We start from the raw sequence: 60,948 nt of genomic DNA on the forward strand, positions 1-60,948 counted from the left end.
TTATAAAATACACTAATAATATCTTAAAATTAAAATTTATCCAAAACAATAATTAAGATAAAAACGTAACTGGAACCATCGACTTAAAGTCTCACTTCTTATACATGATGCTCATACAATTAATAATAAGAAAAAGGCATGCGGAAGATCATTTCTGCAACCATTCATTTGAAGCCTCACTTCATATACATGATACTCATGCAATTATGGATTGATCATCCTCAAAAAATCGGTTCTTAGGACTATACAAGTCTCTCTAATATGCAATATTTTCATACAAAATTTGATAGTGAGAGGATGGTTGGCTTTAGAGCCTACTAGATAATGATTTTAGGAAACATTTTCAAGTGTTAAAAACCGTTTCCTAAAAGCATTACTAAGCAAGTTCTTAGTGAAACTGTAAAACACTTCAACAATCTAAAAGTGCTTTTAGTTAATAAAAATGTTGCAACAAGTAATTATTCTAGGTATGCTAAACATGGAGAGATACTTGTATGTTCAATATTGAAAGGCAAGTGGAAGAAAATTTTCACCACAATCCTCTTGAAGCTTCACATGCTACATATGATGCACAAGAAATTGCCCAAAATCACTAGAAATTATGTAGTTATAATTAAAACATAGTATGGCACCTTAATAAACTACTCTAAATATTGAACATTATTTAATAACTTAATCTAAATCAACAAATATGTTAAACATCTTTGGGAAAATAATTAACTTAATAATACTACTTAAAATTAAAGTTAACTTAAAATGATAATTCACTTGAATCCTTCATATGTCATCGTTGATGCACACTCCATTGCTAGAAATTGTTGAAGTTTATATAGTTATTAAAATATAATAAGACTTGTTTAATAATTGGATTAAAAACTTAATATAATTTAATAACCCAATTAAAGTCAATAAAGATATTAGTTGCTTTTATAAAATAACTTAATAACTCCTTAAAGTCTACAATTAACTTAAAATTAAGAATAAATTAAAGGTAGATTTCTACAAACCATTCATTTAAAACCTCATATCTCATGGGGAGATATCATGAGTTTATAAAGTCTCTATAGTAAAATAACTTAATAATACCACTACAAGTCGAAATTAACTTCAAAACAATAAAATAACAAAATCAATTTTTCTAAGTCTACACTAATATTTTATTACCAATGTCTAAAAATCTAAACTTTTTATTAACTTTCAACCATAAATATTAACTTTTTCCACTTTAATTCTCTCTCATATATTCATTAGTGAATATTGATAAGGGTAAATGTGTCAAATTTCATAATTTTAATTTTTAAATAATAAACTTTAAATGAACAAAATTTAGCTACGTCTATGTTAGATCATTTTAAATTATTTGAGTGCTAAACTTTAACTTAATATAGGAAGCCTTCTAAGACTTGACACAAATGATACGGAGGCCATGTGAGAGGTTTCAAGTTTGAATCCTATAAAAGATATTAATGAGTAAAGTTTTAATCAAGTTACTCTTCTCGGCTACTTCTGTTCACATGTGAAATTTGCTATGTCTAAAAATTATAGAACATAAAAGGCATGGAAATAGTTATACCTTTATTGATTTTTTCAAACTCTTCTATATTTACTTTTTAATGGTTTACATCGGTATTATTTATATTCATGCCCAAAAGGAGAAGAATTATTAACACCCAACAAAAAAAATACCTCTCATGTATGCATGTACAATTTTTTATTTGGTCATACAAAAGATGATTCGGAGCACTTACAAAATTTTGCTAAGAGATCGAGGTTTGTAGTCGAATGTGTGTTGAATTAATGAAGTGAATAACCATGTTTTTCTTCTTTAAAAGAATTAAGAAAGTTGAGATAAATACTTTTTGCTAAAAGATTTTTGTTCTCCTATTTCTGGATCGATCTAAGTGCAAGGGCAGATCAATCCAACTTACATTTTTTTATGAAATTTCATTCGTTGGATCAAGGGCTTCATTTTAAAAACCCAAAATTTGCTTCCTGTGTAGTAGAAAGAGAGTGATACAACTACAACCATTCCTTTGGTTCTCTTCTCCTCTCCTATTTTGGAGTGTTTGGTTGCCAAGAAAATTCAACTTTCTTATTGTTTTCCAAACTGTTTTCCATGGATTTTCTTGAGAAAAAAATGGGTTGATTCTTCATTCATTCATCTCTCAATTTCTAATTTATTTGGATTTGAGTAAAAACTCAATTTCTTCTTGTGTGGACTCAAGAATAGGCCAAGATCGAGCTTGGTGTGGCCTCCAAGTGTGTTTCGAAAGAAGAAGGTGAGAAGCTGAAAATAGAAAGTACTAGTCAAGTGGTTTAGGAATGATAGGTAATCTTAAGTTAAATAAAACCTTGTATTCAATTTTTGTTCTTTATGGTGAATGTTTTCGATTAATTGTAAACTAGTGGTTTTTTATCTCTTTGGAGGTTTTCCACGTTAAAATTTAGTGTCATTGTCTCTTTCTCTCGTTCTCTACTCTTTAATTTATTTTCAATTGTTAATATCATTGGTTACTTGGGCATATTTGATGAATGGAAGATATATGAGCTTAAATAAGTGTGATTATCCATAGAATATCTTCAATAATTTTTTTGTTCATTTTGGTTAATGATATCTTGTAGTAAATTGAAATGAATTAAAGAGATAATTTCTTTTAAATTAACTATGAAGAGTATTAAAGTATTTACATGTGAATTACGTTTATAAATTGTTGAGAGAATATTTGTGCATACATTGCTTGTAGATTTTATGCTTTGTTGAAAAATTGTTGGAAGAGACTTTATTAACATTAAGAAATTTTAAGGTTAGGTAATCTTTATTGAGAATTTTTTTTTTATAATTCAATAACACCCATTCACCTCCTTTTGAGTGTAGTATATTATTGAGATTCACCTTTCAAATTATATGATTAATTTCTACTCAATCATTGATGTTTTTCTTCAAATAATTAAAAGGGTGAATTTCAGATCAAATTTTTTTGCTATCTAATCTAAGGATAATTAGACAATACAAAATATATAAATAAAACTAAAATAAATTAAGAGTAGGTTGGCCAACTCTTATCAAGTCCCAAACTGAATCAGAAGATTCACATTCAGACCATATGATTTTCGTTCGATGGACTCAAACCCCAAGTGTTCATATAATTTTTCTACACAATAATAAGTCCACGGCTGAAAAAAAATATATATAGAATATATAGTGGACAAGAAGATCTACAAAAATACATTTAATATAGTTTGACGTTAAAATATATTAATTGTCTGACTTTGAAGCACAGCCACCAGTGTATAACAGTCTGCTGCGTTCATCAGAATTCTTCATCGAGCTATACTCAAAAGCTGAGGAGATCACTCGATCGTCACACGTAGCCAAACCATCAAATGGGGACAAACCCAATCCCGGAAAAAAGGAGGAAAATTAATCATAGTTACAGGTGGGATTATAGACTGACTTTTGATCCTGAGTATGAATAGAACCATGAGTATGTATATATGGTAGGTCATCTACAATGGAAAATAGAAGATTGTTGAGGACTTTTCCCAAGGATCTGACAATAATTTGTGATTCTCTCTGATGAGTTCACTTTCACAGCTGAGCAATATTGCATGCGAGGTTTAATTTGCTTCCTAACCCTTCAAAACGCTTATTATTATAACAATAGTTGGAGATACGTTACTTAATTAGTTAGGTTTTTAGATTAAATTGATAGTTTTTGTTGGATTTATGATCTTCATTGTATGGCTTTGTAAATGGGATCTTTCTTTGTGAATTTATCTATTTTGAAATTTGCTTGTTAATGCTAGGCTCAATATTGCCATTAATCCTTAAGTGGTATTGTTTTTAACATTACTTATCATTTTCTACTAGGGATGGTAATTCATGTTGATAGGTCGTGTCAAAATTTAGGCATTTTACTATATAAGTCAACCTAAACCTGATACGAAAAATAATCATATTAAAATTATAAACTTAAATACTATAGCATTATTACATAGATAACACCTTGTATAACTTATTTAATAATCGATTCTTCCTATTTGATGATTATTAATCAAACCATATACACAAGTGGATAATAAAGAAAACAAGATATTTTAACATGATTCGGCGATCAATGTGATCCTTCCATGAAATGCACCAACGCTCAAAAATCCGTTAATCAAATGAAAAAGAAAGGGTATAATGGTGAAACTCTACTTTCCTCTTAATTGTGATTGCACTCTTTAAAAAACAAAACTCTTAATTAATCAACCAGAATCCTCCCCATGGAGGGTATTCATTGAACTTAGATATACATATCTCCACTCTCCAAGTTACCATGCCCAAGAGCTAATGTGATCAGCAGTGCCTAAAAGTCTTTAATTTCCAACAATTTTAATTTTGCCGAGTGACAAACCCATGGAACGTCCGTTATCAGCACAGCTGGGTGTCTCCACATTGTCAAGAATGGCCGGGAGCACACTGGACACCCGGTCTGCCCAATTCCTTGCATGCATGATTGGGACAAAGGCGTGCACTATGCCCCAAGTGATGGCCGGCAGCACAAATTAAACAAGATAAACATGCATTGGGTACTGCACCCCTCCATGCATGTTGCCACATGGCAAACCCCAGTTGACAGACAAAAATTCATACGGCACGCCAAAATTCCGTGCAACAACGTTAACCTTTGTTTTGAATATGAAAGAACCAGGGAGTGGCACTGTGTGGGTTTTTTTGCCTCTGAGTTGACTTTTATGTTGGTTGTAGTTGTAATGGTCGGTTATACTTGTACGGCTTGGGTTCAACCACCCTGCATTGTATGAAAACAAAGTTGTTTCTTGATTTGCTCCCCACGTTTATGTGCAATGGATGATGGTCAAATGGGTCATTTTCTTTGCAACAAAAAACTGAGTGAGATGAATTCTCTTATTGGGAGTAGAGGAACGTCGCTTTCAAATTCCTACATTTTGCTTCATTTCCGTCCAAGCCAATCCAAAGCGTAGTCACGTCAAGTGGTATTTATTTAGGTGAGTATGTGCCCAGTATAGAAGGACTAGAGAAGGACTTTTGACAAGACTACGGTAATTTAAAAAAATTATTCTTAAATTACTAGCAGAAAAAAATTATTTTAAATATATGATAGTTTTTACCAAATAAGAGAGAGGGGCATGGGTAAAAAAAAAAAATTAAGCAAAATCGCCTTTTGAAAAGATGATTTTAAAAAAAAAATTAAATGGAAATCGTCTCTTTCCCTTTTGATTTTTTTTTTCCAAGAGACGATTTCCCATTAAAAAAAATTACTATTACAAAAAAAAAATTTATTCCAAATAAATAAATAAATAAATAAATCCCAAAGGGAAATCGTCTCTTGAAAAGACGATTTCCCATTAAAAAAATTAATATTACAAAAAATAAATTAAAAATAATAATATTACAAAAAATTGGAAATGATTTTGCAAACTAAATTTAAAAAAAATTCAAAGACGATTTCCCATTAAAAAAATAATATTACAAAAAATTTGAAGAAAAGAAATTCAAAGGGGAATTGTGTCTTGAAGAGACGATTTCTCATTAAAAAAATTAATATTACAAAAAATAAATTAAAAATAATAATATTACAAAAAATTGGAAATGATTTTGCAAACTAAATTAAAAAAAAAAATTCAAAGACGATTTCCCATTAAAAAAATGGAAAAAAGAAATTCAAAGGGAAATCGTGTCTTGAAAAGACGATTTCCCATTAAAAAAATTAATATTACAAAAAATAGGAAATCCAAACTAAATTAAAAAATAAATAAATAAATTCAAAGGGAAATCGTCTCTTGAAGTGACGATTCCCATTTAAAAAAAAATTCAAAAGGGAAATCATCTCTTCAAGAAACGATTTCCCTTTAAAAAAATTTAAGTGAAATCATCTCTTTAAGAGACGATTTCTCTTTTAAAAAAATATTTATTTTTTATTTAATGTGAAATCGTCTCTTGAGACGATTTGGCCAAAAAAAAAAAAAACTTTCCCCAAATAGCTAGCTCGTTTGCTATCATAACTAACCTGTTTGCTATCATAGCTAGCCTGTTTGCTATTTTGAAGAAGACCGTTTGGTATCATACCGTTACACTCTACCAATTCTATTTGAAACTCAAACTTTAACCACTTATCATACCTTTTTCCAACTTCTCATACACTATAAATTACCTTCTTCATTCTCATTTTCACCTTCAAACTTCTTCTTTCTAATTTTCACCTTCAAACTTCTTCAGTTACATTTTCCCCCTCTTCCCACTTGAAACTCAAATTTTCACTTCTCAGTTTTTCACCTTCCATCTTTGGTAGACTTTGAGCATATCTCCTAAGGTAATATTTTTGCTTTATTTTATTTTATGATCTATAGTTTTTATTATTATATCAATATTTATTGGTAGGTAATATTTTTACCTTTATTTCATATTTATTGTGTAATGCATGATAGATATTTGTTGTTACATGTATTTTTTTTTTAATTTGTTTGATTTATGATAATTTTTTCAAAATATTATTTGTTGTAAATTATCATTATATAAAGATAAATGAATTAAATCATTAAAAAAAATAGAAATGATATTAGTTTATTTAATTAATATTAAATAATAGGATTATTGCTTATGTTTATCAATAAAATATTAAAATTTAAATTTAAAAATAAAATAAAATATTGATAAAATGAGAATGAAAAATAATAATAATAGAATAATTATATTTCTATATATTTTGCATAATATATGATTTTAAAAAATAAAAATACAACATTATCCAAAATTATGAATTGATCTTATATATTTTTTTAAATTAATAATAGTGTTAAATAATTGACAAAATTGTTGTAAAACAATGAGATGTAAAAATAAAAGTAAAAATAAAACTAAAATGTTATTTGATTTATTATATATAAAGTAATTTAACACAAATATAAATAGTAACTGTGACTATTAAATGTATATAATATATATTTTAATATTAAAATATTATATACATTTAAATATCCATTTTAAAAAAGAAAAGAAAAGAAATATATAATTGTAAAATGTTAGAATATATAATAAAATAAAATAAATAAATTTAGTAATGGTTATTGGTGTTAAATTATTTTTTTGTATTTAATATTATTTTAAAAATATTAAAATATAAGAAATTTAAGTAGAACATTATCCAAAATTATGAATTTATCTTCTATATTTAAAAAAATTAATATTAGTCTTAAATTATTGAAATAATTCTTGTAAGATATTGAGAGCTAAAAATTAAAAATAAATAAAAGTAGAAATAAAACTAAAATATTATTTGATTTATTTAAATGGATATTTTAATGTATAATATATATATATATATAAGTAATTTTCTATAATATAACATAGTAACCGTGAGTATTAAAGGTATATAATATATATTTAAATATAAAAATATTATATACATTTAAATATCCATTTTAACAAAGAAAAGAAATATATAATAGTAAAATGTTAGAATATATAATATTATTAGTGTGAAATTATTTTTTTGCATACATTATTATATATATATATATATATATATATATATATATATTAAAATATAAGAAATATAAGTAGAACATTATTCGAAATTTTGAATTTGTATTCTATATTTTATAAAAATTAACAATAGTCTTAAATTATTGAAAAAATTCTTGTAACGTGAGTATTAAAGGTATATTATATATATATTTAAATATTCAAATATTATATACATTTCAATATCTATTTTAAAAAAGAAAAGAAATAGATAATCGTAAAATGTCAGAATATATAATAAAAGAAAATAAATAAATTTAGTAATAGTTGTTAGTATTTGCATACAATATTAATTAAAAAAATATAAAAATATAAGAAATATAAGTAGAACATTGTCCGAGAGTTGGTCTTATCTTATATAATATGTAAATGCACATTTAAATATCCATTTTCAAAAAAGAAAAGAAATATATTGTAATGGACAATGCACCATAATATTAGTAAAATAGATTTGCAAAATATATATTGTTTATTATCATAAAGTTTATTGATAATGATACTTTTTTTTTTTATCTTTTGAATAGGTTTGATAATGGACGGTTACACCACGGCGTTGTGCTATACTAGGGGTGAAATTATTGATTGTGAATTTGGGGTAAGTTATAATCGTCCTCCTGATAAAGATGTTTTAATCAATAGTATGATAACATTTGATGAGTTAGAAACAAAATTGTGTCATGCTCTGAATATTAATCGTACTTACACCAAGTTAAATATAGTGTTTCGATATCCAGTTCTCTTTCCAAATGGAAAGGGTACTGGTAATTATGTCCCTTTGCCTATTCGAGATGATGGTGATGTAAGGATAATGTTTACCATTATCGCACAATCTCCTCCTCCAAATACTATTGAAATGTATGGTCAAACTTCTTCCATTGATTATCACCCCATGCCTAGTAGCTTTACTACCCCATTGCATATTGAAAGTCTAGGTCCAAGTCAACATATGGTAGAAAAGAACACATCTTCCCCTATGTATATGCAAAGTTATGATAATGACATGGAACCTATAGTTAAGGTAGATATGGTAGGGGTTACTGAGTCAATTGTAATGACAGTTGGAAATTATGTTGATATTTTACCTGGAAATGATGATAACAATGTGGAGTTATTTGATAAAGATGATGGTAATGAGGATATTATGGACATGGAGGATAATAAAAATACAGAAAATGATGCATCATTGCTAGGTGGTGGTGAACATGATATCCCTTCCCTAATATTTAGAGAATTGAATTGGGATGTAATTAACTTCATGGCTGACAAGGATTTAATAGCACACACTGACTTATGTAATGAATCAGATGAATTGTTTAAGGGTTTGCGGTTTGAGAGTAAGATAGACTTACAACATGCTGTTAAACGTTATTCTATATGTATGAATCAACATTTGATTGTTATTGAATCTGAGCCAGATATTTGGGCTGTAAAGTATAAAAAATGGTCTGAGGGTTGTAATTGAGGCTTCGTGCATGTCGTCGTAAATGTCATGGTTTGTTTGAGATAACAAAGTACATAGGTCCTCACACTTGTATTTACCCTAAACTATCACAAGACCACTCACAATTAGACTCAACCTTCATTGCATGAGAAGTTCAAAATGTAGTCCAAAGTGATCACACAATTTCAATTGTTGCATTACATCAAATAGTGAAAGATAAATTTGGTTATAATGTTCATTACAAAAGGATTTGGGAAGCAAAGATGAAAGCAATCATAAGGATATTTGGTGATTGGAATGAATCTTACCAAACTTTACCTAGGTGGATGAATATTGTTAAACTTACTAACCCTGGGACTAAGGTTGTTTGGAAGACATCAGTACTAGCAGATTGCAATGGAAATGTACGTTTTATGCGTGTGTTTTGGGCTTTTGGGGCATGTGTTGAAGGATTTAAGCATTGTAGACCAGTAATACAAATAAATGGTATTTTTTTTATATGGAAAATACATAGGGAAACTTTTGATTGCAACATCAATCGATGCTAATGGTCATATCTTCCCTCTAGCATTTGCAATAGTTGAAGAGGAATCATCAAATAATTGGTCTTGGTTTCTTTATACATTAAGGACTCAAGTCACACAAAGAGAAGGCATATGTCTCATTTCAGATCGTCATGCAGGAATACAAGTCACCATTAGGGATCCTAGTGTTGGTTGGAGCCCACCTTATGCACACCATCGATATTGTCTTAGGCATGTGGCAATCAATTTCAATGATAAATATAGAAATAAGATGTTAAAAGATTTAGTATATAGAGCAGGGTCTCAACATCAACCACGAAAGTATGAGGCATGTATGACTGAGTTAAAACGATTAGATGAAAAATGCTTAGAATGGTTTAACAGGTTGGACACAAAGAAATGGACTTTGGCACATGATGGAGGACATCGATATGGGTGGATGACTACAAATATTGTTGAATGCATAAATGGAGTGCCCAAAGGGGCTAGAATGTTGCCTATCACTGCTCTTGTTCGATTAACTTTTTATCGTTGTGTTTCATATTTCGAGACTCGTCAAATAGAGATACAAACTTGAATGGCAAATGGAGATTTGTATACTTCCTATACCATTAACAAAATAACAAAATATGAATCAAGGGCTAGTGGACACACTGTCAATATTTTTCACCGTTCTAATGAGATATTTGAAGTTACAACTACTTCCCATGGGTTTCATATGGATAAAGGAAACAATATACAAATTGTGAAGTTGAAAGAAAGAACTTGTACTTGTAATAAATAGCAATCATTTGGTATACCATGTTCACATGTGTTGGCTGTATGTGCACGTGCAAGGATTAATAGTTGGCAATTTGTTGACAAACATTATAGGATGGATGTATATGATTGTTGCTATACACCTCAATTCAATCCAATTCCACATCAAGCCTATTGGCCAGAGCCTAATTTTCCAATTGTTCATCATAATCCAACTCTAGTACATGATAAAGGAAGACCAAAATCTTCAAGGATTAGGAATGAAATGGATTTGAGAGAACTAAGTGTCAAAGTGCGATGTGGGCTTTGTAAATAGGAGGGTCACAATCGATGAAAATGTCTTAATAAAGGGAAGTCTTCTAACACAACCGCTCAATGATATTGTAAGTTCCAGTTGAAAATTTAACTATTTAAATGAAAGTTTTTTTTAACATTAAAGATGAACATTGAGTTATTTCCATATAATGTCACTCAAATGTCTTATAATAAACTCATGAAATTATTTAAATGAAGTAGGAAATTTCAAATTTTAATTTGAATTGGTACCATTAATTATATATATTATAAAAAGAAATAATACAATTTAATATAAAAATATATTAAAAATGCATTTTCAAATTAAAAAATTAAATATACTCATACAATTATTATAAATATATATTATAAAATTCAATCCAAAAGGAAATCGTCTCTTCATTAAAAAAAAAAAATCCCAAAAATTTGGAAATGATTTGCCAAAATAAAAAATGAATAAAAAAATCCGAAAGGGAATTCCCTTAAAAAAAATCCCAATTGGATATGATTTCCCAAAAAAAAAATTAAATACCAAAGGGAAATCGTCTCTTCAAGAGACGATTTCCCATTAAAAATAAAAATAAAAAATAAATAAATTAAAAAAAATCCGAAAGAGAATTCCCTTAAAAAAGAAAAAAAATCTCAATTGGAAATGATAAATAATATTTAATATAAGATAAATAATATTTATCTATTATTTTTTTTTTTTTTTTTGCACTTTGCAATTAAAAAAAACTATTATCAATTTATGTGAATAAATGAGTCTAAAAAACAATTTTTTTTATTAATTTATTAAATAATTAATTACAAAATAAATAATTTTGTTTTGTTTTAATTTTTAAATTAATTTTATTGTCTAAATTTTAAGATGAAAAAGATTAATCTTTAAGTTCAAATTTCACTATAAAATGAATAAAATATATAAAAAAAAAATGTACATTAAATAATGTTAATTGTTCTTAATCTTCAATTTTTCTTTAAATTATTTCAATTAATTACAACTAATAAAATTAATTTAGTTTCATATTGGTTTTTATTTATAAGATAAATAATATTTATCTATTTTTTTGTTTATGTGAAAAATGATTTTATAAAAAAAAAAATTTTGTTAATAATTTATTAAATAATTATTTATAAATAAATCATCTTATTTTGTTATAATTTTTAAATTAATTTTATTATATAAATTTTTAAATAAAAAATATTATTTCAAATTTCACTATAAAAGGAACATTTAAATGTAAAAAAAATAAATTAAAATAAAATAATATTTTATAAAAAAACCAAGAACATTATTTATGTAAATGTTAAAAAACCAACAAATAGCCCAACAAATAATATAATATCAACCATGATAGAAATGCAATTATTATCGTGAATGCAAAAAAACTAATACCCTTATTTATATGAATCATCAACAAAGAAAATATATATATATCAACTCATAACTTGTATTAATATGTTCAATCCCTAAATGATTAGTACTCAAAAACCACATATTTTAGATACTAACTTTCATGAGTTTTACACCTTTTGAGTAGTAATTATGCCTAATTTGCCCAAGTAATACATTACTACCTTTGCAAGTGATACTAATGGTTCTTTGTGAGTTTTGGAGATATTTTAAGGTGATTTTTGAAGCATGGAGTGACAAATGGAAAATGAATGGAGGAGGGTACATAATGTGGTCATGAGGAAGAGGAAATGCACTTGAACCAAGCTTTGAAGCTTAATTGAAGGTGGTGGAGATGGATTAAACATGAAGAAATGAGAGAAGTTGTAAAGAGGAGCCGGAATAGCATAACTTTCGGTTTCGCATGACCATGCGAAATTTTCGCACAGTCATGCGAAATGAGACAGAAAGGAGGTGGCTGCAGCATAAAGGGAAATTTTGAGGAAGTGATTTCGCATGACCATGCGAAATTTTCGCACAGTCATGCGAAACGCTCCAGAAGAACGAAATTAAAGCTTTTGGATTCTCCACTTCGCACCATCATGCGAGATTGCTAGGGCTCGTGCGAAAATGCATTCTCTCCAGATTCCTTGATGAAGAAGCATCTAGAAGACCTCTAAAATGTTGCCAAGTGTCCTTTTTACCTTGGCCTATAAATAGAAACGAGATGGACTCATTTAAGAATTCTAACTTTGGATACATTTTCTAATTGTAGTACTTTTCATTCTTCTTCTCTCTATATAATTCTCCATTTTCCTTCAGTTTCTCTTATTTTCTCGGTAGCCAAACATGTCTTGTGAGATCAAATCTCCAAGCATGAGTGGCTAAATCTCGTTTTTCTCGGAGGAGGGAGGATTTAGAGGCAAGATCTATGGTGAATTAGAGAATTGAGCCTGAATTGTAAAGGTAATTAGATCCAATTGATTGATTAATTGAAATTTGGGGATTTTTATCTTCAAATTGTCTTGAATGATTACTACAATGCAAGCTAGGTAGATTCATCAAATTCTTAATGCTAGATTTGATGAAATTGAATAGTTGTATTGTGTGAATCATTGGAAGATAGTTTAAGATGAATTGAATTTATGATTCAAATTGATCTCTTGGATTAGATTACCTAATTTTAAGAGAAATTAGATCTAGATCTAAAGCTAAATCAAAAATCGGTTTAGATGAGAATTTAGGTTTTCAATCTAACTTGATGAAAATTAGATCTCAACACCTATTCACCATGGAAATTGCTCTCTAGAAAATCCTAACTCCGAGAATCTCACATCTTATAAATTTTCTTCTCTTTTACACTTCATTTTCAATTCAATTTGAATACATTGCTATCATTGAGAATTTATCATGCAATTTCAAGTAAATTTCACTTGATCACCATCATTTCTTATCATCTCGTTCAAGCCTTAATTACCGAGAATAATCCATCCTTGTGGACGATACCTAAATACCACTATACTACGGTAGTTTGTACTAAAACCACTTTTTGATCGGGTACAAATTGCTATAGAATAGTGAATTAGGTTATAAATTTTGTTTTGATCCAATAAACGACAAAAATCCGAGCGATCACTAAACAATCAAACGTATTCAAATAATCAATGATAAAAAAACAACTACTATTATGAATAAAAAAAACTAATACGTAGTCCATATATATAAATTAATAAACCAACAAACATTGTAACAACTAACAAAATATCAACCATGAATACCCAACAAAACTAAAATATTAAAATTCAATATTACTAAATGGCAACTTTAATAGTAGTAGATGATAAATTAATATACGTAATTAATAAACTAACAACCAATAAAAGTTAGTATGCATCATCAATACAAATAAACGAAGAATCAACAAAAAAACAACATCTATCATCAATTTATGTTCGATAAAAGATATAAAAGTTATCAATGTGTGTCACATGAAGGAGGCTTCCTTCTTCGTTGTGGTCGTTGGTGACATCTTTCCAACTCGGATTGATCTGAGGGACCATCTAATGTTGCTCCATTTCCTCGTCTTCGTCCTCATCCTCGACCTCTTCCTCATCCACGTCCTTCATCTTGCACCTGTGCCTCTTGCTATTGTTCAACAAGTGGTGATGGAAAGTATTGCATTTGTGTCGCCACATCATTTCTAAATGGATGTCCTAATAATTATGGTGACAAAGCAATGAGTGGTGCTATAGGTGGAGTAAATGATACATCGATACTAGACGACATAGGTATATGAAAATAAGGCCCATCAATATAAGAATGCAATATCTCCTGCATGAATTATGTCCTAACATCTTCCTATATCACCCCCTCAGCAATTGATGGAACTGATGAATAAGGCAGTGACCGGTCAAGTGGTGTAGACAAATTGAAGGAAGAATGTTGTAGAGCTGATGGTGGAAAATGTATAGATGCATCATCGATATGGAAGTGTGGATCATAAAAAATATGGCTTCCACGTGTTCGTACACCTCCACTTCTAGTAATAAATAAAAAGACATTGTAATTACCACTATCTCCCATGAAGATCCATGTGGAGTCAGAAAAAAGCGAGTGATCAAACGATACCACACCATATATGGGTGGTTATACTCGTACGAAGTATATGCTACCTCAGCTCTAGTAAGATGATCGTACCTAGCCTCCCACCTTTGAATATAGTGGTGATGAATACTCATCCAATCCAAATCATGTCAACCCCTCAAATCATATCTATGTGAGCCCAATTTTGTATCGCATTGCTCGGGAATATGTTGTACTAGCCCAAATTGCCTCAAAACACGATCAGGTCTATGCCACTCCACTATATGGAAACAGATAAGGGGTGAAATAGTCAACCACAAGTCAGAAGCAATAGTACAGTAATCTGGGAGTGCAGAGATGACATCATCAGTATATGGCTCCCATATAATCTGCAATTAAATTTGAAATATAACTCACATTATTTAATAATAATTTCATTATAAATCATTTAAAAAAATTATTCAAAATAATGAATTTATCACTTGCTCTGGCATAAGTCGATCAAGTAGATATCTATACTGGGATAGCACATGCATAGGCGTCGAAGTAGTACAAAATTCATCTCTCCAACTACAAAAAGAATATATATTAAAGTTCTACTAATTGTTTATTTATGCATATATGTGTTTACATATGATATAACTATGGTTGAAGACATACCGCATGCCTAAAGGTGGTTGTGGCAGTACTCCATCATGTGGGGTCGGATGTAAGCACATAGGTGTTATAAAGGGAAATCTATCCCATATCCATAACTGTAACAAAATGAGAGGACCTGATACATCATGTGCATAAATACGAGATACTCGACACATCTCTTGATATAGCCAAGCTAGGCAAGCACTACCCCAACTGTAAGTACCAGTAACTCCAAGATCCTCAAGTAGTGGTAAAAACATTAAGTGTACCCTATTGTTTGATTTATCCGCAAAAAGAAAACCTCCAATCAACTGTAAGATGAATGCCCTAGCATAGCATCTCACGGACTCCACATCAGCATCAGGTGGCAATGAAGGAAAATGTTCTATCAACCACGTCAAACGAAATCTTTGTCCAGATATATCTCTATCTCCAGGCACCACTCCTAACAGTGTAGCACACACCTCTCTCCAATCCAAGCACGTGGTACCGATAACTGCAAGACCATCAATCGGTAAGCCTAAAATAATGCTAACATCTTGAAGTGTGATGGTACACTCTCCCTAAGATACATGGAAAGTGTGGGTCTTAGGGCGCCATCTCTCTATGAATGTTGTAATAAGGTGTCAATCCAATGAAATGAAACCTAATCGAGCAACACTGTAGAATCCAGATTGTTGCAAATATGGAATAATACGTGCATCCAAAACACTGTTACGATAAAAACTGGCTTCACGACGTCGACAATGGAGCTCTCCGGGATCATTTCCTTCCCATATAAGTGAAGATCGGTGTATTTCTTGGTTATATAGAACAGAACGATCTACAGGTCCAGGATCCATGAGAATGTATTTCCTGCATCATTCAAATATTTTTTAATATTTTAATATTCTAACATTTTACAATTATATATTTCTTTTCTCTTTTAAAATGGATATTTAAATGTATATAATATTTTAATATTTAAATATATATAATATACCTTTAATACTCACTATTATTATTTTATATTATAGAAAATTACTTTTATATATATATATATATATATATATATATATATTATATACATTAAAATATCTATTTAAATAAATCAAATAAATTTTAGTTTTATTTATTTTTTATATTTAGGTCTCAATATCTTACAAGAATTATTTCAATAATTTAATACTAATATTATTTTTTATAAAATATAGAAGATAAATTCATAATTTCGGATAATGTTCTACTTAAATTTCTTTTAATTTAATATTTTTTAAATAATATTATATGGAAAAAAATAATTTAACACTAACAACCATTGCTAAATTTATTTATTTCATTTTATTATATATTCTAACATTTTACGATTATATATTTCTTTTCTTTTCTTTTTTAAAATGGATATTTAAATGTATATAATATTTTAATATTAAAATATATATTATATACATTTAATAGTCACGTTACTATTTTATATTAGTGTTAAATTACTTTATATATAATAAATCAAATAAAATTTTAGTTTTATTTCTACTTTTATTCATATTTTTATTTTTACATCTTATTGTTTTACAACAATTTTTTCAATCATTTAACACTATTATTAATTTTAAAAAACATATAAGATCAATTAATAATTTTGGATAATGTTGTATTTCTATATTTAACATTTTAATATTTTTTTAATCATATATTATGCAAAATATTTAGAAATATAATTATTCTATTATTATTATTTTTCATTCTCATTTTATTAATATTTTATTTTATTTTATTTTTAAATTTAAATTTTAATATTTTATAAAACGTGTTATTTGATTGATAAACATAAGCAATAATCCTATTATTTAATATTAATTAAATAAACTAATATTATTTTTATTTTATTTTTTATTTAATTCATTTATCTTTATATAATGATAATTTACAACAAATAATATTCTAACAAAATTACCATAAATCAAATAAATTAAAAAAATACATGTAACAACAAATATCTAATATCTATCATGCATTACACAATAAATATGAAATAAAGGAAAAAATATTAACTATGAATAAAATAATATATCTTTTATTATTTTTTTAATGATTTAATCTATTTAAAATAACAATTTTAATTTTGCAAGTTGCATAACAATAATGATCAATGTTTACACAAAACAATAATTGAAATAAGGGAAATCACTAAAGCTCCCACTAAACCAAAGAATCAAAAGACTTAATGACACCCATATTCACAACATGTTCCTTGAATGTTATGGGCTTTAAACCTTTCGTTAGAGGATTAGCTAGCATGGACTCAGTTCTTATGTGCTCAATCACAATATCTCCTTTCTTCACTTAGTCCTTGATTGTAAGGTACTTGATTTCCATATGCTTAGAACCCGTACTGATCTTATTGTTCTTGGAGTATAACACAGCTACATTATTGTCACAATAAATCACAATGGGTTGAAAGATGGAATCAACAACTTGCAACTCTGAAATCAGATTTCTTAGCCAAACAGCTTGAGATGATGCACCATAACAAGCTACAAACTCAACATACATGGTCAAGGATGCAATTAGGCTCTGTTTGACACTTTTCCATGAAATGGTTCCACCAGTTAACATAAAAATGTATTCTGAAGTAGATTTGCGATCGTCAGAACAACCGCCAAAATCAAAATTTGAGTATCCAACTACCTCGAGATTATCCACCATCCTATACACAAGCATAAAATCCTTCGTTCTTTGTACATATCTCATGACTTTCTTTGCAGCAACCCAATGATCATGTCCAGGGTTCGATAAATATCTACCAAGAACATTAACAATGAAGGCGATATTAGGTCTCGTACATACTTGTGCATACATCAGGTTACCAACGACACTAGCATAAGGAATAGTCTTCATGACATCATTTTCCAAATCATTCTTTGGACACTGTTTATTACTGAGTTTATCTCCCTTCACAATGTACATCACCAGCTTTGCACGTCTGCATATTGAATCTTTTAAGCACACGATTGATATAGGCTTTCTAAGACAACCCAAGGAGGTTTCAAGATCTATCACGATAAATCTCAATACCCAGCACAAAAGATGCTTCTCTGAGATCCTTCATGTTAAAATTAGCAGACAAAATACGCTTGGTATCATTCAAGAGATTCACATCGCTATTGGCAAGTATAATGTCATCAATATAAAGAACCATGAAAATGTACTTGCTCCCATTGACTTTCATGTAAACGCACTGATCAAACTTGTTCTCTATAAAACCAAAAGACATCACAATTTTGTCAAATTCCAAGTACCATTAACAAGAAGCTTGCTTGAGACAATAAATTGACTTTTTCAATCTGCATACCATGTTTTCTTTCCCATTTGCCTCAAATCCTTGAGGTTGTGACATGTAAACCTCCTCACTCAAATCACCATTGAGAAAAGTTGTCTTGACATCCATCTGATGAAGCTCTAAGTCAAAATGAGCTACCAACGCCATAATTAGCCTAAAGGAATCTTTGGTAGAGATTAGTGAGAAAGTCTGTGAAATCAATGCCCTCTCGTTGTGTATACCATTTAGCAACCAAACGAGCCTTATAAAGCAACATTTCCTTTGTTGTCTCTTTTAGTCTTGAATACACATTTGCATCCAATGGGTTTATATCCTTTGGGAAGATCAACACGTTCCCAAACATCATTGTCTGACATAGACTGCATCTCATCTCTCATGACAATTAGCCATTCATTTGTTTTATCACTACTAAGAGTTTCACAATAAGTAGTAGGGTCCACTTCTTCTCCAATGTCATACTTTTCCTCTCCGAGGTAAACATAATAATTGTTAGAAAAGGCAGACTTTCTGGTTCGTTGTGATCTCTTCATTTCCATAGGAGGAATCTCATCTACAATAGGCGTTATTTCGACAGTGGGGAAATTGACAGTAGCAACTCTCTGCTGAATCCCAGAATCAAAAGCTTCAACATCAAGGTTGACGTCTGAGACTGGCAAAGATAAAGAAATAGCATCCATGGGTTCCACTCTTTCATTGGATTGAGAGGGTATACTATGAGCAACATCCAACTCTAAAAACTTTGCCACTTGAGACTCAACAACTCTAGTGCCACAAGTCGAATAATAAAACTTGTATCCTTTTGAGTGATTAGGATACCTAATAAAGTATAACCTAGTAGTTCTCGAATCTATCTTCCTTAAAAAAGGATCATAGATTTTCACCTCAGCTGAACATCCCCATACTTTAAAATGATTCAAACTAGGTTTTCTGTCTGTCCATAGTTCAAACGCTGTTTTAGGCACAAACTTACTAGGAACACGGTTCAGAATGTAGGTTGTTGTTTTAATGGCTTCACCCCATAAGTATTCTGGCAAATTTGATCTACTCATCATGCTCCTCTTCATTTCCATAAGAGTGCGGTTGCGCCTTTCTGCCACCCCTTTCTGTTTAGGACTATCAGGCATAATATATTGAGCAACAATACCATTATCTTGTAAGTACCTTGCAAAAAGTCCTTTTTGATGTCCAGCATCACCATGTTTCCCATAATACTCACCATCTCAATCAGATCTTACAATCTTGATGACTTTCCCCAATTGTTTCTCAACTTCAGTTCATAAGACTTTGAACATTTCAAGAGCATCTGCCTTTTATTTGATCAAATATACATAGCCATATCGGGAGAAATCATCAATGAATGTAATGAAGTACTTGTTGTCACACAAGGTAGTGGAGTAAGGCCCACTAATGTCTGTATGAACAATCTCCAACAAATTTTGACTACGAGTTGCACCATTTTTCTTAGTCTTTGTAAATTTTCCTTTCACACAATCAACAAATTTCTAAGTCATCAGAATCAAGGCGAGAAAGAATCCCATAACTAATTAAGCGTTCTACTCGTTCTTTAGAAATGTGCCCCAAACGCTTATGCCATAACAATGAAGATCTTTCTTTAGTCAAAGGTCTTTTAGCAACACTGTTTTCAATATTATAAGAACAAGCAGATAACAACGACAATCTATAAAGCGCGTCAGACAAAACACAATTGTCAATAACTTTAGAGTCATAAATCACTTCAACTCTTTTATTTGCAAAAGTGAAACTATATCCAGCTTTGTCAAGTACTTAAAGGGAAATTAAATTCCTTCTAAACGAATGTACACAAAAAAACATTGTCTAAAACAAGCTGAAAACCAGAATCTAATTCTAAAACAGTAATCCCAATATGTTCAACATCAATCCCGATGTCACTGCCAACTTTAAGCTTTGACTCTTTTTCACTTGGCTTCCTCAGATTTCTTATCCCCTGTAAAAAAATTGCAACATGAACAGTAGCACCACTGTCAAGCCACCATAAATCTAAAGGAACATTAACTAAATTAGATTCAAAATAGACATAGGCAGATAACATACTATGTTCCTTCTTTTTCTTCTCTAGACAATTCTTAAACTTAAAGCAATCAACCCTCTTGTGACTCTTTTTGTTGCAGTGATAGCACTTAAGGTTTGTGTTCTTGGCATTTTCATTTCCATTCTTCTACTTCTCACTCTCACTCTTCTTTGAATTCTTGCTTTTCTTATGACTGTGGAAGTTGGGCTTTCTAGCCTTTTCAACTCTCTTCTGATTATTCGGTTTTCCAAGAGCAACGAGATGAGCAGATTCATTCTTTTCTCTTTCCAGCTTTTCTTCCTCAGTCACACACTTAGCGATCAGGTCATTCACACCCCAAGACCGATTCAAGGTGGTGTATGCAATCTTGATTTGGCTGAAAGAAGATGGTAGAGTATTGAGGGTTTGATGAACAATAAACTTATCGGGAATGGGAATGTCTAGTGCTTTCAATTTAGTCTAAAGATGCACTATTTTTAGGATATACTCATGAACCCCTTTCATATCATTATACCTCATATTCATCAATTCATCCATAAAATACCCAGCTTCAGCATTGTCAGATGTTTGGTATCTATTTCCCACAACAACGAGAAATTCCTTAGCATTGTTGCTCTCAAGTATTCCTCCAAGGAGATGCTCAGCAATAGACCTCTTGATTGAAATGAGACTCAAACGGTTCGATCTTTCCCATTTCACAGAATGAGCTCTCATAGCTTTAGTGCTTTCATTAGTAGGCTTAGGAGGTTCATCTTCACGTAGAGCCATGTCCAAGTCCATCATTCCTAAAACAAACTCTATGTTTGATCTCCATCTCTTATAGTTCGATCCACTTAGAATTTCAATTGTAGCATTATTATTGTTCACAGCAAAAGAAACTGATTGACAAAAATTTGCAACTAAATCAATTATGAGTAATAGGTAAAATGTTTAAATAAGCATAAGCAATACAATACAATAATCAATTGTATTATCATACACTCCCCTTTGGGCAGAGTCCACAATAAACAACTATTCTCTAAGCATGAAGATCAACAAATAATTCATTAAATTTATTTCCTTTGGGCAAACAAATTTATCAAATTATTTATCTCATTCAATATCCTCATGTTGTTAAATTAATTTGCACAATAACCCCCTTTGGGCAGACGATTATACAAATTAATCTAAAATTTTCCTCTTCAACAAAATAAGAACTCATAAACTTGCAAATTTTGATGGTTAAATCACTTTGGTGAAATAACCTCAACAATTCACATGCAACGTTCCAAAATTTGGTAAATTAAAAAACAATATTGTCCAACAACAATAGTGCATATTATGCATATAATCAAACAAGATGAAGTACATCACAAACTATACTTTCAATGATCAATGACCAATTATAATTGCAAGAATTTGAACAACAACAATTATTATTATTATTATTATTATTATTATTATTATTATTCAATAGTGCATATTATGCATATAATCAAACAAGATGAAGTACATCACAAACTATACTTTCAATGATCAATGATCAATTATAATTGCAAGAATTTGAACAACAACAATTATTATTATTATTACACTTTAAACTAATTATTTAACTAGTTTATGTGATTTAGACCAAGTAGGAGAGTATGCTTGAAAAAGTTTCAATCTAAAGAGAGTGTGCTTGAAAAAGTTTCAATCTAAAGAGAGTGAGTACTACACTCCTATTCCATATATATTAGCATAATTTCTGGTAAATTCTCAATAGAAAATTATACCAAATAATAATTTTAAGCTAATTAAATCACATAAATAGGTAATAATTATTTAATAATATTTTTTACCCCCACAAAATAAAATAATATATCCAGAAAAATAGATGACAAAAAAAACGAGCGCACAAGAAAAAACGGGGCTCAAAGCGGACACCGGATGAGGTTACACGCGTCTCACACACTTGACCCGCAAGTGGGGAATGTGCAACACATGTGGCACATGTGGCATGTGCTGGAGGTTATCTTCAACCTCCAGCAACAGGTCAAAAAACTTGCAATTCGGGTTAAATGACCCAGTTGCTACCCGGCTTACAAACAATTGAAAAAAGAATGTTTTTTGATGAGGATCTTGAGAGGTTTTAAACTTTAGGTTGTTTCTAACAATTCTAAGTCATTTAATCATCAAAAAACAACTTAAAGATCCCCATAATTGATTAACAAAAATTGGTTTTTATACCTCCATAGCCAAGATCGAAAAATTCTATTTTAACACCTATTTTGACCTCATTTTACATGTATTTTTACCTTAACAATATAAGAAATCTCTCTACAACAATTAATTAAACAAAAAACTTCTCAATCTTACTCAATTTTTTAAAAAAAATATATAAAACGAATTTTCTAGGGTTCATACCCATATTTTTCAATTTTCACCAAATTAAGCCAAAAAAACGAAATTGATGCTACATATTACCTATAATATATGTAAACAACAAAATCCAAGAGTTTAATTTGAGTAAAATACAATAATTTGAACAAATAAAATTTTTCTTGAATCTTTAAACAAGAAAATTCGAAAAATTTAAAAACTTAATTACTCCCAATTTAAACAAAGAAATTGCAAGGCCCTTTTATCTTAAAAGGGTGGCAGTTAGGCTGAGAGGAGAAGCCCTTTTATATCAAGGGCTCGTTAGTGGGCTGGGAAGGAATGGCCAAGATGGGCTGCAGTCTCGTGACAGAGGGAATAAAAGGAGTTAGGGCTCTCTCTCTCACTGATGAAATGGAAATGGAAGCTAGGACTACAGAAGAGGCTTCGCAGGCTAGTGTTAGAGATGACGAGGGGGTCGCCTACTGTCACGGAGGGAATCGGAGGGTTTCAGAGGCTTTTCCATCGGAGTCTAGGGCGCCGTTAACCGACAAAGCGCTAACAACCGAGGCATCCAAGTATGAGCCATATCTTGTTGAGGATGGGAGGGTTCAGGATTTCTTCTCTTCTACTCCTTCCTCTGGGTGTGATCGGGCTTTGGTGGTGAGGGGCACTTCGGGATTGGATGAGACTGTTGATGGTGTTGGGTATCAAACCCCGTTGTGTGCAGTGTTGAAGGATGGCAGCCCGTGGGTGATGGACTCGGTGAAGGAAAAGTCTAAGGGTAATATTATGTCAGATGTTGTTGAGGTGATGCAAGAAAGGGCGAATCTTGGGAATAAGTGGGATGAAAGTAGTTTGGTGAAATTGAATAAGTCGTTGGGGTTCTCGACTGAAGGCGTTGAGAGGGAAATCCTAAAATTGCTGCTAAGATTGAAAACCAGAAGAGATCAAGGCAAGAAAAAGGGAACTCTAGGATTGACTAGGTTTGATCGGGAAGTAAAAAAGCTAGAATGTTCGATCAATTATGATGGTGAGAGCAGAAAGAAAGGGTTGGTCATAAGAGGAGGGGACAGAGTTTTGTGTATTAAATGAAGATAAAAAATCTATCATGGAATGTTCAAGGGGTGAATGATAGAAATAAAAAGAAACTAATTAAAGCCTTAATTAGAACCCAAAATGTGGATTTAGTATGCCTTCAAGAGACTAAAATGACCGAGATGTCTTTAAGGATGGTGCGGAGCCTAAGGGTAGGGAGATTTTTGGAGTGAGAAGCTTTGGATGCTAGGGATACAGCTGGAAGGGTGGTAGTATTCTAGGATAATAGGGTGTTAGAGCTAACGGGAATGGAAATGGGTCTCTTTTCCATTTCTTGTCGTTTTAAGAATGTTGAAGATGGATTCAGATGGACTTTCTCAGGAGTGTATGGTCCTACGCTGAGAAGACACAGAGAAGTATTTTACAAAGAATTAGGGGCCATCCGCGGGCTATGGAATGATCCATGGTGTATTGGAGGAGATTTTAATATGATCAGGTTTCCAAATGAGCGCAGAAGATAAGGCAGAGTGTCTTCTTCAATGAGAAGATTCTCGGAGGTGATTGATGAGCTGGAGTTGAGGAACCTCCCTCTTTAGGGGGGCCTATTTACCTGGAGTGAAGGGTTGAACAGTCAAACCATGTCAAGAATTGATCGTTTTTTTGTGACGGAGGACTGGGAGGGCTACTTTAATGGGGTGGTACAGAGTACACTGCCTAGGCCAATGTCGGATCATTTTCCCATCCTATTGGATGGGGGAGGGGTGAGGAGGGGGCCTGTCCCCTTTCGGTTTGAAAATATGTGGCTTAAGGAGGAGGGTTTTAAGGATTTGTTGATCGGGTGGTGGCAAGGTTTAAGATTCAGTGGTTCATTCAGTTTCATCCTTGCAGAGAAATTGAAGGCACTGAAAATCATCTTAAAATCTTGGAACAATGATGTTTTTGGGAAGGTGGGAGTGAATAAGAAGCTGGCCTTGGACAAAGTGGAATTCTGGGATAATCAGGAGAAGGGGCGTATATTATATATGGAGGAGTTGGAAGCTAGAAAGGAAGCAAAAGGGAATTTTGAAAAATGGGTTCTCATGGAAGAAATTTCTTGGAGGCAAAAATCAAGAAAAGTGTGGTTGAAGGAGGGAGACAAAAATACTGGTTTTTTTCATAAAATGGCCAACTCTCACAGAAAGAAAAATTGCTTGTCTAAGATAAAGGTGAATAGAACCTGGTTAACAGAGGGAGGGGGGATTGGAGCCTTTAAGAATCTTTTGACAGGTCCTAGTGAATGGCACCCATCTATGGATGGATTGGATTTTAATAGGATTGATGGTGATGAGGCAGCTAGGTTGGAGGAGGCTTTTACAGAGGAAGAGGTCTTTTCTGCCCTCTCAGATATGAATGGAGACAAGGCTCCTGATTTAGACGGGTTCTCTTTCAGCTTTTGGCAATTTAGTTGGGAGTTTGTGAAAGTAGAGGTTATGGGCTTCTTTAAGGAATTCCATGAGCATGGCAGATTCATAAGGAGTCTAAACTCAACTTTTCTGGTCTTTATCCCTAAAAAGGCGGGTGCGGAGGATCTTAGGGATTTTAGATCGATAAGTTTGGTATGGGGGTTGTATAAACTGTTGGCGAAAATGTTAGCTAACAGGCTTAAAAAGGTTGTGGGAAATGTGGTGTCTTCAGCTCAAAATGCGTTCGTTGAAGGAAGACAGATTCTAGATGCAGCCCTAATTGCCAATAAGGCAATAGACTCGATGCTGAAAAGAAATGAGAGCGGGGTGTTGTGTAAACTGGATATAGAGAAGGCTTACGATCACCTAAACTGGAATTTCTTGTTGTCTGTTTTGCAAAGAATGTGTTTCGGGGAGAAGTGGACTGGTTGGATATCTTGGTGCATTTCCACAGCAACTTTTTCGGTGTTAATCAATGATACTCCAGAGGGTTTCTTCAATAGTTCAAAGGATTTGTGTTAGGGGGGTCCTCTTTCTCCCTATCTTTTAGTGATTGGGATGGAGGCCTTTAGTAGGCTTATTCATAAAGCTGTGAGAGGGGGGTTTCTTTCAGGCTGCAGGATAAAAGGTAGAAGAGGAGACAGGGCTGTGGTATCTCATTTGTTGTTTGCTGACGATACTTTAGTTTTTTGTGATACATCCCAAGATCAGATGACTTATTTAAGCTAGTTGTTGATGTGGTTTGAAGCCATATCAGGTTTGAGAATCAATTTGGATAAGAGCGAAATCTTGCCGGTTGGGAGAGTTGAGAATTTGGAGTTGTTGGCTCATGAGGTTGGTTGTAAAGTGGGAAGGCTGCCAACTTCTTACTTGGGGATCCCTTTGGGGGCAAATCACAAGTCCGTGGCCGTTTGGGATGGAGTGGAAGAGAGGTTTCGGAAAAGGCTTTCCAAGTGGAAAAGGCAATTTATCTCCAAAAGCGGGAGAATGACTCTAATTCGTAGTACCTTGTCAAGTATGCCTATATACTTGATGTCATTACTTCGAATTCCTAGAGTGGTTAGTTTAAGATTGGAAAAAATTCAAAGGGATTTTTTATGGGGAGAAGGAGCTTTGGAGAGAAAACTTCATCTAGTAAATTGGGATACCGTGTGTTTGGATAAAAGAAAGGGTGGTTTGGGAGTTAGACGTTTGTCTACTCTCAATAGGGCCCTTTTATGTAAGTGGAACTAGCGCTTTGCGAATGAAAGGGATACTCTTTGGAGGCGCATCATTAGTAGGAAGTTCGGGAAGGAAGAAGGGAGGTGGTATTCTAAAGAAGTCAGGGAGGGCTTTGGAGTAGGCTTTTGGAAGGATATAAGAAAGGAAGGTGCTCTTTTGCAAAACAAGGTGGGCTTCTCTGTGGGGAATGGTAGAAGGGTGAAATTTTGGAAAGATAATTGGTGTGGGAATTTCACTCTCTACATTTCCTTTCCCTCTTTGTATGCCTTTGCAACATATAAAGAGGCTTGGATAGAGGAGATGTGGGATCATTCGGGAGGAGAAGGGGTTTGGAGTCCTACCTTCTCTAGGCCCTTTAATGACTAGGAGGTGGAGGAGGTGGAGAGATTACTTTTGACAATTCGGGATAGGAGGCTTAATCCTTTTTTGGAAGATAAATTGTTGTGGAAAGAGACAAAGGATGAGATTTTCTCAGTCAAATCTCTTTATAGGATTTTAGATTCAAGAAGAGGTGTTCAGTTCCCTATCAACATTATTTGGAATCCTTGTGTGCCTACTAAAGTGTGTTTCTTTGCTTGGGAAGCTTTTTGGGGTAAGGTGCTAACTTTGAATCAACTCAAAAAGAGGGGTCGGTGTTTAGCTAACAGATGTTTTCTTTGCTGTGAAGAAGAAGAGTCTATTGATCATATTCTTATTCAGTGCTCCAGGGCAAGAGTGTTATGGGAATTATTGTTTGCTCTTTTTGGTGTTACTTGGGTCCTACCTTATTCGGTTAGAGATACCCTTAGTGGGTGGAATGGCTTTAATTTGGGCAAAAAGCGCAGAAATGTGTGGAAGGCAACCCCTTTGTGTATCTTTTGGGTGGTTTAGAAGAAAAGAAATAGGATTACTTTTGATAATGAGAAGCTTTTGATGAATAGGTTGAAAAATTCTTTTGTTTGTAATCTTTGGGTGTGGACTAAATCGATTGTAAATGATGGTCCTCTCTCTTTACTCGGTTTTTTTTATTGGTTAGGTGTTAGGTGAGGGCTGGTATTGTATTTCTGCTTCTTTTTGTGCCCTTGGGCGCCTCTTGTATACTCCCTGTATGCTTTTGGGCCTGCTTTAAGGGGCTCCTTTCTAATATATGTTTGTTATGTGTTTGCCAATAAAATATATATATATCAATTTCAAGCTTATGACAAAAGGCCTAAAGTTTCACAATCAAAAGAAACCAAAAAACCATACTCAGTCATGAATCATAGATTTGGCTCCGAAAATAAAATAAAATAAGAAACTAAAAATTTTATTTTTGATTTCCAATTGTAGATCCTAAATCATGTAAGCCTAGCTTTGATACTACATGTAGAATATTTACATAATCACATAAATTAACCATACATGATTAAAGAATACTAACAATAGAAAATCACTATAAAGAGCATATTTGTTTAAATCATCACCAAAAAACAAGTGATTGATTATTGCAACCAAGTCTTTCTCTTTATGATCTTGATAACAGTTATGGTGGCTCTATGGGAAAACAGAAAGACCATTTATCTAGATTAGAGAGAGGACTTAGCATAACTCAATATTGGGTTCTCATTGGGTCCTCCCATAATGGGCTTCAATGAGACCCATAGCCTACACTTGCCACTCAATTGAGCTTTTACTCAAAATATGCAAAACTCAATCCAAATATGATCACTAGTTAATTTGGTTCATTATGTAATAGACTATCCATCAACTCGTTTTTTGCAAATACAAATTATTCAATTAATGTTAGCCCACATAAAAATTTTCCAACACCAACTACACCAAAATCTACCAATAGCAGGAAATCTATAAGCAACAACAACTCTTCCATGGTAGGCCCAACCCCCAACACAAACTCTCAATTTTCTTATGAATCTCTTCTCTTATTTTCTTTTAGGTTAAAGAAAGCTAACCGCTACTTTTTAAAAGAATAACTTGGGCTAGAACTCAAGCCCAAACTCAAAATTTATAAAATAGAAGCCTAGACACCCAAAAAAAAATTAAAAACCCACTAGGTATGAGGCTCAAATATATAACCTAGATCCACTTAAGCTCAAACCAAAAACTACAATAAAGGCCCATTTTGTAAAAATGTTGTGACAATATGAAACTTAAGCCTCAACATTGTATGCCTCACGATGGTGAGGCTTAAGCCTCAAGTACCATACGCGAAAGCTTAAGCCTCTGGTATCCTACACAAAGGCTTGAGCCTTGAGGTTCTTTCTTAACACCTCATCTTGAGGCATGCCTCAAAGCTTAAACCTTGAAAGGTTTTTGTATTTCATGTCCTTATCACAAAAATGTATGGCAATGAAGGCCTTAAAACATTATCGTCCCTAACAATTATGTGTAAACACAATATAATAGATGTACCTTTTTCCGACTCCACTCATGCCATTAGACTTTGTATCCACATGAAGTAAACCTAAAACACATAAATAAGATAGTAAATATTTCATCATGCTTAGAAGCGATAAAGATACAATTGAACATCACTAGTTTTTCTTCACATTCCTAATTCACCAAATCAAGCATTTCATCGTTCATTTGTCTATTGAATGACAAATTCCTAGCAATTTGGTCCTTCATCCTCATGAGATGATATTTGAGAGGTAGCTTTACTCATTGAATTCTTCATATATCTATTTTCATCATATAAGAATTCGTTTTAAGAAAGTACTAAGGAACAAAAAAGAATATTAAATAAAATAACTTTCTTATTTTTATTTTTGCTGAGAAAAATACAAAAAAAAATCAAATATAACTAAAATTAGCTAAAAACTTCTACATTTTCGTATTATTGAATCTTTCCATGGAAAAGGTAAAAAAAAAAAAAAAGTTTGAAGTAGCATTAAAAAATAAAACCATTTATTATCTTTAAATCTATTTATAATTTTCTTTCACTTTTTCTTTTTTTCTATTTTCCTCCGTATTTACTTTCCTCCCATTTTTCCTTAAATTTACCCGGGAATCAAACATACCCCAACAATTAGGCAACATCAAAATATCTAGATCAAATAAAATATGGCAGTCTCTCCAACATCATCAAATTATAGACCCAAATGATGGATAAATTATACCTAGAAAAATGAGGCCAATTTTTATTCTCAATATCGACATTAATAGGAAAGTTTAAATTCAATCTGCAGAACAACAGAAACCAATTTGTCGAATTAGAGAGTTAAAGAGTTTTAGGAAGAACTGGGAATCCACCATGAAATGGAACAACAAAAGAAATCAATGATGCTGATCAGATGCTGTAGCCATGGAAATCAAATCATTTGAACACACACATCGCAGATCTAACTATACCCAAAATGAAATCAACGTTCTAGAGAGAGCCCACAGGGCACGTACCTCCAGATGAAGGAGCCATTCAATCAGCTGAAATGAGAAAACCTAAACCACCTGTAGAAGAAGAAAAAGTGGGGAGTAGGGCCAACGCTTTGTGCGAGTTTATTAGGGTCCGTGGGATGGAATTTGGGCTGATTGGGCCCAATCCAATTTTGACCCAATCCAAAATGAAAAATACAAATTAAAAATGTGTATCCTAAAAATTCACATCCTCCATGAAATAGAAAAAATCTCCTCCTTGGGTTTGATTGCAAAATCAATAATTTTACACTAACCCACAAAGTTAGTTTATGAATGAACTTCCCATCCTAGTTTCCCTATTTTCCCTCACCCATTGCACTCTTCCATATATCTATGCTAAGAAAGATACAATGATTGTTACAAATGAGTCTTAGGTTTTTAAAATAAAATTTTCTGTATAAATTATTAAAAAAACGGAAATTGACTTTGTGCTTTCAAAAATTTATTTATTTTAAGATTTTAAAATTTCGACGAAGTGAGAATATTTGACGTCCTTGAATAAATAACCCAAGTTTATTAACAGCTTCTTGTGCAAGCTGGATTTTGATACAAACTCGTAATTCATAAAATAAAAAATAAAACGTTGCCACTTCAACCCCTATGAGCTAACTAGACAATTCGATTCATGCAAGTTTAGTAGGGAGTTCAACCCCTCGATATTCCCTATGAAGTGCAAGAAGACCAATTTAGGTTTCACAATCCAATAACAATAAAATTGAGTTAGTTTTTATATAAATTTATATTATTAATGTTTCAATCAAATATATTTATAATTTAGTTAACTTATTTATTTAAAAAGCAAGTTTAAAATGAGTCAAATATGAATTAAATAATTTAAAATTATAATTAGATTAATCACGGAATTATTAAATAAGTTAACTCAAGTCAAATTTGTGTTTATATAAACCCAAAAACTACATATTTATTAAGCAAGTTATACAAGTGAATACGAATTTGATCCAAAACTAATTATATTCAATCAAAATTCACACAAAAAAAAAATGTTAAGTTGGGTTCGAATCATGTTGACGAATCGTATCAACAAATCATGTCAAATTTTACAACTCTTGTTTTCAACCAATTTTAAGATGAAAGCATTTATCACATTATAAGAGTGAATGGAGTAAGGGTTCACTCTAATGTGTTAAGGTGGACTCCGAGAGGTTGCTTCTCTACCATCACTTGATGCCTTTATTATTAGTATGTTCATACTTAATCAATATGATATCTCTAACTATTACCTTTATTCCTCTCAAAAAGGGTTTGAATTACCAAAATATGTATACATGTTTTTAAATTTCTTCTTACAATTTCTTTGAAGATGTTTCATACTAAAACGCTTAATTGAGCTTAAGAGTGGTGGGGTAAGTTTAATGGAGTTTGTGCACCATAGTAAAAGGTACCTCGAGTACATGGAATGAATTCGGGGTTAGATGCCTAGTGTCACGCCCCAAAACCCACTCCAAGGGCGTGACGGTCATTTCACACTTCAAATCTGAAGGCTTACAGTGTAACCTAACCCAAACAATTATCTTGTAATCGGAAGTTACTAATTACCAAGTACCTGTTCAAAGTAGTGGAACAAAATCTAAAATCCTGAAAATTCGATTTCAACACTAAAACATCCACTATCCAAAATCCATTGTCCAAAAAAATTGCAAACTTAAACAATTCAAGTACTAAAACAAACTTCAAAATCTTCAAAACTCAACTTTGAACTAACATAAAATTTAAAGGATCAATATCCAAATAGCTTCCAAATACTAAAAGATTCAAATGAACATAACTAAAGTTAAACAAAATCCAACATAAAATCCTAAGTCAAATCCTAATGATGACTATTCCTCAACCTAGCCATCACTCCTTACCCGAACTAAAAGTACCTGAAAAATTTTCAACAATTGGGAATGAGCTCACAACCCAATAAGGAATATTAATGCAGTTCATGGATCAAATATTTTCATTTCAAATAGGAGATATCATTTTTTTTTCTCATTAAATATCAGAGTTTCAAAAATACTAATATATTCAAAATTCAACCAACCATTTTCATATCAAATTCAAACACTTTCACATAAGATTCAATCAAATCCATTCAATTTTCATTACTCTGGTTATCAAATATCAAATGCCCAATTAGGTGGGACTTTTCAAATGGGTGGTTAGCCTCAAATTGTTCCTGATGGAAGGAACCAAACACTACTAGTACTAGTAACCTCTAACCAAACCCCTAGAGGTTGGGGTCCAAATCAATTACATTCCCACCATGAAATGTAAAGGTCAACTATTATATCCCGTTGACAGGGCCGAATAGTCAACTATTATATCCCGTTGACAAGGGCCAAATAAACCAGAGTGATGTTTTTGTTCAAGTATTCAAATTTACACAACATAATATCTTCATATTTTGTGTCATAAATAAAACAAAATATTCCAACATAATATTTAGTGCAAAACAGTTTGATCCATGCATGGTAACAAAATATCATTTTCTTTTCCACAATTCAAAATAACATATAAAATAATTTAATTTTATAAATATTGCATTAACTTCCCTTACCTCAAAATATGCAAAGACCTTGAAGGAAAAATAACCCTGAAAAGTCTACTCCTCACCTAACACAATAAAAGACAACTATTACTATTTACCTCAAAATATAAATCTGATAATCCTAAAATTTCTAAATATTAAGATTAATATTTCTGATTAACAAAGTAATAATTTAATTACCATATTCCTTATTTAATTATAATTTTTTTTTCTAATTTAAGTCAAAGAACGCCTCATAACTTAACTATTTACTATTTATTTTACTAATTAAATTTTATTCTATTTATTAGCTTATACTCATCATTAGTATAATTATAATACCAAAAACTTTACTTTCTTTTATTTAAAACTTCTATTCTCTAGTTTTTTTTTTCAAACATAAACTTTATCCATTATTGTCAATATAATAATAATATATATATATATATATATATATTGTCATTCTCCCATTCCAGTGTGCACACGCGTCCTCCTTTTTTTTTTTCTTTTTTTTTAATTCTTAAGCCATTCTCCAATTCCACAGTGTGTACACGCGTCTTCCAATTTTTTTTTTTTCCCTAAAAGCTTAAGAATTTCCAATTTCCAACAATAAATCAAAATCTTAAATTTTCACTATTTTGATATTAAAACGAAATAAAAAAAATAATCTAACCCTAATCTAGATTTGGGGTTTTCCAAAAAAAATATATCTAATGTGTTTGAAATTAATCAATGAATCTAAAATATTAAACTAGGGGTTAGAATCTTACCTATAGAGATCTGTTCTTCAACCCTGAAATCTGACTCCAACCTACGTTCTCTGAAATTTTACGAACAGGAACTCTATTCAGAAAAGAACGGAAAGAATAAAATTTCTAATTTATACCTAGGGTATTTATTCGTAAAATTACACTTTTACCCTTCTTCCTTTTTATTAAATTAATTAATTAACTAATTTAATTATTATTAGTAATTTCCTAAATTACCCTTAAAAGAAAATGTTTGGGCGTTACACCTAGAGTTGAAGCACCATAGAGAGAAGTTATCTTAGAACTTCAATCTCTCAATTTCAAAAGCTCACCACTCTTCTCTCAAACATAATAGGTACTTGACTATTCACTCATAGTTTGTTTGAAAGTAATTTTATAAAGAGTTTCTATTTTTTTTAACATTTGAAAGCAATTTTTTTGATAAAAAATTTTAATTATCAGAAATATTGGAAATGTTTCCTAAAGTTATTAGACAATTTTTTTTTACAAAGAATCCACTAAGGACATAATTAATCAACCAGAATCCTCCCCCAATTGAGGGTATTCATAATTAATGTGATCAACAGTGCCTAAAAGTCCTTAATTTCCGTTATCAGCACAGCTGGGTGTCTCCACATTCTCAAGAATGGCCGGGAGCGCACTGGACACCCGGTCTGCCCAATTCCTTGCAAAGGTGTGCACTATGCCCCAAGTGATGGCCGGCAGCACAAATTAAACAAGATAAACATGCATTGGGTACTGCACCCCTCCATGCATGTTGCCATATGAGCACACCCCAGTTGACAGACAAAAATTCCTACGGCACGCCAAAATTCCGTGCAACAACATTAACCTTTGTTTTGAATATGAAAGGCCACCCCAAGAGTCATGAAAAGAACTAGAGAGTGGCAGTGTGTGTGTTTTTTTGCCTCTGAGTTGACTTTTATGTTGGTTTTAGTTGCAATGGTCGGTTATACTTGTACGGCTTGGGCTCAACCGCCCCGCATTGTACGAAAACAAAGTTGTTTCTTGATTTGTTCCCCACGTTTATGTGCTCATGGATGATGGTCAAATGGGTCATTTTCTTTGCAACAAAAAACTGAGTGAGATGAATTCTCTTATTGTGAGTAGAGGAACGTCGCTTTCAAATTCCTACATTTTGCTTCATTTCCGTCCAAGCCAATCCAAAGGGCAGTCACGTCAAGTGGTATTTATTTAGGTGAGTATGTGGCATGTAGAGAAAGGCCCCGCGAGCACAAGAAGCCATGTGTACAGGTTGCCACATGTACTTTATTTTCTTCTTTACTTCCACATTATATATATATGGTTTTTACATGATTTTATTCTTTAATTTAGGTAAAAATTATTTGTTGCTTGTGGGTCAAATTTTGCCTACTTCATTAATTTGTGTTAACACCAATGGATTTTGTTTATTCATTTGGAGTGATGTTTGGCATGGATGCGGGGTCGGAGATTTTAGGATTTAGATTGAGAGTTTTGAGAATTATATCGCAATCATTTTGTTTTATTCCAAAATTATTAAAGGAAAATTGGGATATAAGAATTTGGGTTAATGATTTTTCTTCAAATATTATAATAAAACCGATATAAAATAATATTTATAGAATCAAGAGAAATTATTATCTTAGCAAAGTTATTGGTTTATCAATAAATGAAAATTTATTAATTAAGAGAGGATATTATGATTCTTTTATTTATACATGTATAACTTATAAATACAAAAATAATGAACGAACTCAAAAGTTAATATAAAAACTTAAGACATTCTAAAAAAAAAGATATGGTTATTATTTATAAAGGATAGAAAGACTCCTAAAAAGAAAAAATATTGAATCAAAGATTGATATTATATATAGAAGACAATAAGGTTGTAAATATGCGATATTATAAGAAAAATATAAGTTATAAAAATCAGTAAATACTGAATTATAAATTTTTGTTTGTTATTTTTTATAAACTTCATACATTATTAATGTATATTCCCTTGGATCCTTAAGGATTTCTAAAACAATTATTATCTTATACATTTAAAAAGATTATTAAATTAGTACATTAGCCTGAATTGGTACCAAAAGATTTTATTATTTAATTGAGATTATTTATTTATTGAAGAAATTGATATGTTTTGTTATAAGGTAAAACTACTAATAAATACATTTTTGCTATGATTAATAAATTTATAATTTTTGCATCTACAAAAATTGAAGCAATTGATATTAGTGATTTTCTATGTATATCAAGTGTTTTTACATGTAATTGAGAATGCGTTTGGGAGTGATTCTAAAAAACATTTTTTGCATTTCTAACATTTAAATGATAAAAATTTTCAAATCACTATTAAACGGGCTTTGAATTTATTTTAAATTGTCAAAACTCTTGTAAAATCTAACAAGACTAGTTTTAAAAATACATTTAAATCCAAGTAATCTAAAGATGACAACTAATTCAATTTATTAATCTAATATATATATCTCAAATTTATTTATTTAGGATGTTTCACTTAGGCTTAAATATTATCAGGACCATCTATTCATCCCTTCTTTAGATAATTTCAACAAAAAAATACAGAAACACAACTAAGCTTATAATTATAGTATTAAAAGTGAAAGGAGGTTATTAATCATACATTCTAGTATAGATCTATTGAATCACCTAAAAAAGTTGAAGTGAGATAAAAGCATTGTTTTGAAAACCAGATTGAACCGGTCAATCTGACCACTAACCAACAGCCTCTCCGGCGAATTGGACCATTCAAGGTTGGACCAGCTTTGAACCGCTTGAACCGATAGTCAAATCGTCCAGTTTTAGACGAACCAGTCAACTGCCAGTTGACCAAAATTCTGGTGGGTTGTTAGGCCCAACGCCCCTCCTTGCAAGCCCACTATGTTATCTACAAAATGGCAAACATTATATTATTGGTTAATTATATTCTTAATTAAATATTAATTGCTCAAAGTTACCAAACTTATATGTCCATGTTCTGCCTTTCATCATGAGTTCGATGTCTAAACTAGACTCATTCAAATAATTGCATTGTTAATTAATTACTTAACTTTATAAGGACATAATTTTCAAATATATGAATAAACTAGATTCATCCTCATCATTCATTGCATCTCCTAAAGAGATGAGAAATGAATAAAGCTTTTACAACATCAATGGATTCACATCATTGTTGATAGTGTACCGAATCACTGCAAATTGTCTCAATATTATTTAAAGATAAACTTCACTTCTTTTGATAACTTTAGGAAAAAAGTAGAAGGTAGTGATGAATAAACAAACATATAGATAAGTAGGTTTCTATTCAGTATATTAATAGGGCCACTAGCTTAGGCAACATCAGGCATAGGCTTCATGAAAAATATGAAGGAAGTTGACATTATTTTCAGTCAACACTATGTAGGCATAAATTGACCCACTTCTTTATGTTATTTAGCAAAGCTTTTATTTATAAATTTGTTGAAGCATCGTGAGGTTAATTGAGGTCATGCACATGAAAAAATAAAAAATAAAAGAGACATTTTTCATGCCAGGATATTTGAACCGGATATCTAGGTTTCCTAAATTGAAAATGAGTAAGTGATGAAATTAATGACAAACGATATTAGAAAAGAAATGGATAAAAAATTATTGGAGACTAACATATCCTAAAACATCCTTAGGATTAACCTTGTTGATCCAAATTAAGCAACATACCTCAATTTTAAATTCAAATACTAAACAACAGTCATTCCACTAACACACATGAACACGACACTAATTGTCACGACCCAAGTTCCGGGCGACCCAGAATTTGGCCCATGATCACAGGTCAAAGTTTTGACCCTAGGGTTCCTCCTAATCCACACTGACAGTAAACCAAAACGCTCTGATTTTATTTTATTTTTTAACATAAACCACACTAGTGCTCCCTCCAACTAACAATCCAATTTAATAATATATCAACCTCTACTCAAGAGCCACAAGATATAATAATTATCACAAAAGTCTAGAAATAAGATTTCATAGTTGAGCAAATTAATCAAAATAAAGTCTCATTACAAATATATAGTTTTAAAGTTTGCTAATACAAGTTTCAAAATAAACCAACATAACAAATACACTACAATCCATTAGGCTGCTCCAAAATCTCCTGGGGCATCTTGAAGCCGTCCCTGCCCCATCTGTGGAACTTTAGGAGTCACATTTGCATCTAAAAACATATAAGAAAGGCAATGTTAGCTATTATTAGGGGTCTCCTTGAGGTTGAAATCAAGTTTGTTGTGCGCCTCTTAATGGGCAAGCCCTTCATAAGTGATCTACCACCCCACAACCATAACATACTCTAGTAGTAGCCACCCTTTGAGCACTCTGCTCACCTCCTGCATAGAATGAAGAATGTCCCTCAAATTGTTGACCTCTCTACCTCTGCTGCTGGCTCTGGGATCTCCTCTGAGGACTTTCCCCCACTTTTTGTTTCCCTTTTCTGTCCCCCCTTTGTTCTCGAATTTGATTGGTGTCCTCTATGTCTTACTCCACCAATAAAGCTCTCTTAACCAACTCAAAATAGTCTCTTATAGCCAATGGGACCAATTTATTTCTAATAACAAGCCTCAACCCCTACTAGAATCTCCTAGTCTTTTCTCCTTCCTCACTAATCATCCCCATGGCAAATCTAGACAACTCTGCAAAACAAGATTCATATTTCAACAGTGACATAGTTCCTTGGATGAGGTGCTCAAATCCCATCCTCCTGGTCTTCTCTCCTTCCTCACTAATCATCCCCATGGCAAATCTAGACAACTCTGCAAAACGAGATTCATATTCCAACACTGACATAGTTCCTTGGTTGAGGTGCTCAAATTCCATCATCTTGGCATGCTTAACCACCTCTCCAAAATATTAGTCCAAGAAGATTCTTTCAAATTCATCCCAAATCATCACCTCAGTGTCATATACTCTCTTCATTGATTCCCACCAAAAATCCGTTTTGTCTACTAACATATACGCCGCTAAACTTATCCTCTTTTCCTCAGGTATGTTCAATTCCACTGAATTCTCTTCATTCTCCTCAACCAATGTTCCGCTGCTTCAGCATTGGGCTCTCCATTAAAAGATGGAGGTTGCATCACCATAAACCTCTTCATTGCCTCCATTTGGCTCATTATTGGCCTAGTAGAGCGGCTCCTCTAGGAACGGTCTGAATCCTCTTGGCCTTGGGTAACTCCTGACCTCCTAGAACCTTGGTCTCTCATTAACCGAGGAGTCTCTCATAACTCTCTTCTTACTTCCCGGAGCTCTTCCCTTACCAACTTTAACTCCTCATCTCTTTCAGTTCTTTCTCTTCTTAGTCTTCCCGCCATTTCAATCCTAACAAACCCTAATCCAGCCACACTTCCAAAGTGAGCAAAATAAATTCACATATAACCATTTAGCAACTTCAACAACTATTAAAAAGTTTCACTTTCATACAACCATAATACATAATTCAACATAATTAACACCATAACACTTCTTACTATCATCAACAAACATTATAACAAGATTTTTCAAACATCAAGAATAAGCAATTAAATAATTTAATTAATAATCAGCTCATTAACTAAATACATACAGAAAATCATAAACATAACAATACACACAAACACTGACCCTAAGGTATTATTGCAACATTGGCTCTGATACCACGTTGTCACAACCCAAATCCGAGCGACCTAGAATTTGGCTCATGATCTCAGGTCAAAGGTTTGACCCTAAAAGTTCCTCTTAATCCACTCTAACAATCAACTAAAATGCTCTGAATTTTTTTTTTTTTTTTTTCTGAATATAAATCATACTAGTGCCTCCTCCAACTAACACTTCAATTTACTAAGGTTCACGTGTACACAAAATAATCATTCCACCGTAATTGATCAACCCACATATATTAATTTCTATAATTATAACAATTCAACAATTAAATAAAATGCATGTGGATATGTGACACACAGTCATACAATGCACTATCGTTATCAGGCTTTCACCGAAGAATATGCATCCGTATCCAAATACACTCTTCATTTGGAGTCTTCCCAAGGTAGATTATTGGGTCTTTCACCCTAGGGATCTCACTCCCTTCTTAATTCGTCTCACACGAGCCTTTACTTTTCATTACTATTTTATTTTTCCTTTCTTTTTTCATTTCATGCACTTTTCACAATTTTTTTTTTTCCCTTCACACAACCATGATGCAAATGAAATGCAATGAGGTTAATTATTCTCATTCACAAATATCACAATATCAAATAAAATTCCAACTAGTCCAAATATCATTAAAATTACAATTATACCAAAATTCCATAATTTTTCCACAACCTCAATAATTCCAATAATCAAATATAATTATTTTATCCACAATAAAATTACCAAAACCAACCAAATAAATTTCCAATAATTGAAATCTCAATTGAACATAATCTATACCAAAATTCCATAATTTTTCCACAATCCCAATAATTCCAATAATCAAATATAATTATTTTATCCACAATAAAATTACCAAAAACAACCAAATAAATTTTCAATAATTCAAACATCACTTAAGTATAATTTCCACCAATATTTCATTATTTCTCAACAATCTCAATAATTTCAATAATCTAATACAATTATTTTCCCTAATTAATCACTTTCATTATCATACAAAAATCCAAAGGAAAATTTTTAAATCACCTAATAAACTTTCTTACATCATAAATATTACATATTTACCTTCCAACAACGAGATTTATAATTTTCTTTTAAAGAAAAATGTATTAAATAAAAATTATAGGGTTAAGTCTCCTTACCGCAGCTCTAACAATCCGACCGTTGAAAACGAAATCAGTCATCGTAGGAATGTTCCTCGTGTCGAGTAGAACTTTTCCTCAAAATTGCAAGCGAAAAGGAGCTCGTTTGGTCAGCTGTTTAGATGTTACTTTTATTAAAAGAAAAAAAATGAAATAAATAAGCAAAATAGAAAAATGTGTTACTTTTATTAAAAGAAAAAAAAAGGAAAATATAATAGATGTACCTTTTTCTGACTCCACTCATGCCATTAGACTTTGTATCCACATGAAGTAAACCTAAAACACATAAATAAGATAGTAAATATTTCATCATGCTTAGAAGCAATAAAGACACAATTGATGATCACTAGTTCTTCTTCACATTCCCAATTTACCAAATCAAGCATTTCATCGTTCTTTTGTTTATTGAATGACAAATTCCTAGCAATATGATCCTTGCTCATCATGACATAATATTTGAGAGGTACTCGTTAAATTCTTCATATATATATATATATATATATATATATATATATAGAAAAAACATATTAAATAAAATAATTTTCATATTTTCATTTTTACTAAAAAAAAAAATATAAAAGAAATCAAATATAACTAAAATTAGCTTAAAAACTTATACATTTTCATATTATTGAATCTTTCCGTGGAAGAGGTAAAATAAAATAAAAAAACTTGAAGTAGCGTTAAAAAATAAAACCATTTATTATCTTTAAATCAATTTATAATTTTCTTTCACTTTTTTTTTTTTTTTTTTTCTTCTGCATTTACTTTCCATCCCATTTTTCCTCAAATTTACCCGGGAAGCAAACATAGCCCAACAATTAGGCAACATCAAAATATCTAGATCAAATAAAATATAGCAGTCTCTCCAGCATCATCAAATTCTAGACCAAAATGATGGATAAAATATACCTAGAAAAATGAGATCAACCTTTATTCTCAATATTGAAATTAATAGGAAAGTTTAAATTGAATCTGCAGAACAACAGAAACCAATTTGTCGAATTAGAGAGTTAAAGTTTTAGGAAGAACTGGGAATCCACCATGAGATGGAACAACAAAAGAAATCAATGATGCTGATCAGATGCCGTAGCCATGGAAATCAAATCATTTGAACACACACATCGCAGATCTAACTATACCCAAAATGAAATCAGCGTTCTAGAGAGAGCCCAAAGGGCACGTACCTCCAGATGAAGGAGCCATTCAAGCAACTGCAATGAGAAAACCAAAACCACCTGGAGAAGAAGAAAAAGTGGGGAGTAGGGCCACCGCTTTGTGCGAGTTTATTAGGGTGGGGTTATTGTCGGATGGAATTTGGGCTGAATGGGCCCAATCCAATTTTGACCCAATTCAAAATGAAAAATACAAATTAAAAATGTTTTGGAAACTACTAAGGTTGTCCATTTGATGTCGGTAAAAGTGTATAACGAAATTTAGTCAAATGTAAAGCAATTAGTAGAATTGATTATACAAACACATTGCAAATTTAATGCTAAACCCTTCCTTTTTCATTTAATCCCCGGGTTGCGTTTTTTCGGAAACATTGTCCAAAATCCCTCCTCCCCGGCTCGTCTCACACGGTCCACGCTGTTGTGGGCCTAGGTCACGTCATCTAGCCCAACTGCTTTAGTTGGCCGCCCAACTGCGTCAATCAGCTTCAGGTCACATCATCTAGCCCAGCTGCTTTAGTTGGCCGCCCAGCTGCGTCAATCAACTTCAGGTCACATCAGCTGGGGAAAACTAGATTTTAAGAAGTAATGGTTGAAAGGGTTTGAACCAATGACGTAACATTAGAAGAGGGGAATGTTGTGCCACCCACAAACTTAAAGTCGATTACATATGAAATTCAGCTTTGCAAAACATGGAAAAATAAATTAAGTTCACTTTTTACACTAAAATTTAAATGAGTTTAATATAAGAACAATATAGGTGAAATAAATCGACATAAAAAATTTGATATTTTTGTATTTATTTTCCAAAAAATCCCTTTTTTAAAATGCATTTCAAAATAATATTAAAAAACAAATTGCCATTTTTAAGTCCACAATGACATCTTTTTGGCCACGGGACCCAAAAAAAAAAAATTGTGGGTCAGGTCTCCTTTTGTGCATAAGCCTCGCCTTTGCACTTCATCATAGGTTAGGCGCACAAGAGACCTCATTACATCGCCTCGTGCGCAGTAATGCCTACTAAAACCATGTGCCTCTGTGACTCTTTATGGAATTGTTACAGAAGTTATCAAACAATTTATACCATTTGTTAGCCATTAGGCATCGTGTCTAGTATATCAAGCATACCAAAGAAAAGAACTAATAAAAACAAACCAAAAACATTTACTCAATGGTGCATCTCTCATACTTTTTCGATAGGTATTGAAAAGACCTATAAAATATTGAAAAGACCTGTGCAAAACATTATTTCATAATATCCTACATGCCCAAAATATGTTTTGAAGCAATTAATACATTCCAAGTGGGTGGTCCATAATGGGTAACCCAAAACTACAATAGTACAGTACATAAATTACATCTCATCTCCAAAACCACTTAGGCACCTTATTGTCACAGGATGACTCAAATGAGCCTACCATGGGCTTTATATAAATCCAGGAAGGAACGACTAAGTCCGTGACATTATACTCTACAAAAACAAGTCTCAGAGGAATATCAGGTCATGTGATCCTCCTCAGCTAGTGTCTCCTTCCCTGCATCTAAGAGTGGAAAGAATAATAGCATGAGTTCATGATTCAGTATAAAAATTTATATACTCATTCCATGTTTATCAGTAAGAAAATAAGGCAAACTACAGCAAACATGTAGCCTGAGAATTCTCAATAATGAAAATATCACTGTAAATGCAACAAGATGGTACATTGTAAAGAATGACTATTGTGGGACTATTACCCAAAGAAAAGCCATATTCAATGTATCAAGGGCAAGACCAACCCCGTGTTTTTAGTCTAAAGACAATCCCATATAAACAATATAATGTCCATCATCCTTTGTATATCAGCTACCAAGGTCAAATAATTATATATATAAATCAAATATACATTTTCAAATAAATCAAGGTGAGACTCGTTACCTCCTCCATCTCAAAACTTAGGCAAACATCCATTATTTTAGAACAACTAGTAAGTGACTTCAAACTTTGGGTCGTGATATGATCTCTATTTTAGTGCCACGGGCTAACCCAAAATTTTCAGACAGTAATTTTTATGCCCATAATTATTGTGAGACAAGACCAAAGTTTTTAAAGGCGAAAGCGTAAGGCGAGGCGTTTTTGTGTTCGTGAGGCGAGGCGTAAGCCTCGAGGCGTTGAGGCGTAAGCTTTTTAAGCCTCACATTATATAATTAATTAATATTTTTAAATATATAAAATAAAATAGCATAAATAGAAACATGAAAACAATTCATTAGAATCATAATAAAAAAAGCATACTAGTACCCTACTTTCACAAAAAAACCATAACAAAGTCATAAAATAGATTCTAGATTCAACTATACTAATAATTTCAAACTTTAACAAAAAACCATAACTAAGTCATGAAATAGAAAATAGAGTCAACCATAATAATAGTTCTAAACTTTTACAAAAAATCTATAACTAAGTCATAAAATAACAACTAGAGTCAATTGTTTCAACTTAAATCCTCATCATCAAGGTCATCATCATCCTCATCCAATGTATCAATAGTAGGAAAATGTCCACTATCATGTATCCCCATTTCATGTAAATCTTCATCTTCATCAATTGGTGTCAAATTCAACTCCTTCTCTTTGCCTTTGCCTCCACTTGTACCTAGCATAAAGAATTAATTAAGTGTAAATATTATAAGTTTTTTTTATTAAATTTAATCAAATTTATGACTTCAATTTTTGAGTACTTACTTGGTACTTCATTATGTTTCCTTTTGTAGGAATGTGAAGAAACCATGTGATCCGATGATGTTTCAATCTCTTGGGAGTTGGATGAAACAGCTCTAATGGCATCAACACTGAATAACTCATTATCTTGAAGCCAACAAAGATCAAGGGGGAGGAGGGGATCTTCTTTCTCCGCAATCCATTCATCATCCGAATCAATCTCCTCTACCAAAATCGGATCAACATTTTGTTTCCTTTGTAGACTTCGCTCTCTCAATCTAGTGTTGTATCTTACATACACTAGAGCATTCAACCTTTGATGTTCAAGTCTATTTCTTTTTTTTGTATGGATCTACAAATAATAAAAGTATCAAATTTATGTGTTAAAATGAAATAAGGTTCTCTAACATTGACATAGAAATATATGTATAAAAATTTACAAAAATAGAAGTATTACCGACTCAAATGTGCTCCAATTTCTTTCACATCCCGAAGCACTACAAGTAAGGCTAAGGACTCGAATAGCAAACTTTTGCAACTCCGGTGTTGAACCTCCAAAACGCATCCACCAACTTGTAGGACTTCTTAATGTTCGAGAATCAATTGCAATACGACTCCCAAATTCACCCATTGCTTGGTCATATGAGTCCAACTGAATGTCAGCTTTTAAACGTTCTTGATAATCCAACATCCTATCCATGCATTCAAATAATCCCTTCCTCACCTCATCAGCATTAGAAAACTTATCTCCATACCGCAATTGAGGATTAAGATAATAACCCGCTGCATGTAAAGGTCGATGAAGTTGCGGAGTCCATCTTGCATCAATTTTTCTCCAAATTGGGCCATATTTTCTCTCCACACCTCGACAATTAAATGCAATCTTCTCCTTAGCTGAATCCATCAACTCATAAATATAACCCATGGCTGGTCTTTCCTCTGAATCAACCTCTCTCAAGACACTAACTAATGGAACAGTGGTCTTTATGCAAAAAGCAACATGAGGCCAAAAATTTGGATCAAACAACACTGTACTTCGAGTTTTCACACCTTCTACCTTTTTAGCCCATGTGCTTGAACACCATTTTTCTGATGAGAACATTGCTATAAGAGCTTGCTTTTGCTTATAAAGACTTTGGAGAGTAAGAAATGCAGTAGCAAATCGTGTAATTGCTGGACGAAGAAGTTCATGATTTTTTGTAAATGTTCTCATCAAGCTAAGAACCCAAGTATGCCCATATATGAACTTCACTACTTGCCTAGCTTGAGATAGTGTAGTAGCATGGACATTTAGCTTTCCAATATCCTCCAACATCAAATCAATACAATGAGCAGCACAAGGAGTCCACCACAATTTTCTCCTTTTTTCCATAAGCCTCATTCCAGCATTCACATAATTAGAGGCATTATCAGTGATGACTTGCACAACATTCTCCTCTCCAATTTCTTCAACCACCTCATCAAGATATTTGAACATCAATTCCCCATTTTTTATTGTATCAGAAGCATCAATTGATTTCATAAACCAAGTGCCAGCAGGACTATTCACCAAAAAATTGATAAGACACCTACTCTTTCCATCTGTCCAACCATCTGACATAATTGAACATCCATATTGTTTCCAAGCTTTTTGTGATCTTCCATAATGATACTTAGGTCATTCACCTCTTCTTTAAGAATCCATGTCCTCAATTCATGCATAGATGGAGGCTTAAACCCGGGCCCAAAATTTGCAATAGCATCTATCATAGGAAACCAATAAGGATCATTCACAGTGTTGAATGGGAGACCTTTTGAATACATGAATCTACCAATTTTTCTACACACTTCCTTCCTTTCTTCTTGCTTCCACTTTGAATTCAAAGTAGTTTGTCTAGGTTGTGAAGTGGTAAATTTATCCATGGGTCCCCTAGGAATAGGTTCCCCACTCCCACTTACACTCCCACTCCCACTCCCACTCCCACTCCCTAATGTCCCTATTGTTTTAGACAAGGCACTCTCATGCATTGAATTAGGACCCATACCAATTTCTTGGAGCAATTCATTTCTTTTCGTTTTTTTATCCTTAAAATTGGCCAATGCCTCTTTGCATTCCAATCTAGCATCTTCACTAACCTTGTTGCATGGTTTCATACCATGATGAGTTCCGGCTAAGTGATGCTTGAGTCTATTCACCCCTCCCGTGCATCTTTGATTGCAAAATTTACATCTTAAATATTGCTCCCCGGTAACTTCAAGAACATACTTCCACACAAAATCTTTTCTTGAATTTTTCGAATCGGAGGAACTCATTCTAAAAAAAAAAACACCAATAATAATATTCAAATTTCTATATAATAATATAATTGACTAAAAAATAATAACAAAGCACAATTGAAAGAAATTTAAAAATGAAATACAAAATTTAATTGGTTTAAATTTAAAAAAAAACCAATTTTTTTAAATGAGTTTAAAAATTATACACATAAATTTTAATTGGAATTTAATAATGAAACAAAGAAATTGAGGTGAGAATTAAAATTAAACCAGAAATAAAAAATTCAAAATTCACAAATAATTATCTTTTATATAATTTTAATTATATTTGTAAGCAATCATATAAAAAACTTCAAAAAAAAATCTTATTAACAAAAGGCACATCTGATTTGATAAATTAAAAAAAAAAAAAAAAAAAAAAAAAAAAAAAAAAAAAAAAAAAAAAAAAGATGAAAAACCTACTGGGAGAGAGAGAAAAAATGTGGACGGGAAGTGTGGGCTGTGAGCTTGTGGGAGAATTTAAATGTGAGAGAGAAAAAAGGCTTTAAAGCTTAAATAGATGTACAGCAAGCACATCTGATTTGATAAAAAAAAAAAAAAAATTAGGATGAGGAGCCGACGCCCGTGTGGATCGCAGAGAGAGAGAGATGAAGAGGGAGAAACCATGGAAGAGGGAGTTCGCAACATACCTGGAGATGAGAGGGATTGCCGCCGGAGAAGATCGCTGCGATTGGTCGCCGCCGAGGGTGAGCACTCCGTCGCCGCTTGACTGGAAGAGGTAGGGTTTCGTTTTGGGTTTGTTTTCAGTCGGGATTGGGGTTTTAGGGATTACTTAGGGTTTTTTTTAAGTCTCTGTTCATTGCCACATCAGATCCGACGAAGCGTACGCCTCACCGGAAAAGCGTGAAAGGCGCGAGCAAAGCGCGCCTCAATCACACCTCACCAAAAAAGCGTACGCCTTTCAGGTGTTTCGCTTTATTTTTAACGCCTCAACGCGTTTTCGCTGCGCCTCGCCTCAAGGCGCGCCTCAGGGCGCGCCCCACAAACGCCTTTAAAACCATTGGACAAGACCAATAGGTCCAGTCATCAACAACAGCTTCTAATCATTCTATTTGAGCAACATTGATGAAAAGTAAACATTAAGGCCTTATTTGGTAACTGGTTTTTAAAGCAATTCTGAAAAACATATTTTAATAACAGTTTTTGAAAATTGTTCTCTAATGTGTCGTAAAACAAATGTCTGTTTGGAAATCTTAAATATTTTTTAACGTATTTTATATGTTTTTAAATATGTTTTAAAAATAAAATTTATATGTAGTGCTTTACCTTTAATCACTCCCCATAGTTGTATAATTATTTTTTAAAACAACTCTAAAAAAAATAAAAACAACTAAAAGATGTTTTCTGAAAACATTCTATTTTTTATTGTCAAACGTGTTTTTCTATTTATTTATTTTGGATAACAGAAAATTATTTTAAAAAACAGCTAGCAAACAGACCCTAAATTATCACATGACGATACTATGCCAAATAATTTACTTCATATGAGACCTATTGACAATTTTGTTTTTTGGATAGGCAAGTCCATGTGAGACCTAATGATGCTGTTAGTCTGCTAACTCATATGGCTTTTAGTTACTTTAGAAGTGATTCTCATAGCATAAGAATTCAGAATTTTAGCCCCATCACATTGAGGAAATCCAACAAGATTTTGCTTGGTTTCTGAATTTGTCAGAAGTGTACACCTAGCTTCATATTCATAATCAGTTCACTATAATAAAATTTCTTGTCTGCTTATAAATCAAGGCTCAACACTGTAAAAGAATCCATCTAGAATTTCAAGTAGTACATTTGATTCACAAAATGGAGCCTACAAAAGTTGATGAAATATTTTTATACAAGTTATACATGCAGTTTTTCATAAATGGGAAGTACTCAAGATATTTGCAATGCTGCATATAGCTTTCTTCAAATCATACAAGCTACTATAATTATTCCAAACACCTTCTCTGATTGATTCAGGGCTCATTAGGCATCTCCAACCTTTTCTTACTTGCCTATCTGTCAGCAAACAAATTAACCTAACATCTCCATCCTTATGCCATTAATGAGAGGAATAGATTAACGAGTTCCTATGCTTTTCCAGCATATGACATAGATCCTTACCATGATAATGTAGGAACTCCAAATGATCAACAAAGATCAAAGAAATTATTTTTATCCACCTATTGTTGCTAATGAAGATAGGATGACACAACAATGGTTCAACCTCATGTCTTCCTTATCTCCAAGGAAATAGCTTTTTCTGCTAAGAAGATTTATTACAGACTTTATGAGTACTTAGACCATTAATAAAACCAACCAAACTTGGGTTATGGACTATTGACACAGTCAGGCAAGCGAAAAGCCACATCTCAGTGATGATTGAGGGCAAAAATATACCAATGACCTAACATCTCAGGTTGTTAGGTATCAAAAACCTAATCCTATTCCAACTTCAAAATATCCACTAGCAATACTTATCTGGCCAATCTCTATCTAACTGCTAGAGGCAAACAAGAGAGACTGAATCAAGTTTGCCTTAGTTATTTTGAGCATCTCACAAGGTAACTCCAATAGTAGCAACTTCTACTAAGGATATTGGTACAAAAATGGTCCTGACAGTTTCCTCTCGTCTTTTTTTTTTTTTTGGATAGGCAAAGATCAAATCTTTTGATAGCACCTAACAAAAGAGTGTGCAAAAGTATAAAATGTGTCTACAAAGTCTCCACAAGGCCACAAAAAGTGGAGAGAGACACAAAAAACGACACCCTCACCCTACATGGAGCTCAATTGTTTCCTCTTCAATTAGTATGAAAAGGAATTTCGGCGGGAAGCACTTTAAACAGACCCTGATTTGGGTCATTATTACTGTTATTACCTATTGAATTGTCCCCATCTATCGTCTTTTATAAACATTAAAAACAAGATAAATCAAAGAATTATAACAATAGAGCTGCTTACCTAAGAGATAATAAATAAAATTCAGCTAACCATAAAGTACTCTTGACATCTGCTCTTTTAAACTAGTCAAAGAATTGATACAGCATACTCAATAAAATGAATAAAAAAAAACCTAATAAAATCAAACATGTCAACTGGAAATGAGGAAACAGATGGAGAAATGGTAAGACCACTCACCTCATTTATCCTTCCTCCCTTTTTCTTCTTATTATCCCAGAGGTCAGATATCCTCAGTGGTCTCATTGATGCCGTAAGGTGAAACTAGAGTCTCTGTGTATAAAACTGGAATGGACAAACCCAAATCACCGGAAAACATAATATCCTTATGTGTTTTTGTTTTAAAATCATACAGGATTAATTTCCACTTATTAATCACCAGTAGAAACTCTCCGCCATTCTTCAAAAAGTTTGCAAACCAGCACAGCAGAGGTCCATCTGAATCATTTTCACTCCTAAAAGGTAAAGTAGCCACATTTGCCCAAGAGTCTTTCCCGGCCTTCTCCTCCATTACCCACATCTTAGTAAGCTCTCCATACAAATCATGGTACATCGCAGAAAGGTACCCTCCAAAGACCCTCAAATTAATAATTCCAACATCACTTGGCAACTCAACCTCCTTGAATCTCTCATCTTTGAGATCAAAAGAAACAACTACGCGGCTAAAACCTTCATGTCCTTCACTAAGGCGCCATGCTAGCCAATAGAATCCCCCGTTAAGAAAAGTTCCCACGTCCCAGGCTGGCCTACTATAATGGGTTTCCTCAACCCTTCTCCATTCATTGGTTTTTAGCCCAAAAACATCAATTTCAGTTTTGATGACATCGCGGGACGTAGAAACCACCCTTACAATCTTGTAGTCATCACTTGAGTAGTCATACGTAAATCCATATAAAATGTCACTATTTTCAAGAAAACTAGGCTTCGGCAAGGGATTGAATTGTCTGGTAGATGGGTTCCACAAGGCAGGGTTATGAAAGGAATCGATAACACATAGTAAGCCATCACAAGAATCCAGAATTTGAAAAACTAAATTAGAGGGTTCCAATGGATAATCGATATTCACTACCCCACTATTATCATTACCAGATGCATCAGGGTCCATGGATCGAATCACACGGCCTGGACATGAGATAAGGACTCGGCTTCTGGCTTGTGTTTGTGGTTGCTGGTAGTGCATTTCCGCGAACTCGGAATCGGAGATTAATGCCCGCCATGCTTTGCAAACGCACCTGAATCGTAGCAGAGACTTCACCGGTAATCTCAGCAGTATGTTCTCAATAATTTCATCAGGCAGAATCGCCATTGATCTCTCTCTTTCAACCGACTCTGCCTCACTCTCTTCTCTTAAACCCCTTAAACCCTATTAGCTGTCATTCCAGGAAGGATGTAGAAAAAACCCGAACCCCCCAAGCCCGACCGAATTTTCTTGGGCTGATATCGATTGACAGGCCCGGCCCAGAAACCAGCCCAAGAAGTGAGTGACCCAAGCCCAAACATTTCGATTTGGGCCGGGCTGGAAGGCCCAAAACAACATTCTCATTTCCTGTTATATTAGGGAAAATTCTATGGTACCCATCAAATATGTAATCTAAATCATTGAAAATATATGATAAAATTTCAATTATCAAATGAAAATACAAATAATGAAATTAAGGTATAAGAGAATGGAATCAAACTTAATATAAAGCAATAAGACTTAAATGCACGTATTGTCCGACCTAATTGGTCACACTTTTTGATGTATATCAATTTGGTACTATAGCAAGACCCATATATTAGACATATCGTTTGTTTTTTCGCTCATTGGAAGGTGAAATTACCAAAACATGAAAAAAGAAATTAGCAAGTTAATACATAGAAGGATACAAAAAAAGGGTCGTAATGAATTAGGAAAAAGAAAGTTTTGGCATTATATACATGTTTGGGTTCAATAACGAGGTCTCAACTTAGGAAGGTTAGTCTTGATTGGATTATCCACCTTCTTCAAGAAACTTGATGCTCAACCCTTACTTGCTTCATCACTAGTCCCTCTGACTAAACATTAGAGGGCTTGCTTGCAACCACAAGTACAGTTCTCCAGTTCTTTATTGAGCTTCTGCAATGGCAAAAAATAAGTTTGGAGCAGTTAGATAAAGAGCATGAAGGTATGTAAGTCAAAGAAAGAGCCCCTTTCAGGCCTCCAAGTAACACTATAATTTCTGCTTCTAGGACCATTACTATCCTAGCAGACATTGAAAAAGCCTGAATAGCATTCTCATTTTGTTCCCCGATGATTCTTGCTGATACCCATTTGACTTGGGTGCCTAGCAGACACCCATCAATGTTCTATAACTCTAGTGAGAGCTTCGTTCTTCCAAGCTCAGCTGGGAGGAATTTGGGTTCGTTGTCTCTTCTGTAAAGGAACTAAAGAAAGGTAAGAGTGAATCACCCCTTCTATCAAAAGACTGACCTCTTGTCAAGGATAGAATCAGAAATATAAATCTTATCCAAACCCAAAAGAAGTAAATCTACTGATTTCTTGGTCATTTTAGCTTGCTATGAATGGCAAAATTTAAAGGAAAAAGATTTGAGAAAATGCAGAGGCTGGAGTTGGGAATTCCCCTCCAGTGTGAAAGATGGAAAAGGTGAGAAAAAAAGAATTTCAAAGAAATTTGCAAGTATAACATCAAGGAGGACAGGGAGAACTTTTTGTTCTGGAAATGCTCCAAGGGAGGATTTTGCTTCGGGGTGCTAGCTTCCTGGGCCATTTCTCTTTTTCCAATTCTTTGCTGTGGGAATCCTATGCTCCATTTAAGGTGGACCTCTTTTACTTGGGAAACCATTTGGTGAAAGATTCTCATCATCAGTCAATCGATACATAGAGGTAGGATTCAAGCAAATTGGCGCATTTCTATAAGCAAAGCAAGGAGTCAGCTAATCATATTCTTCCACATTCTGAGGTAGCTCATTCTCTCAAGGCCTAGCTCCTACCTTCGGAATCTCTAGGGTAAAGCCTTTCCCTGCCAAGAGCTCCGTGGTGAAATGACATGGCAGCTTTGTTGGCAAAGAAAGATGAAAATGTGAACTGTGCCCCTGTGCATATTCTGGTGTATGCAGAAGGAAAAGATTCGATACATTTTTTGAAGTGTGGAGCTTTCAGAGTTAAGATTAAAAGTCCTCCATAAAACTAGTATTCCTGCCATCTGGGGATTCCTTAAGGAAACGAAGCTTGACCTTTTCTGGATTTCATTGACAGGGGGGTGTTAGCTTAGGGTGTTGCTTCTAGCTTTTGTTTTTCTCATTTATTCAAGGGTTATTCCCTGTACACAAATGGTTTGCTCCCTTCTGACACCTCCTAATCTATTTTTTTCACATAACAAAGAGGCTGTAGCCTTTGTAAAATTGTAACAATAAAGAAACTACTGAAAGAAGTTTTTACCTAAAAGGGGTTTTTTGAAAGCCTTTTGGCCTAAAGCCAGATAGAAGAAGCCAGAAAGGACCCTTCACTGGAAACCATTGGCAATAATCTAGGAGGAATTCCTATGGAAATGGGAGAGAACAGATGGAGTTAAAGCAGTTTCTCAACTGTGGAAGAGCCTACGTTACAACCTAATGTGAAAAATGGAGTGAGCACCACATGACTGCAAAAAAAAAAAAAAAGGAATCTATAATGGAAAAGAAAAATGGAGCATCTCAGAAGAAGAAAGGTCTGATTGAGCTAAAGTGACAAAGGGAAATTTTGAAGAAACTGAAAAGCATAAGAAAGTGCTTATAATCCAAATATTGGTAACTACCAAAACTTTTCACTTAAAAGGAAAACAGAAAAAGCTAAAAAAAAATTCAGAGACAAGGGCACTCTGTTCAGTAGAGAACTAAACAAAGTTCTAGGCTAATCAAGTTTAGTTTATAGCTTCATTTCTATGTTTCTTTTCGGGTTTATCATACTGACATTTTTAAACCCTATCCTTTGGGTGTAATTCAGCTTAGTCAATAAGTACACCCTAGGGTATGGACGGTCAGGTTCCTAAATGAGCTTCAGGATATGTTATACTTGTATAGGCTTTTTTGTTCTTTTTGTATAACCCTCCTTGGATAGTGGAGGTTTCTTTGGGTCTTTCGATCAAAATTTGTATATCATGGGGAGGATTTCTCATCCTTCTTGTGTTTTCTTCACTTTTATTTAATACATATGTTGTTTCTAATAATAAAAAATAAAAAAATAAAAAAATTAAAGTCCAGTTTATATCTAACCTAGTTCCAGAGGGTTCAGTCCTATCTTAGGAGCAGTTTTCTCGATGTCGCTTTTGCACCCTACATTCCTACTTTGTTTATGTTGAAATGGATTTATGCTCATGCAGTTCTAGATTTGTGAAGCCATATGTGAGGAAGAGACCATATCATAACTAGTGAAGAGACAAAATCAACCCCTCAAGTAATATGATAATACTAATGGTGCAGATATTACAGAGCAAAACCAGCAGCATTTCTTATTTATCATATGTTTTTTCATCTTGATGATTATTTTCTCACCTGCACTTCATTTTGAAGACCTTTGATATGTTGCACAGCCAAGTCCAACATGTCAGCATAGCTAGTTTGCTACAACAATTACGGAAAAAACAAGTATCAGTTCTGCTGTTTAGAGGAAGGTCCTGCACCAAATAAAATTATGCATGGCTACATCTGACAAATTAAATGGTAAATTCTAGAAATGAAGCCTATCCTTGTCAAGCCAAAAGACGTTGAAAATTCATTACCTTATCCATGTTAGGAACAAGATCTTGCAGTTTCTTCAGTTTCCCGCTTATTCTAGTTCTTCTCTCCTATATATACACATATATGGACAAAAAGTAAAATTATGAATTAGTACTGTACAAAATTTATCACTATTTCTATTCTACACAATGGCAAGTAACATTTACTTTTTTGTCATTTCCCTCATAATAAATAAAAGTTAATTTTATGATTTTGTTTTTCATTTATTTGAGAACAAATAATTTCTTTTTCATGTGAGTCCATGGCTGCAAACACTGATTTCATATGAGAAACATGTTAACATAAAACTCAAGAGAAAAACTTTCATTGACAATCATAAGGGATCCACTTGAGGGATCAAAAGATTATCATGCACTCATGGAACATGGGTGATGAGCGACTTTATCATCAGTCTCAAGCAAGAAAATTGTAAAATCTGAATGAACTCTGACAAATTCAATGACCACTAGCTTGCAAATTCTGTCAAATAATGCATGGCTTTCCTTTGCTGCTCACTGAAATTTTCTAGATGATCTTGAAAGGATGTTCCAATTCCAAATGGCCCTGGACATATGCTTCTATTGGCATAGTCTCTTGCAGTCCGTTTGCTATAAATAGTCATCAGGTAGTTTGGGTGTTAATACTACTGGAATACCTACTAAAGTGTAATCAGAGGCATAATATTGCCTAACAAACATGTAAACAAAAATAAGGTTCAATGAAAATTCCTACTGATGATTTCTCTCAACCTCCAAGTCCTAGGTTTTAACATTTCCAACTATACCAAAGAATTTTTCACGTGGCTAACATAGAAAAATTGATGATCAATTGCTGGAAATTACCTGAGTGGCTTAAGAATAAATGTTCAAGATGAGATAACTTTGCATCATCTGAAGTTCAGTGAAGTAATGTGTCTTTATATGTTGGTTAGATGTTCACATGCAACTGACCGAGTAGTTAACTCTAAAGCACTAACAATTTGAAGGAGGGTACATAACTACATGTTGAAAGAAATAGTGACAAGAGTTAAGGCAGGTCTTACATGGTAAAACTAAATAAGTAAAGACCAAATGTCAATGAACTTATTCACACACAAATCTGAGTATATAACATTTCTGTGGTTCAGCAAATCATCTTATACAATGAGGAATGAAATGTCCATGCTTTAGAGGTTAAAGCTAGAAGGCATCTTCACAAGAACTCTGCCCTTTCCACAAACACTGACAGGGTGCAATGGATGTTCTAGAGAAATCGGAGGATGTCATTGCACTTCATATGACATTTGAAGTTCAAATTCACCCTCCTATATGCAATCATTATGAAATCAGAATGAAAAGCCCTCACAAAATAAATAGTATGATCCATTTTAGAATGTCATGAATCATCTACTGCATCAATTTTCTATGATTTATAATGGAGGTTTTCCATTAACAATGATGGATATCAAAATAGAATAATTCAAGTTGTGTATTGCTTACAGACTCTATACATGCCACTTCTTGAATTTATACTTACCCTTTCAGCAATACTTCTAGGATGAGTGGCACAGCCACGCTTAGCTCGAACTTTGCATGGAACAGAGTCTTCAGGTACTTGCAGCAGCTTCTCTACTGCAGCCATCTCTAAACTTGTCTGTGGCAGACTAAACTGAAACCAATAGAATTAACACTATCAACAAACAGATGTATAAACTGTTATCAGAGAATGCTTGCCACAGGCTAAATTTACATTTGTGAAAATTAAGAGTTAAAATCAATATAAAAGAAAACATTTTACAATCCAAGCCAGAATTCAACAGTATAAGATATTTGTGAAACAACTCAAATTTTCATTAGCATCGCCTTAGCCTCATGAGATGCGAGAACCCACATATCTTCAACAAGTCCACTGAGGCTTAGTTATCTTCCCTAAACAAAAGCTCACAAAAATTTCCATTACTAGTTAAATGTGGAACAAAATTCCTTCCCTATTTTTTAACAACAAAGACAGAAAGGGAACAAGAAGTAAAGGTTCTTGAGAGTGCAATATCATCAACTATAAATCAAGGTAGTATTTTGCTGAAACTACTAATACGATGGTTTGAAAACATTGTGATCTAGGCTTTTATGATAGGAAACAAGAAACATTTTAGGAAGAGAAGGAAGAAAAATTACAAGTATAAACTATTGTTCAAGCAAACCAGACGACAAGTAAAGGGAAAAATCAAACAAATAGGCATTCCAAAAAGACCCAAGAAAAGAACTTGACAAAAGAAACCACAAGAGAACAAACTCTCAGGTGGAGGAATAGCTCTGCGCTTAGCAAGGTGATTCACTAACAAGTTGGCAAACTAGGCTTCTAGCCAAAGAACATCCCAGAACTTGCCCAGGTCAACAACTTAATGAATCCAAGCATCATCCTCCTGAGGCCCACTCTGAATTAGGACACCTAAGAAAAATAACAGCTGAGTTCCCCTCGACCTGAGGTTACTAATAGTAACACCAAAAAAGGCAGCTTTCGCAAACCATAATAACAAAGCTATTATTTCTGCCTCAATGGCCAAACCAGCTGACTTAGCAGTTCCTTTCCACTGCAAGGCTGAGTATAATGAAGTTTAAGCAGTTCGTTTACACTAGTTAAATAATATAACATCACCTACGCAAATCATTTATGGTTGAAAAGAGATTCTAGTTATCAACCAGGCTACTAGACATCACTGACAATGAAATGTTCATCAAACACAAGCGGGCAAAATAGTTGTTTGACATGTTTTCCTTGTATTTCTGACCAGAATTTATTCAAGTTTTTTCATTCTTATCACAAAGAAGAGTTCCACATTTCATGGATATTAAAAGGCATATGGGTATGCAGTCTTATCTTCTTTTTTTCACAAGATTTAGAATTGAGGGTCCACTAGGATCTTTCTGTGATGTATATTGCAAAAATGCCTGAAGAGAATCTTAATACCTGTGGCTCTAAGGAACCGAGACTGTTGAGAATGTCACCATTGATGTTCTTAGCTCGTTTGTTTGGTGTTGTGGAAAACACAATGGTGTTGGTATTGTCCCAGGCATCCAAAGGAAAACTAGCAGTGGCATAAGAATGAGTGGCATTTCTGTGGCCATTGTCAGAGCTGATGCCATCAACCATATTCTCACTTACTTCTGAGATCTGGGAAAGAGAATCTTGCCTCTTGAAGCTTAACTGGGACTTCAACCTTGATATTCCATGACCACCATTACAACCACCTTGAGAGCTATAGTTTCCAGTCCCTCTTGTCACTGAAAAACATGCATTTCACAGTATACATTATCCAAAGTGGCAGAAGATAGTAAAAAAATCAATTGAAAAATTAGAATACCCATCAGACTAACAAGGTATTAGTCTAGCCAAATCATGTTTTTTAATCAATTGCATTACAATAACAACAATTATTCAAAAACCCATTAAAATAATACTAATAATAATAATAATAATAATAATACTTTTTCTTGCTGTGACCACCATGATCATTTTTGAAGGTCACATGTCATTGGTGCATCCACGTGATTCACCAGCTGTCTGAATTATAATTGTCTTATTAAAAATTTCTACTCCACAAACCACAACCCAGTACGACCCAAATTTAACGCACTCAGAGTCACAAGGCAAGCTAGTGATCCTTGAAATATCTGCCACACCCAAGGCTCAAAACGGTGTCGTTTTCGTCTAGTTGGCCGGTAGTAGTGGTGCTTCTGCAGCATGTTTGGCACATGAGAGAGAAAATCTCGAGGGCCCATATGTGGGATCGTGAAAAGATTCGTCCCAGTTCAGTGAATACTCTGAGATCGATTCTCGGCCATTCATCTCAAGTGGATGTAACCTCGACCAATCTCTACCGTGCATTGCTTTGACCAATAAAAAAACATTTTTTTTAATTAATAAAAAAATACCCCCCCCCCCCCCCCTCTTCTTTTTGCGTGGACCAGGAAAAATAATAATAATTTTTTTTTGAAAAAAAAAAAAGAAAAAAAAAAAAGGGGGATCGACTACGGCACTGCGCAGGAAAGGCCCTAGATCCTCTCCCCGTTGCCCAAACGCCAACGACTTTTGCAGGTCAAGCCACCAATCAGAAGACAGAATAAAGGGCAGCAGCGACTTCGATCATTCCACCAAATGAAAAGACAATACTGCCCTCTAAAATAGCATTCACAAACAACCATTTTAAAAAATATATAAAATTTTAATAATATCTACAAGATTTTTTTCTCATAAATCTAATGAAAAATTAAATAAAAATTTAGATTTTTTTCTTTTTATTTTTCGAAATTGGAAGAAAATTCGAAAATAATGGAATTAACACAATTACCTTGACTCAATTCAACGTAAATATTTCTAATTTTTAGAAAAAGAAATAATATTATATTAATTTAAAAATATATGCAAAAATTGGATGAATAAACCATATTTTATTATTAATTTAAAAGGAAAAAAAATGCAAAAAATTTTGCAACGTACGTCGGTATAGCATTTTTCAACGAGGATAAAACTGTAAATTCAACTTAGCACTCATTTAAAAAAATTAATAAAAAAAGAAAAAGCAAATACAATCAACGCACAGTTATCGGCAGTGAGCTGGTTGAGGAAGCCAGCAGGGGAGCTGCTATGGCGAATCAACGACGGCGCAGATCCACCGCCGCCGCCGCCTTCACCACCGCCTTTCAAACTACTAGCTGTAGAGAAGTCGGCGACAGGCATCTCACTAAACCCGTAGGACCTCTGCAGCATAGCAGCGGGGCCTCGGGCTCCGGCTCCGGCCTCCTTGTGATCCGGCGGCGCAGCCACCTTACAGGTGGACTCGGAGGAAGAGTCACCGGAAAAGTACTGGTGAGGCATGATATGGTGAGATCCGAGGGGGGAGAATTCATGGTCAGTTGAGACGAGGGAATCGACGGCGGAGGTCAAGAGGGAGCCCGGAGCTGAGCCGTAGCGAATAAGGCCGGAGGAATGCATTGAACGGTGAGAAGAGGAGGAAGCAGAAGAAGGATACATGATGAAAATCAAACACTTACTATGAGAGAGGAAGATACGGAAGAAGAAGAAGAAGAAGGAGAAGGAGAATAGAGAGAAGGAAAGAAGAAATGGGAGAAAAAGGGAAAGAGAATAATGAGTTAAAAAGGGAGATGCTGATTGAGGAAAAGTCTATGAGAGTGTGTGGGTCCACATGTGAGCCTAATCAGAGTTAAGCATCCACCCTCAATCTTGGCTCTATAATTTCAATATTTTATTCATTTTTGCTTCTTCTTCTTTTAAATTTTTAGGGAAAGAGTCATTCACAGCTTTCAAGAATCAAGATGAGGATGAGTTTTGAGGATTTTTTTTTCTTTTTTTCTTTTATGGGTATTTTAAATATTTTGTTCTTGTTGTGTGATTTGGGTTAGGGGGTGGACCAGCTCAATCCACTTCATAATTGAGATGGCCCAAGAAAGAGAGACGAAGAAGAAAAAGAAGGGATGGACCATTTGACCGCCTTATTTGTATCTAGAGTACGAAAAAGAATGGATATATATATATATATATATATATATATATATATATATATATATATATATATATATATATATATATATATATATATATATATATATATAAAGTTTGTGATATGATAATAGTGATGAGAACCAAGTTGTGATAAAATATTCCTAGAAAATATTATTTATATTGAAATGATGAGATTTTGGCATTTATGAAAAAGAGTGATGAGGGGAAAGGTTAGACACGTGATATAATAATATAAATTTTAGTTTTTTTTTTTTTAAAAAAAACAAGTACCAAAATGTCTTGTTTATCACCATATATTCTATATTTGTTATTATATTATATTTTAAAAGTTATTGTCTCATATTACCTATTTTGAATTTGAAGAACATAATTTTTTTAATACACGTAATATTTTTATTGTGTTTCGTAGAGTTATGAAATAAAGCAAATAAACACCTTTTATAAAGTCAAATAAACCAAATCTTCGTATTAGAGAACAATCCAGACCTCCGTATTAGAGTCCCTTTTAAGACAACCTTAGGTTTTTCTTTATTATGATAATATGATGTAACTTATATTTTTCTTTTTATTTATTTGTCATTATTAATAATAATATATATATATATATATATATATATATATATATATTATCTTAAAGTTTTGTTTTATGAAAGGGTTGCAAAAACCTTTTTTCAAATGTTTGGAAGATTTTTTTTCTTATGAAATTTTGAATATGTTTAATAGTGATTTTGTGAGGTGTTTTTAATCTTTTTAACATTTTTATCTCTATTTTATAAATTTAGGAAAAAATTTACATTGATATAAATGATCTTCACAAATTCCCAAGTGTATCCAAATTAATACTATTTTATATTTGAAAATTTTATCTTTAAAATACTTTTATTAAAGATAAAATAATTATAATATTTCTAAATTTTTAATCAAATAAAAATGTAATTGCCATGGTAAAATATAAGACCCTTCCTAAAAAATTATATCCAAATATTCTCAAAAATGTTTAAAAAGCTACCCAAACAAGACTTAAAAACAATAACAGATTCCTCGTAAAGGTCTTGATAAAAGTGCAATAAAATAGTTACAATCTTTTTAAAAAATAAAAAAAAATTAAAAGATGAAAAAAGGCTCTTACCATAATCCCTCGCCCCTGAATTTGGGGGTCTTATTTAGGAATTTATTATATCTTGGAAGCGAGAGAAAGATGCATGTGGATGACCAAGAGACCATTGATTTGATCATGTGCAATGAGCAACCAACAACAATGACCATAGTAGTGAAACCCAAAAGTGCTTCCTAGAATTCGAGGTGATGATTCGTATTAGTGGCCAGTGTTCGTGTGATGTCAAAACCTAAGTATTCTATTATATAAGTCAACTCAAATCTAATACGAATAATAATTATATTAAAAATATAAATCTAAATACTACCTAATTATTAAACAAGTACCACATCATGTAACTCACTTAACTAATTTAATAATT

At 32.8% G+C, this 60,948-nt stretch overlaps 4 protein-coding genes and 1 long non-coding RNA gene across 9 annotated transcripts; all 5 read right to left on the reverse strand.

Annotated features, from left to right (window-relative positions):
• Positions 1-20,217: 20,217 nt before the first annotated feature.
• Positions 20,218-30,021, reverse strand: LOC117914916. Of its 2 annotated transcripts, none has more exons than XR_004651325.1 (4): positions 29,962-30,021; positions 28,978-29,029; positions 20,575-21,429; positions 20,218-20,467 (listed from the first exon to the last, which is right to left on the reverse strand). XR_004651325.1 is itself a non-coding variant. In XM_034830437.1 (4 exons), the coding sequence occupies exons 1-3, from the start codon at positions 29,978-29,980 to the stop codon at positions 20,699-20,701; spliced, it is 612 nt and encodes a 203-aa protein (XP_034686328.1). In that variant the 5' UTR covers positions 29,981-30,003; the 3' UTR covers positions 20,218-20,467; positions 20,575-20,698. The 2 variants fall into 2 exon arrangements, 1 of the variants encoding a protein (XP_034686328.1); XM_034830437.1 differs by lacking the exon at positions 28,978-29,029 and having other exon boundaries at positions 20,575-20,927; positions 21,066-21,429; positions 29,962-30,003.
• Positions 30,022-35,842: 5,821 nt separating this feature from the next.
• Positions 35,843-41,354, reverse strand: LOC117914212. Of its 3 annotated transcripts, none has more exons than XR_004651239.1 (4): positions 41,276-41,354; positions 40,313-40,364; positions 40,089-40,202; positions 35,843-36,169 (listed from the first exon to the last, which is right to left on the reverse strand). It is a non-coding gene; the product is annotated as an uncharacterized LOC117914212 (long non-coding RNA). The 3 variants fall into 3 exon arrangements; XR_004651238.1 differs by having other exon boundaries at positions 40,089-40,216; XR_004651240.1 differs by lacking the exon at positions 41,276-41,354 and adding an exon at positions 41,001-41,062 and having other exon boundaries at positions 40,089-40,216.
• Positions 41,355-42,494: 1,140 nt separating this feature from the next.
• Positions 42,495-50,799, reverse strand: LOC117914310 (putative F-box protein At3g47150). 2 transcript variants are annotated; one of them, XM_034829591.1, is made up of 2 exons: positions 50,300-50,799; positions 42,495-42,801 (listed from the first exon to the last, which is right to left on the reverse strand). In XM_034829591.1, exons 1-2 carry the CDS (start codon positions 50,517-50,519, stop codon positions 42,758-42,760), a joined length of 264 nt encoding a protein of 87 aa, XP_034685482.1. In that variant the 5' UTR covers positions 50,520-50,799; the 3' UTR covers positions 42,495-42,757. The 2 variants fall into 2 exon arrangements, with proteins under 2 accessions (XP_034685482.1, XP_034685481.1); XM_034829590.1 differs by having other exon boundaries at positions 49,394-50,799.
• On the reverse strand, positions 43,568-47,133 carry LOC117914309. Its single transcript, XM_034829588.1, has 4 exons — positions 46,903-47,133; positions 44,415-46,250; positions 43,982-44,309; positions 43,568-43,892 (listed from the first exon to the last, which is right to left on the reverse strand). The coding sequence occupies exons 2-4, from the start codon at positions 45,555-45,557 to the stop codon at positions 43,732-43,734; spliced, it is 1,632 nt and encodes a 543-aa protein (XP_034685479.1). The 5' UTR covers positions 45,558-46,250; positions 46,903-47,133; the 3' UTR covers positions 43,568-43,731.
• A 124-nt stretch (positions 50,800-50,923) lies between the features above and the next one.
• On the reverse strand, positions 50,924-59,046 carry LOC117914311 (transcription factor bHLH128). The gene is made up of 6 exons (XM_034829592.1): positions 58,528-59,046; positions 56,897-57,210; positions 55,466-55,597; positions 53,953-54,018; positions 53,726-53,794; positions 50,924-51,311 (listed from the first exon to the last, which is right to left on the reverse strand). The coding sequence occupies exons 1-6, from the start codon at positions 58,958-58,960 to the stop codon at positions 51,258-51,260; spliced, it is 1,068 nt and encodes a 355-aa protein (XP_034685483.1). The 5' UTR covers positions 58,961-59,046; the 3' UTR covers positions 50,924-51,257.
• Between the last annotated feature and the right edge of the window lie 1,902 nt (positions 59,047-60,948).

Source organism: Vitis riparia, chromosome 5 (genome assembly GCF_004353265.1).
Source record: "Vitis riparia cultivar Riparia Gloire de Montpellier isolate 1030 chromosome 5, EGFV_Vit.rip_1.0, whole genome shotgun sequence".
In the NCBI taxonomy this organism is placed as follows: domain Eukaryota; kingdom Viridiplantae; phylum Streptophyta; class Magnoliopsida; order Vitales; family Vitaceae; genus Vitis; species Vitis riparia.

What these genes read in the sequence shown, in the direction of transcription:
- LOC117914916 (XM_034830437.1), bottom strand. An exon ending in GATGAATTGATGAATATGAG is followed by an intron (nt 20,928 to 21,065) that starts GTATAATGATAT and finishes ATCTTCTTTCAG; the next exon opens with CCAAATCAAGATTGCATACA.
- LOC117914310 (XM_034829590.1), bottom strand. Translation starts at nt 50,519, where the DNA reads ATGGCGATTCTGCCTGATGAAATTATTGAGAACATACTGCTGAGATTA.
- LOC117914311 (XM_034829592.1), bottom strand. Translation starts at nt 58,960, where the DNA reads ATGTATCCTTCTTCTGCTTCCTCCTCTTCTCACCGTTCAATGCATTCC. An exon ending in CCAGCTCACTGCCGATAACT is followed by an intron (nt 57,211 to 58,527) that starts GTGCGTTGATTG and finishes CATGTTTTTCAG; the next exon opens with TGACAAGAGGGACTGGAAAC. An exon ending in CTAGAAGTATTGCTGAAAGG is followed by an intron (nt 54,019 to 55,465) that starts GTAAGTATAAAT and finishes GTGTATATATAG; the next exon opens with GAGAGAAGAACTAGAATAAG.
- LOC117914309 (XM_034829588.1), bottom strand. Translation starts at nt 45,557, where the DNA reads ATGTCAGATGGTTGGACAGATGGAAAGAGTAGGTGTCTTATCAATTTT. An exon ending in ATTGGAGCACATTTGAGTCG is followed by an intron (nt 44,310 to 44,414) that starts GTAATACTTCTA and finishes TATTATTTGTAG; the next exon opens with ATCCATACAAAAAAAAGAAA. An exon ending in GAAACATAATGAAGTACCAA is followed by an intron (nt 43,893 to 43,981) that starts GTAAGTACTCAA and finishes TCTTTATGCTAG; the next exon opens with GTACAAGTGGAGGCAAAGGC.